The sequence below is a fragment of the Scyliorhinus torazame genome, chromosome 6, assembly GCF_047496885.1.
Source record: "Scyliorhinus torazame isolate Kashiwa2021f chromosome 6, sScyTor2.1, whole genome shotgun sequence".
Taxonomy (NCBI): domain Eukaryota; kingdom Metazoa; phylum Chordata; class Chondrichthyes; order Carcharhiniformes; family Scyliorhinidae; genus Scyliorhinus; species Scyliorhinus torazame.
Genome location: NC_092712.1, coordinates 69,332,343 through 69,404,431, shown reverse-complemented (window position 1 = coordinate 69,404,431; position 72,089 = coordinate 69,332,343).

Sequence of the window (72,089 nt, the reverse complement as noted above, 5' to 3'; positions counted from 1 at the left end):
CATTTTAATTGGTTCAATCATTCTTCAAAGGTCTGCTCAGTTTAGTTAATTTTATATCTTGTGACTGTTTTACTGCTCCTTTACTACAGTAAGCTGCATGTCTCTCTTAACTCTCTCTGGGCTGAATTCTCCTAGCTCCACGCAGAGATGGGATGGAGGCAGGCAGCCGATTAAGTAACCGACTAGGAGCCATTTTGCCAGGAAGAAAATTGTTTTCCCACTATCGCAGCTGCCTCCCTGTAGCAGACTTAGGAGCCATCGACGGTTCCCAGAGCGATGGTGATCTTCATGGTACAGCAGTCACAACCACAGGCCATCTCATGATGGGGCTACTCCTTCCACAATGATAGCCTGGCAGCTGTTGCCACACTTGCTTTGAACCGTCTTAGAAGTCTCAGAGGACCCCTCCATCTTGAGGCACCCTTTGTGGACCCCACCTACATTGGCAGAGCCAACCTCTCTTGGTGGAGCTGTCAGCTGCCCACTGTCTCAGGTACTCCCAGTGCCCACTGGAAAATTCAGCCCTCTGTGTCACTAAGGATGTAATCAAATAGAAATCATATCAAATACAAAACTGCACAAATAAAGCTCTCAAGAGTTTCCTGAAAGTACGAGCATGCACCCCTCAATCTCTCACAAAGATGTACAAAGTTAACACACACTTTATCACCTTACAGAAACAAAATCAGCAAGGAATGGAGGAGATTATCTGAGTTTTCTTACATATTATGTACTTTCTCTTACAAAGGGATATTAAATACTCAAAAAGCACTATTGTATTGGTAATTATGACGCGTATGCACATGATTAGAGTCAGTTCGCTATCCCTGTAGCACACAGACCTTGCAAATGCGGCTGAAGTGGCATGATTGGTGAAATAACTATTTTCGAATTGTATACATAATCATATATACATCATGCATACTAGATCAAGCATTGTCAAACTCGGGGGCGGGTCGCGGGCGGGTGTTGGGAGGGTCACGGAGCCGTCCGTCGCGGCGCTCCCGATCGCCCAATTCCGCGCCAACAGCCGTACCGGGTTTTAGTAATGCCGGCTGCAAGCGGCCTTCAAAATGGCCAGGAACAGATAGAAAAAATTCGGCCGCGCTGCGCATGCGTGCCTGATCATCAGGCATGTGCACCGATGACCGGGCACGCATGCACAGTGCGGCTGCATTTTTAAAAATATGGTCGCAGCCTTTTTGTTTCAAATTTGGGGGGCCAAAGGGACAAAGGGACCATTGGGGCCAAAAGGACCCCAAACCATTTCCTCCATTTTTGTCAGCAACAAACAAGGTAAGAGGAAATGGTGGGTCGGGCAGGTCGGCAGGCATGGGTCGCGCAGGTCGGCGGCGTGGGTCGCGAAGGTCGGCCGGGTTGGGTCCCGAAGGTTGGCCGGTTGATAAAAATGGGTCCCCGGAAAGAAAGTTTGAAGAACACTGTATTAGATGGTCTTCCATGATGTTAGTTGCCAACAATCCCAGTGTTTTAGAATATCATTGTGATGTCCAGTCACTAGGGGCAGGCGCTGTCCCTTTATCAGACTGACCCTTTAAGGTCACTGTTTAAGGTTTGAATAGGCAATCAGCGACTAATATGTTGAAGACATTTCTGCAGATTAATAGCTCATTTTGTTTAAGGCAGGTCAGATTATCAATGTCAGAAGAAAGCAGCTGAATATCACTGACTTTTTTCTCCACTTTGATACCTTTAACACTTTGAAGAATAATGGATATACTCCAAATCCAAGAATGGTATATAAGATACCGTGGCAGTAAATGTATAATGTTCATGCCCCTGAGGAAAGAAACGGAATGTAGAAGGACTGGGGTATTGTTGCAATGGCCTTCTTGCTGTGAAAATTGAAAGAGGTGAAGACTGTTTACACACTTAAATTAGCAAGAAGCCAAAACAAAAACCTCAGACAAAAAAAAAGCTACATGCAACTTTCCATTCGCAACTGGCTGTACACATATGTTGAATCGTCAGAATGTCAGTATAATGAATTGTTAGAGGGTGCCATTTACCACATTTGGGGAAGCTACTAATAGCTGCTCTTGTAACGTGCTGAGAGATTTTCTTCAGGTATGGCAAAATTATATGAATGATAGAGAGCCCTGTGTTATGATAAATTATTATGGTTGCTTCAGAGAGTTTCTTGACTATTGTGATTTGTGACAGAGGCTGACCAAATATGGACTAAAAATCTGTTTTTGTGACACTCATGTTTTTGTAATTGAACACTGGAATGTCCTCACCCCAGACTATATAAAGCCTTGCACAGTTCGCTTTTGTGTGGACTGGCAGAGGAGATAGTTTTAACGTTGAACTGGCTGACATAGCATCAGTCTGTATTAAAAGCCCGGCAGGAATTGACCCAATGCTTTCCTCACCGAGTTCCTGAACTGAATCCACATGAGCAACATTTTCCGATGTTTTGTGAAAAACACAGCCGCAAGATAATCTGCTGTTTCAGAAAGAAGTCACGACCGAAGACCGAAGAATGTTAAATACTATCTGTCAACAAATGTTTTTGATTGGCACAAAGTTCATTAAAATCCAAACTTTGAATGTTTCAGGGTAATCCAGTTCTTCTGTAAATTTCATTAAGGGGACTATATCTTTCAGATATTGCAGCTTATTCTGCCCCGTTGATCATGAGTTATTTTATTGTAATGACATCATGGGGCCGATTTTCAAATCGCAATCGCAGTCAGAGAGAACAGCGACTTGGGCGGAAAATCCAGAGAGCTCTGATTCTTTCCGGAGAGATGGAGTTTCCCGATTTTCTCTGCCGCTCACCAGCGATGCCACAAAGTTTGCACCCACAAAGGTTGGGAACCTCATTTAAATGGATTTGAATATGTTTAAATATTGTTAACGGGCATCTCAGCCACATGACGCCCACACTAAATATTCATACCATGCCAACGTGAACAATGGCAATACTCTTGCTGTGGTGGAGGGAGGGGGTGGTGGAGGAAACCCACGCAGATTTGCGGAGAACATGCAGACTCCGCACAGACAGTGGCCCAAGTCCGGAATTGAACCCAGGTCCCTGGCGTTGTGAGGCAGCAGTGCTAGCCACCGTGCCACCCTGTTGTTGTTGTGGGAGTGGAGCCCCTGATGATTGTGGGGTGGGGGACGGGGAATGGGACATGGGGGAATTCGGGAAGATTCTGGACACTGGGACGTTCCGTGGAACAAAGGGACCTTGACATGTTTGTCCATATATCTCTGAAGGCGGGAGGGCAGGTTAATAGAGTGGTGAAAAAGGCATATGGGGCACTTGTCTTTATAAATCGAGGCATAGGTTACAAAAGCAGGGAGGTCATGTTGGAGTTGGAGAGAACTTTGGTGAGGCCTTGGCTGGAGTACTGTGTGCAATTCTGGTTGCCACATTATAGGAAGGATGTGATTGCACTGGTGGGGGTGCAGAGGCGTTTCACCAGTATGTGGCCTGGGAAGGAACATTTAAGTTATGAAGAGAGGTTGGATAGGCTTGGGTTGTTTTCGCCAGAGCAGAGAAGACTGAGGGGTGATCCGATTGAGGTGTACAAGGTTATGATTGTGCATAGTATGGACAGGAAGCAGCTGTTCCCCTCAGTTGAAGGATGAGTTACAAGGGGACACAAGTTCAAGATGAGGGGCAGGGGGTTTAGAAGGGATGTGAGAAAAAACATTTTTACCCAGAGGGTGGTGACGGTCTGGAATGCACTGCCTGGGAGGGTGGTACAGGCGGGTTGCCTCATATCCTTTGAAAAGTATCTGGATGCTGTTGCTCTTTAAAGTCGCCTATATGATGTTACATCCCAACAGCGTCGTCAATACTGTGGGTGTTTCTATCTCTCTTACTGAACCACAAGGCTTCCCGTATATTGGTCAAATGACCACACAGTGACCAGTTAGTCAGTTCAAGTTCAAAGACGGTTTATTTACACACAAGGGTTACTTCGACATGCAAGCATAATATACTACAAATTAAACTACACCTATCAGCTACAATAACCTATACTTAACTTCAGGATGACCGGCACTGTGCAAGTGGATAAGGCCTTTATCTTGATCTCACGTGGCTGGTTTGAAGAAGTGGCTCTGTCTCTGCTGGGCTCATCCGTCAGGTAGCGATCGTTGGTCTTGAACTTGGCTGGCTGTTCCTGCTACAGTTGGCTGGCACGGGCCAGATTCAAAGGAGGCTGGCACAGGCCGGATCCAAAAGAGGCAGAACACATGGCTGTGTCCCCTTTTATCCCTTTGGGATTTCACGCTCTTTGGGGCGGTCCTTGATCTTGGACCGAATAGTTCAACAAGGCTCTGATCACTGCCTTCGATTTCGGACAGTAAAGGGGCGGGTGCCTTTGTGGCTGTGCGAGTCCTTAGCGGTCATTGACCTTGGCAGTTGGGCTCTCTGAGTAAAGGGAGTGGCGCCAATCAGTCTGTGTCTGTAGCGGTTTCTTGATTGGAGTCCTATTGTTCTGGGGAACGGGCCATTAAAATGCAAACGAGCGGGGGTTTCGATCAGGTCTACCTACCTGCGTTTCAAATACACATAGGCTCTGTATCTGCCTGAGTCCTGGGTTGGCCATAATTCACATGGTCCTTTGCAGGTGGCCATCTCAGATGGCTACATCGCGGACTTGGCACATCTTAACATTCAAGGCTATGGGCCAAGTGCTGGCAAGTGGGATTAGAACAGAGAACATAAAGTGCAGAAGGAGGCCATTCAGCCTATCGAGTCTGCCCCAACCCACCCAAGCCCCCACTTCCACCCTAGCCTCATAACCCAATAACCCCTCCAAAACGTTTTGGACACAAGGGGCAATTTAGCATGGCCAATCCACCGAACCTGCACGTCTTTGAACTGTGGGAGGAAACCGGAGCACCCGGAGGAAACCCACGCAGGCACGGGGAGAACGTGCAGACTCCGCACAGACAGTGGTCCAGCAGGGAATCGAACCTGGGACCCTGGCGCTGTGAAGCCACAGTGCTAGCCACATGTGCTACCATACTGCCCCTTACTCGGCTTATTAGGTAGATAGGTCAGTTGCCTTTCATCCGTTGGTGCAGACTTGATGGGCCGAAGGGCCTCTTCTGTACTGTATTATTCTGAGATTCTGTGATTGTCCGAGGGAGGGGACATGGAGCAGACAGGGTATCCCCATTTCTTCTGTGGCACCTTAATCTCCATGGAGCTAGGTGCTGGTTATATCAGCCCCCCACCCCCCTGCCAGAATGATGGCGCATACCCGCCCACTCAGTTTTTTCTTTAAAGAGGCTCAAGGTTTGGAGAGAAAACTGATCAGTCCAACTGGAGTGTTCCACACCAGTTTTCAGTCTGAGCCTGACACTTTGCCAAATTCTGGTCAGATTCCACCCACTGCTCCATAATGTGAGCTTATTAGGATTTGCTCTGTAGACCACAGCAAAAATCTGAAATACTTTTAAATAGTCATTTGGGTGTACAAAATCAGAGTGTTGCTGAATAAAGACATTTTGTCAAAACTTTTCATCTTGCACTCATCAGGACAATCACAAGAATACCAATATCATGGGAAACAACACATTCATATTGTATGAGAAGACAGTGCGGATTGCTTGGCAACCAGTACTGTGGCAGAAGCACTACCATGGAGAATGCACTAATTAATTATGACTGATAATTAACTGCTAAGCATTGTTTGAAAATTTAAACCAGGCAGCTTGATGCTTGCCAAGGCATTTCCTTGAGGAATAATCTAGCGAATGGCTATCATTTATTTAATTTAGTTGAAATTCACGCAATGCGTGTACATGAGGAGAGCAATAGTTAGAGGGGACTCTATAGTAAGGGGCACAGATAGGCACTCTGTGGATGTGAAAGAGACTCCAGGATGGTGTGTTGCATCCCTGGTGCCAGGGTCAAGGATGTCTCTGAACAAACACAGGACATCCCGAAGGGGGAGGGTGAACAGCCAGAGGTCGTAGTACACACAGGTACTAATGACATGGGCAGCAAAAGTGAAGAGGTCCTGCAGAAGGAGTTACATAAGAACATAAGAACTAGGAGCAGGAGTAGGCCATCTGGCCCCTCGAGCCTGCTCCACCATTCAATGAGATCATGGCTGATCTTTTGTGGACTCAGCTCCACTTTCCGGCCCGAACACCATAACCCTTAATCCCTTTATTCTTCAAAAAACTATCTATCTTTATCTTAAAAACATTTAATGAAGGAGCCTCTACTGCTTCACTGTAAGTTCAGGGAGTTAGGCAGTAAAGTAGGACCTCTTGGGTTGTAATCTCAGGATTACTCCCTGAGCCACATGCCAGTGAGGCTAGAAATAAGAGGATAGTGCAGCTAAACACGTGGCTAAACCAGTGGTGTAGGAGGGAGGGTTTCAGATTTCTAGACTGTTGGGATCTCTTCCGGGGCAGGTGCGACCTGGACAAGAAGGACGGGTTGCATCTAAACTCGAGGGGCACCAATATCCTGACTGGGAGGTTTGCTAGTGTCACTCGGGAGGATTTAAACTAATATGGCAGTGGGGTGGGAACCAAATCGTTAGCTTAGAAGGTGTCATAACTGAAGGGGAAATAGAGAACAAAAATAATAGAACATCACCCTCAGGCAGAGCAAAGAAGGTGACAAGTGTGAGAAGAGAGGTGGTCACTGGAGGACTGAGGGTACTGTACCTTAATGCGCACAGTATACGGAACAAGGTAAATGTGCTTGTTGCGCATATTGAAATTGGCCGGTATGATGTTGTGGGCATCACAGCGACGTGGCTTCAAGGGTATCAGGGTTGGGATCTAAATATACAAGGATATGTGTCCTATCGAAAGGACAGGCAGATGGGCAAAGGGTTGCATTGTTAGTAAGGAATGAAGTTAAATCGATAGCAAAGAGCGATATAGAATCAGAAAGCATACAATCTCTGTGGGTAGAGTTAAGGAATCGCAAAAGTAAAAAGACCCTGATGGGAGCTATGTACAGGCCCCCTAGCAGTAGTCAGGATGTGGGGCAGAAAATAAACCAGGAGATGAGAAAGCATGTAAAAAAGGCAATATCGCAATAATCATGGGCGTTTTCAATATGCACGGGACTGGAAAAATCTAGGGCGGGATTCTCCGTGAAGTGGCGCGATGGCCCGAACCCGGCGCCAAAAACGATGCGAATCACTCCGGCGTCGGGCCCCCCGAACCGTCGCGAATTCTCCGGCCCCGAATGGGCTAGCAGCGGCGTGACGCCATTCGCGACGGCATCAGCCGTCACGGACGCGCACGCCGTCAGTGCCGTCAGTGCCGCCGCACGACGTCGCAGCACAAAGGACGGCCCCTCCGCCCCCGCGTCGCAGCACAAAAGACAGCGCCCCCCCCCCCCCCGAGACCCGTGAGTTCGAGGTTCCAGGAGTGGGACATCGAGGCGCTCCTCGGCGCAGTGGAGCAGAGGAGGGAGGCCCTGTATCCCGGGCACGGCCGCAGGGTCGCACCACGCCTCAGCCGGCGCCTGTGGAGGGAGCTGGCAGAGGCCGTCAGTGCCGTGGCCGTGACAGCAGGGACAGGCATCCAGTGTCACAAGAAGATCAATGACCTTGTCAGGGCAGCCAGGGTGAGTACCCTCGCCCACCTCCGACGGGCGGCACAGACCTAAGTGCAACCGACATGGCTACACCCACCCATACAGGCTGCAGTGTCAGGATGGCTTGTGAACCTCTGCCGACATACACACAACCGCTGGTCCGCATGTATATGTCTGCCTAACACTGTTGCCCTTTATCCCTGCCACCCTCCCGCCCCCCACAGGAGAAGCGTGCTCACAACAACCGGGAGCGTGAGAGGATCGGAGGGGGTCCACTCTTACTGCGACCACTCACCATCCATGAGCAGAGGGCGCTGGAACTTGCAGGCGGACCCGAGGACCGGGAGGTTGCGGATGCAGATGTCGGGGGCACACCACCAAGTGAGAACCCCCAATGCCTGCCCCCCTTTCCCCCTTCCCCCATATCCCACTTCCCCCATATCCCCCATATTCCCCTTCCTCCATATCCCCCACATCCCCCTTCCCCCATATCTCCCATATCCCCCTTTCCCCATATCCCCCATATTGCCTTCCCCATATCCCCCTTCCCCATATCCCCTTCCCCCTATCCCCCATATCCCCCTTCCCCCATATCCCCTACCCCTATATCCCCCATATCCCCTTCCCCCATATCCCCCTTCCCCCCATATCCCCCTCTACCCATATCCCCCATATTGCCTTCCCCATATCCCCCTTCCCCATATCCCCTTCCCGCATAGCCCCCATATTCCTCTTCCCCCATATCCCCCTTCCTCCATATCCCCCATATCCCCCTTCCCCCATATCCCCCTTCCCCCATATCCCCCTTCCCCCGTGGCCCAGTCTCACCAGGCCATGGCTGAGTGCATTGGCGCCATTGTCCAGGTACTGGCCGGCGTCGCCCAGACACAGACAGGGATGGCCAACTCCCTGAGCTCCATGGCTGCAAACTTGCAGACTCTTGTTGATACCAGGGCGGGTCTCCAGGATTGGCAGCGCCAGGTGTCGGGGAGGCATCGGATGCTCGGTCTGTTCGCATGAGCGACCCATGTAAAGGCCGGGGGCCATCGGGCACCCCGAGGGAGGAGGACGTGCTGGAGCCCGTCCCTGGTCCCCCTGCAGGGGAGATCCCGGAACACCGCGACACCTCGGACTCCCCCCCTTCCGTCCCCGGTGCATCTAGTGGGCAACAGGTAGGACAGGCTGGCAGCTCGCCATCCCAGTCGCCCGAGCCACAGCCTGGCCCATCTAGGCTGGGCCGCCCCAGGAAACGGCCACCAAAGGGGTCCCTAGTCACAGGGCAGGAATCACAGGAGTCCACCTCCAGTTCTGCAGCACTGTCTGGGCAACCACCTAGACGTAGTCATAGGGCCCATAAGGCCAAAACATTAGACACTGAGTTAGTTGGCCCGGGTGCAGGGCACAGATTAGTTATCGGGGCTAGGGCACGTGTATGAACTGTTTGTTATTAAAATCACTTTTACTCCTACAGAAGCTGCCTTTGTGCTCTGTCTGATGCGTGCGGGGTTGTGGTGTGAGGTGAGCGCCAGTGTGTCTGTGAGGGGTGATAGAACGTCGGCTTCAGGTAAGAGTGCCCCCCCTCCCATCGGTCGCCCTCGCCATCCTCCCGAGCAGACGACAGGACCATGCGCTGCAGTGTCATGGCTGCATGCAGGGACGGTCCGGGTGGAGGGTGGTACTGTGGCCATGGGTCAGACACTATCCAACGATGTAGAGCCCAGAGCTCATCGCAGAGCGGGTTGTCATCACCCTCCATGGCCTGCAATAGACACGCTTCCACCGGCGACCGTGTGAGCCCGGCCCATTGTGCCGCAGTTGGATGTGCAATGGAGGGGTGATGTGCATGCGGGTGGGGTGAGGGTGGTTGGTGGTGGGTGGGTGGAGTGAGGGTGGTAGGATGGTGGGTGGGCGGGGGTGAGGATGGTAGGCTGGTGGGTGGGTGGAGTGAGGGTGGTAGGATGGTGGGTGGGCGGGGGTGAGGATGGTAGGCTGGTGGGTGGGTGGGGTGAGGGTGGTTGGTGTTGGGTGGGTGGGGTGAGGGTGGTAGGCTGGTGCCATAGTTTGCATTCTGTGCCCATACTCGGCGATTCCTACACCCCCCTAGTCCGTGAACCAGGCGGCTATCAGCCTGTCCCTGGCCCGCTGGCCCAGACGGTAACGGTGGGCAGCCTCCCGTCCATGTCCAGCCCGTCTGTCCTGACCATTGCCCCCATCCTCCTCATCTGGGGAGGTCTGCGCCTCGTCTTGCTGCTCCTCCCCTTCCCCCTCCTCTGCCTGCAGCACATCGCACCTCTGCTGTGCTATGTTGTGCAGGATGCAGCAGACCACAACGATGAGGCCGACCCTATCTGATGGGTACTGGAGGGCCTCTCCAGAGCGGTCCAGGCACCTGAAGTGCATCTTTAGCAGCCCAAAACAACTCTCTATCACATCCCTGGTCGCTCATGGGCATCGTTGTAGCGGTTCTCCGCGTCAGTCTGTGGCCTCCGTAGAGGCGTCATCAGCCACAACCGCAACGGGTAAGCCCTGTCGCCCAGCAACCAGCCACTCAGCTGGGGGGGGGGGGGGGGGATGTCTCTCGAACATGGGTGGGATGAAAGATTGCGCCAATACGAATGAGTCATTTACACTGCCCGGGTACCGGGCGCAGACGTGCAGGATCATCATGCGGTGGTCGCATACCACCTGAATGTTCATGGAATAGGTCCGCTTCCTGTTCGTGAACATGGCCCTGTTATCCGCAGGTGGCCGCACGGTGATGTGCATCCCGTCGATCGCCCCCTGGACCATGGGCATCCTGCCCGCTGCAGCGAAGCCCGCTGACCGGGCATCCTGGCTGGCCTGGTGCACAGGGGACTGGATGTAGCGATCTTCAATGGCATATAGGGGTCTGTCACTGCACGGATGCACCGGTACACCGATGCCTGCGAGATATCGGACAGGTCCCCACTCGGCACCTGGAATTACCCCATGGCATAGAGGTTCATGGCCACCATAACCCACTGGCCCATCATGGCCCACTGAAGGATAGGCAAGGGAATCTATGTGTGGAGCCAGAGGAAATGGGCGAGGTACTAAATGAATACTTTGCATCAGTATTCACCAAAGAGAAGGAATTGGTAGATGTTGAGTCTGGAGAAGGGGGTGTAGATAGCCTGGGTCACATTGTGATCCAAAAAGACGAGGTGTTGGGTGTCTTAAAAAATATTAAGGTAGATAAGTCCCGAGGGCTTGATGGGATCTACCCCAGAATACTGAAGGAGGCTGGAGAGGAAATTGCTGAGGGCTTGACAGAAATCTTTGGATCCTCGCTGTCTTCAGGGGATGTCCCGGAGGACTGGAGAATAGCCAATGTTGTTCCTCTGTTTAAGAAGGGTAGCAAGGATAATCCCGGGAACTACAGGCCGGTGAGCCTTACTTCAGTGGTAGGGAAATTACTGGAGAGAATTCTTCGAGACAGGATCTACTCCCATTTGGAAGCAAATGGACGTATTAGTGAGAGGCAGCACGGTTTTGTGAAGGGGAGGTCGTGTGTCGTGTCTCACTAACTTGATAGAGTTTTTCGAGGAGGTCACTAAGATGATTGATGCAGGTAGGGCAGTAGATGTTGTCTATATGGACTTCAGTAAGGCCTTTGACAAGGTCCCTCATGGTAGACTAGTACAAAAGGTGAAGTCACACGGGATCAGGGGTGAGCTGGCAAGGTGGATACAGAACTGGCTAGGCCATAGAAGGCAGAGAGTAGCAATGGAGGGATGCTTTTCTAATTGGAGGGCTGTGACCAGTGGTGTTCCACAGGGATCAGTGCTGGGACCTTTGCTCTTTGTAGTATATATAAATGATTTGGAGGAAAATGTAACTGGTCTGATTAGTAAGTTTGCAAACGACACAAAGGTTGGTGGAATTGCGGATAGCGATGAGGACTGTCGGAGGATACAGCAGGATTTAGATTGTCTGGAGACTTGGGCGGAGAGATGGCAGATGGAGTTTAATCCGGACAAATGTGAGGTAATGCATTTTGGAAGGTCTCATGCAGGTAGGGAATATACAGTGAATGGTAGAACCCTCAAGAGTATTGAAAGTCAAAGAGATCTAGGAGTACAGGTCCACAGGTCATTGAAAGGGGCAACACAGGTGGAGAAGGTAGTCAAGAAGGCATACGGCATGCTTGCCTTCATTGGCCGGGGCATTGAGTATAAGAATTGGCAAGTCATGTTGCAGCTGTATAGAACCTTAGTTAGGCCACACTTGGAGTATAGTGTTCAATTCTGGTCGCCGCACTACCAGAAGAATGTGGAGGCTTTAGAGAGGGTGCAGAAGAGATTTACCAGAATGTTGCCTGGTATGGAGGGCATTAGCTATGAGGAGCGATTGAATAAACTCGGTTTGTTCTCACTGGAACGAAGGAGGTTGAGGGGAGACCTGATAGAGGTATACAAAATTATGAGGGGCATAGACAGAGTGGATAGTCAGAGGCTTTTCCCCAGGGTAGAGGGGTCAATTACTAGGGGGCATAGGTTTAAGGTGAGAGGGGCAACGTTTAGAGTAGATGTACGAGGCAAGTTTTTTACGCAGAGGGTAGTGGGTGCCTGGAACTCGCTACCGGAGGAGGTAGTGGAAGCAGGGACGATAGTGACATTTAAGGGGCATCTTGACAAATATATGAATAGGATGGGAATAGAAGGATACGGACCCAGGAAGTGTCGAAGATTGTAGTTTAGTCGGGCAGCATGGTCGGCACGGGCTTGGAGGGCCGAAGGGCCTGTTCCTGTGCTGTACATTTCTTTGTTCTTTTGTTGTTCTTATAACCTTGACGGCCACGGGTAGAGTGTGTCCTTCCCATGTGCCACGCGGTGCCAGTGTGCCATCAGGTGGAGATGTGTGCCATGGTTTCCCGGCTCATCCGGAGTCTCCTCCTGCATGCCCGGTCTGTGAGGTCCTGGTACGACGAGCGGGGTCGGTACACACAGAGCTTCAACGGGCATCTCTGCCGCCGTGGCACCACCACCTCCTCCTCGTCCTGTCGTGCGGGCGGCCCTCCAGCCTGGGCGGCTGCCACCTGCCTCCCTGCGGCACGCTCCTCTGCGGAGCCTCCGCCGCCTCCCTGGCACGCTCCTGCTCCAGCTCCCAGGGAAACATGTAGAAGTGCGGTTCCCGCTACTGCGGCCAACATCGCTGGGTGATGGCCAAACATAACGGCCTGCAGGGGGTGGGGGGTGGGGGTGGGGGTGGGGGGGATAGACGACATGTCACCATTGCCCATACCCCCCCCCCCCCCCTACACCCCCTGCAGCCAGGTGTCATGGGCTGCATGGTTGCAACTGTTGCCAGCTGGAACATGGCCAGGCGGACACCCCTCCCCCACCCCAGCACGCATCCCCCCCAACCCCACCCGCCCCCCCCCCCTCCTCCCCGGAACGCACCCTCTCCATAACTCACCCTCCCTGGCCTCTCCCCTCTCCTCTCCGGCATGCACCCTCCCCAACCCCCCACCCCCCCTCCCCCTCCCCGACACGCACCCTCCCCAACCCCCCCTCCTCCCCGGCACGCACCCTCCACAACACCCCCCCCCCCTCTCCTCCCCGGCTCGCACCCTCCCCAAACCCCCCCCTCTCCTCCCCGGCACGCACCCTCCCCAAACCCCCCCTCTCCATCCCGGCACGCACCCTCTCCATCACTCGCCTTCCCCAGCCCCACCTATCCTCCCCAGCACGCACCCTCGCCAACCCCCCCCCCCTCCTCCCCGGCACGCATCCTCCCCAACCCCACCCGCCGCCCCTCTCCTCCTCGGAACGCACCCTCTCCATAACTCGCCCTCCCTGGCCCCTCCCCTCTCCTCTCCGGCATGCACCCTCCCCAATCCCTCCTCCTCCCTGGCACGCACCCTCCCCAACACCCCCCCCCTCTCCTCCCCGGAACGCACCCTCTCCATAACTCGCCCTCCCTGGCCCCTCCCCTCTCCTCTCCGGCATGCACCCTCCCCAACCCCCCCCTCCTCCCCGGCACGCACCCTCCCCAACACCCCCCCCCCTCTCCTCCCCGGAACGCACCCTCTCCATAACATGCCCTCCCTGGCCCCTCCCCTCTCCTCTCCGGCATGTACCCTCCCCAACCCTCCCTCCTCCCCGGCACGCACCCTCCCCAACACCGCCCCCTCTCCTCCCCGGCACGCACCCTCCCCAACACCCCCCCCTCTCCTCCCCGGAATGCACCCTCTCCATAACTCGCCCTCCCTGGCCCCTCCCCTCTCCTCTCCGGCATGCACCCTCCCCAACACCCCCCCCCCCCCCCACTCCTCCCCGGCACGCACCCTCCCCAAACCCCCCCCCTCTCCTCCCCGGCATGCACTCTCTCCGTCACTCGCCCTCCCCTCCCCACCCTCTCCATCACGCACCCTCTCCAAACCCCCCCCACCCACCCTGCCCCTCCCCACTTCCCCTCCTGCCCCTCCCTCCCTGCAGCCCCTACCCCCAGTCCCTCCCTTCCCCCCCAGCCACTCCCTCCCCCCCAGCCCCTCCCTCCCACTCCAGTCCCTCCCTCCCCATCCAGCCCATCCCTCCCCCACCAGCCATTTCCCCCATCCCCTCCCTCCCCCCCAGCCCATCCCTCACCCCAAGCCCCTCCTCCTCCCCTCCCCCCCAGCCCCACTCTCCCCCCCCAGCCCCTCCCTCCCCCAGCCACTCCCTCCCCCCCGGCCCCTCCCTTGCTCCCCAACCCCCCCCCCCGGCAAACACACCCCAATGGCTCCTGTGACCCCCCCCCCCCACCCACCTGTGGCCGTGCCGTCACTTCTCCGGCGGCCGCCCCACGCCGACCCCCACCTCCGTGCTGGCCGGCATCAACCATCATGACTGGTTGACGTTGTTAAATAGGTGGCTTGATTTACGCCAGCGTGACCCGTGGTCATGTCGGAAGGAATCTGGACAATTCTGCCCGGAGAATTGGGGCGGCCCCGGGGACCGTTGGGGTCGCGCCGGTCCTTGACATTCTCCGAGTCGCGCGGCGCGATTCACGACGACGGGAATTTTGGGGGGCCAGAGAATATCGCAGGGGGGCCGGGCGGGATTTACTCCGCCCCCCAGGAGATTCTCCGACCCGCCGGAGGGTCGGAGAAACCCGCTCCAGGTTAGTAGTGGATCCCAAGAAAAGGGATTTGTGGAATGTTTAAGAGATGGGTTTTTTGGAGCAGCTTGTGGTAGAGCCCACTGGGGAACAGGCATTTCTGGATTTTGTGATGTGCAATGAGGCAGACTTGATTAGGGGTCTTAAGGTGTAGGAACCCTTAGGGAGCAGTGACCACAATATGATAGAATTTATCCTGCAGCTTGAGAGGGAGAAGCTGGAGTCAGATGTAACGGTATTACAATTAAATAAGAGTAACTACAAAGACATGAGGGAGGAGCTGGTCAGAGTTGATTGGAAAAGAAGCCTAGCAGGGAAGACAGTGGAACAGCAAAGGTAGGAGATTTTGGGGGTTATTCGGGAGGCAGAGTTGAAATTCATCCCAAGGAGGGGGAAACATGCTGAGGGAAGGACAAGGCATCCATGGTCGACGAGGGAAATCAAGGACAATATAAAAGCAAAAGAAAAAGCATACAAAGTGGCAAGAATTAGTGGGAAGCCGGAGGATTGGAAATCATTTAAAAGTGAGCAGAGGACTACTGAAAAAGCAATAAGGGGAGAGAAGATGAAATATGAGTGCAAGTTAGCTAGTAATATAAAAGTAGATAGGAAGAGTTTCTTTCAATATATAAAAGGTAAGAGAGAGACAAAAATAGACATTGGACCACTGGTAAGCATGGCTGGAGAAGGAATAACAGGAAACAAAGAAGTGGCAGACGAACTGAATAGTTAATTTGCAGCAGTCTTCACGGTGGAAGACACCAGTGAGATGCCAGAGTTTCAGGAGAATCAGAGGGCAGAGGTGAGTGCAGTGGCCATCACTAAGGAGAAGGTTCTGGGGAAACTGAAAGGGCTGAAGGTGGATAAATCACCTGGACCGGATGGACTACACCCCAGGGTCTTAATAGATAGCTGGAGGAAATTGTGGAGGCATTGGTGGTGATCTTTCAGGAATCACTGGAGGCAGGAAGGGTCCCAGAGGACTGGAAAGTAGCACCACTACTTAAGAAGGGAGGGAGGCAGAAGATGGGAAATTATGGGCCGGTTAGCCTAACTTTGGTCATTGGTAAGATTTTAGAGTCTATTTTTAAAGATGAGATTGCGAAGTACTTTTCACAATAAACATTAATGATCTGACAGGAGGAACTGAAGGCACTGTTGCTCAGTTTGCAGATGATACAAAGATCTGTAGAGTGACAGGCAGTATTGAGGAAGCAAGGGGGCTGTAGAAGGATTTGGACAAGCTAGGAGAGTGGACAGTGAAGTGGCAAATGAAATACAATGTGGAAAAGTGTGACGTTATGCACTTTGGAAGGAGGAATTTAGGCATAGACTATTTTCTAAATGGGGAAATACTTCGGAAATCAGAAGCACAAAGGGACTTGGGAGTCCTTGTTCACGATTCTTTTAAGGTTAACGTGCAGGTTCAGTCGGCAGTTAAGAAGGCAAATGCAATGTTAGCATTCATGTCAAAAGGGCTAGAATACAAGACCAGGGATGTACTTCTGAGACTGTATAAGGCTCTGGTCAGGCCCCATTTGGAGTATTGTGAGCAGTTTTGGGCCCCATATCTAAGGAAGGATATGCTGGTCTTGGAAAAGGTCCAGAGGAGGTTCACAAGAATGATCCCTGGAATGAAGAACTTGTTGTATGAGGAACGGTTGAGGACTCTGGGTCTGTACTCTTTGGAGTTTAGAAGGATAAGGGGGATCTTATTGAATCATACAGGATACTGCGAGGCCTGGATAGAGTGGACGTGGAGAGGATTTTTCCACTTGTAGGAAAAACTAGAACCAGAGGACACCATCTCAGACTAAAGGGACGATCCTTTAAAACAGAGATGAGGAGGAATTTCTTCAGCCAGAGGATGGTGAATCTGTGGAACTCTTTGCCGCAGATGGTTGTGGAGGCCAAATCACTGAGTGTCTTTCAGACAGAGATAGATAGGTTCTTGATCAAGAAGGGGATCAGGGGTTATGGGGAGAAGGCAAGAGAATGGGGATGAGAAAATATCAACCATGATTGAATGGCGGAGCAGACTCGATGGGCCGAGTGGCCTAATTCTGCTCCTATGTCTTATGGTCTTATGGTCTTACATGTCCTTTCTGTCTGCAAATATATGTAGCTCCTAGTATATGTAACATGCACCACATCGTGAGCCTGATTGACAATCTTAAATTGGTTTTCAGCAGAATCGTAAAAAGAAATTACACTCTAAATCAATTATAAATCATCAGTTGGGTTTGTAGTGTGGTGCATTTGCTTGTACTGGAAACTGCATATATTAATACACAGGTTCTTTGCAGAGAGAAATGTGCCCACATTGTACCTATTTCAGCCAAATAACATTCACGATAGGCATTCACTGGTTCATCGCTCAGGGCAATGCCTTGACTTATTGAATCAAGCTGCCTGGATTAAATTTTCAAACAATTCTTGGCCGTTAACTGTCAGCCGCCATTGACTGCTGCATTCTCCATGGCAACGCCTCTTTCTGGTGTTGCGGAAATCTTCCAAACGAGCAGGATGGTCACAGTTTGGCAAAGTTTATTCCTGACAATTTCAGGAACTGAATTTTAACCAGAAAGAGTGGATGAACTATCATGGCTAAAATCTAGTCAAATCGCGATGCAGTCACACACAAAGCTCACATGTAAAAGGAGATATAGATGCAGTGTAATAATATCTCATCACAAGCCATTGTGTTCGAGTCAGTAGACAGCTCAGTAGGATCTAACGCTTTTTAAACATTATTGCTGTAGCCAGCACTCACAATCTGTAATAAAATGGTCCTACAATATGAGGCTGACAGTAAAAAAAACCTCTCAATTGTCACGGGTCTACTTACAGTTCTATATAAAGTTTTCACAGCTGCAGGCTCAAATTTCTGGTGACAAAATCACCACCAAGGCACATGAAGCTGGCTAAGCAAAAGTTAATATCAGCTTTGGGAGAAAAAGGCATTGAAATAAATGAATCCTAAAATAGAACAAAGCAGAAAATGTTTCAATCGAATACTATTCAGACTTAAATGTGCCTCCTTGTCCCAGCCATGATGTCAGGTTACTGATCTCTGACCTAAATATTAAACACGATGGCAAATGTCAAGGACGGAACAAGACAACTGGGCCCCATGGGTCATGCCCAATGGAAATAGCAAACGTCTGCTGGCCTACTACAACAGCAATGGACTTAGCATTTGGAATACCTTCCTCAAACATAAGGACATCACAAAAAGATACTGAGGTCTCCAGATGATTATGCCCTGATCGAGATTGACTATATATGAATCAGCAGCAGATGGAGGACATGCTGACAAGATGTCCAGAATTGTTGCGGTTCTGATGTAGGATATAGCCACCACCCTGTGTTCGGCAGACCCACCTGACGCTGAAGAAGACAAAAAACACAGAGTCACAACAGCCACTTGCTGGGGAAACTGAAGGAGAAGGACATGCTGGATAATTTCCAGCCGGAATTATCCAATGTATTCAAAGTACTACTGAAGTTGGGAAACACCGAAGAAGTGGGAAAATCTTGCTCAGTCTGGAACACTGTGAAGTGTCTAATCAAAGGTTATGTTCTCCATGAGGAGGCCAGGGACAAAGAGTCAGGGTGAGAGCTAAAGCCACTAGCAACCTGAAGCTCTGGGTTACACTTGCAGACTGAATGGAGATATTCAGTGAAGCAATAATGTAATCTGCGTTTAGTCTTCCCAGTGTAAAAGAAACCGTATTTTGTACAGTGAATACTAAGCATCTGGACCAAAGGTATGGGGCTCTCAGAATTTATTTTTATTCATTCAAAGGATGTGGTCATCACTGACTAGGCCAACTTTAATTGGTCATCTCTCATTGTTCTTGGGAAGATGGTGGTGAGCTGCCTCCTTGAACACTTGCAGTCCATGTGATGTAGGTACACACACCACTGTTAAGGAGGGAGTTCCAGTATTTTGACCCAGCGACAGTGAAGGAATGGCGATATATTCCCCAGTCAGGATGCTGAGTAACTTGGAGGGGAACTCAGGTGGTGTGTTCCCAGATATCTGCTGCTCTTGTCCTTCTAAATGGTAGTGGCCGTGAGTTTGGAAGGTGCTGTCTCAGAAGACTTGGTGAGTTCCTGCATTGCATCTTGTACATGACAAATATTGCCTTCCAAAAAATGTTGGCTTCTGTCTCCTGTTGAAAAATGACCTCTGAACATTCTCTCACAGTCAAAAGGTAAAGAATCGACTCAGTTCAGAACACTGGATTTTGTAGCACAAAGTCATTTTATTGTGCGTGCATATATAATTTTTGTAGCATGTACACTTTCTTTAACACTGTACAGAATCCAAATGAAACATAGACCAGAAGTATGCCAATCAGATTCATAGAATCATAGAATCCCTACAGTGCAGAAGCAGGCCACTCGGCAAATCGAGTCTGTACTAACCTGCCGAAAGAGCACCCGACCCAAGCCCACTCGCCCACCCAATCTCCATCACCCAACCCAACCTTTGGACATTAAGAGGCAATTTAGCATTGCAAATCCACCTAACCTGCTCATCTTTGGACTGTGGGAGGAAACTGGAGCACCTGGAGGAAACTCACACAGACACGGGGAGAACGTACAAACTCTATACAGTCGTTTCTTCCGGTGACGGCTGGCGGGAGGCAGCCGCACAATGGAGGGCTCCCGTTCGGGAACTGCATTTTCGGAGCTTTAAGCCCGGTCCCAGGGTCCACGGAGGCGGCAAAAGCAGGGAGGAGGCACAGTGAAGGTATAGTAAAGCAAAATGTCGAGGGTGAGCAAAAAAAACAGCCGTAAAAAAAACAGCTGGAGGTCCATCGGGGAGTGGAAAGGTCACCACAGGGTCACCAAGGAAAATGGAGGCTGGAGCACCAGGGGAGACCGCCTTGCTTACGGCTGAAGAAATAACTATGGTGATGGCTGCGGAATTCGAAAGGCAGTTTACAAAATACATGGAGACAATGAGGAAGGAGATGAGGGAGGTTTTGAGTGTGTTGGTGGAGGAGGCGATTTCCCCGGTGACGACGGCAGTGGCGAGCGCAGTAGCGGAGGTGCGGGAGCAAGGGGAGGCACTGAAGGAAGTGGAGGAGACATTATTGCAGCACGGTGATCAACTTACCTCGATGGGGAAGGAGATGCGGAAGGTGATGGAGATTAACAAGGATCTGCTAGGAAAAATGGAAGACCTGGAAAACAGATCCAGGCGACAGAATTTGAGGATTGTGGGGCTGCCCGAAGGAGTTGAAGGACCGAAACCGACTGAGTATTTTGCCATAATGCTGGTGAAACTATTGGAGGAGGGGGAGGATCCCTCCCGATATGAGCTGGATCGGGCTCATCGGTCGTGGAGGCCTGCACCAAAGGCAAGTGAGCCGCCAAGGGCAGTGACTCTGTGCTTCCGGAGGTACAGTGCGAAGGAGAAGGTCCTGTGCTGGGCCAAGCAGAAGCGGGTGGTGCAGTGGGCTGGAGCTGGTATACGTGTATACCAGGACTTTACGATGGAGCTGGCGAGGAGGCGGGCTGCCTTCAACCGGGTGAAGAGGGCACTGTACATTAGCAAGGTGCAGTGCGGCATTTTATATCCAGTGAAGCTGAGGGTGACTTACAAGCTCAAGGACTTTTATTTTGGAACGGCGGAAGCACTGGAGGAGTTTGCGAAGGCAGAAGGACTGTGGCAGGACTGAGAAATTGAGAAATGGCCATGTGCCGATGTAACCTCAGGACTGTAGTTTCTTCTTTTTTGTTTCACTGCGTGCGGGTGTATGGGCTAAAGGAGCCAATGTTGTATATATTTGGGCAAGGGAAGTGATAGGACTTTGACTCGAAATGAGGGCTCTTTGGGGTGTCGGTGGATATGCGGGGTTTGTGTGCTAAAAGGGAATTTCTGGGCTTTCCTAGGGCCGGGCAAGGGGGAAAGTGACCCGGGCGGGGGCCTCCACGCTGGCCGGTTTAAGCCGGCCAGTGAACGGGAGTGAGGTGGGGGAGGGGCTGCGGCCATCGGAGCCTGGAAGAACAGGGTCCCAGTGGTCTAGCCGGGGTGGAAAGCTGGGGGGAAGGAACCGAGGTTGAGGGGAGGAGTTTTACGGGAGGCAGTGGATGGAAGGAGTTGGAGAGAGGGGGGATGGTTTACTCTTGGGTATCATGTACAGTACTTTTTCAGAGGTTGGATGGCGTTGAGTGTAGGGGGTGGTGGGGGAGTGGACTCTATAGGTCAATGGTGACCATGGGCGGTCCCGGACTCCTTTTTCTTTTTCTCCTTTGTTTTTTGTTTCCACCGTGGGAGAGGATGTTGTATTGGATGCATATATTGACAGGTGGGCCGTTGTTTGGGGTGGTGGGAGGATGGGATCGTTGTTACTGCTAAGGGGATTGATTTTGTATCTGTTACCGTTTACTGTCTGTGGGTGGGGTGTAAATTTTGAAGGAAAATGTGAAAATGGAGAATAAAAACATTTTTTTTTTAAACTCTATACCGTCACCCAAGGCCAGAATTGCACTGGGTCCCTGACCCTGTGAGGCAGCAGTGCTAACCACTGTGCCGCCCATTAGAATATCCTGCAGCGCAGGTGGAAGCCATTTGAAATCACAAGCTTTCCGAGTGCTGCTCCTTCATCAGGTGAAGTCAGATCATCAGATGAAGGAGCGGCGCTCCGAAAGCTTGTGATTTCAAATAAACCTGTTGGGCTTTAACCTGGTGTTGTGAGATTTCTTACTGTGCTCACCGCAGTCCAGCACCGGCATCTCCACATTAGGGGAAGATAGAATTCAGTCAGTGGTACCTGACGGGCAAGCAAAACCTTGAGAGGGGATTTTCCACCACCCCCAACTGCAGCAGGCCACCATGGACCTCTGGCTTCACGGGCAGCACGACGGGCAAGCGACGCAAATGGCCAGTGACTCCGACTGGACCAGAATATCCCTGCGATGGCCAATGGCGAGTCTCCTCCGCCGCTGGAAAACCTACCGTGTGGGTGGCGGGGAGAAGGAGATGGAAAACTCCACCCTTAAACACCAGCAGATGAAATGAAGGGGTTAAAGACCTTTACATCTTTTTGAATGATTCATCAGTCCACAGGATTTAGAAGACTTACAATTTCAAAATCTTGCCTGCACGGGATTGCCCAACCATGCTTCAGGTATAAAGCAGCTGAACAGCCAGCTGTGTTACAGTCAGCAACCTCCACGGGAAAAAATCCCAGCATGGTCAAGCATGGATTCAGATTCATTCAACACCTTGTCAGCTACAAATGATTCAGAGAATTAGCACATCGGAACTGTGAGAAATTATCATCTGAAAGCCACAATTGTTGGTGTACTGTATTCATTTAAATGCCTGTGCAGGAACAGCTGCCCATCACCAATAGATGTAACCACCAAAGTACAATATTAATCTCCCGAATGACTAATACATGGTGGGAAGTAAGATTCGCGTCTGGGACTGTAGGAAGCCCCACCCTGCCGAGGAGCCCAGGTAAGTCTGAGTTCTGGTGTCTCAGCAAAGACGGGTCACAAAGTTGGGGGTTTGTGTTCAATAGCTTTGAGGGAGGGCGAAATGACCTTGGGGCCAAGGCATCTTCATTGGATTGGTTTGGATTTGTTTATTGTCACGTGTACCGAGGTACAGTGAAAAGTATTTTTCTGCGAGCAGCTCAACAGATCATTAAATAAATGGGAAGAAAAGGGAATAAAAGAAAAAATACATAATAGGGCAACACAAAGTATACAATGTCACTACATAAGCACTGGCATCGGATGAAGCACACAGGGTGCATTGTTAATGAGGTCAGTCCAGAAGAGGGTCATTTAGGAGTCTGGTAACAGCGGGGAAGAAGCTGTTTTTGAGTCTGTTCATGCATGTTCTCAGACTTCTGTATCTCCTGCCCGATGGAAGAAGTTGGAAGAGTGAGTAAGCCCGGTGGGAGGGGTCTTTGATTATGCTGCCTGCTTTCCCCAGGCAGCGGGAGGTGTAGATGGAGTCAATGGATGGGAGGCAGGTCCGTATGGTGGACTGGGCGGTGTTCACGACTCTCTGAAGTTTCTTGCAGTCCTGGGCCGAGCAGTTGCCATACAAGGCTGTGATGCAGCCAGATAGGATGCTTTCTATGGTGCATCTGTAAAAGTTGATAAGGGTTAATGTGGACATGCTGAATTTCCTTAGCTTCCTGAGGAAGTATAGGCGCTGTTGTGCTTTCTTGGTTTTAGCGTCGATGTGGGTGGACCAGGACAGATTTTTGGAGATGTGCACCCCTAGGAATTTGAAACTGCTAACCATCTCCACCTCGGCCCCGTTGATACTGACAGTGGTGTGTACGATACTTTGCTTCCTGAAGTCAATGACCAGCTCTTTAATTTTGCTGGCATTGAGGGAGAGATTGTTGTCGCTACACCACTCCACTAGGTTCTCTATCTCCCTCCTGTATTTTGACTCGTTGTTATTCGAGATCCGGCCCAATGTGGTCGTATCGTCAGCAAACCTGTAGATGGAGTTGGAACCAAATTTTGCCATGCAGACGTGGTTGTGCAGTGAGTAGAGTAGGGGGCTAAGTACGCAGCCTTGCGGGGCCCTGGTATTGAGGACTATTGTGGAGGAGGTTTAGTTGTTCATTCTTATTGATTGTGGTCTGTTGGTCAGAAAACTGAGGATCCAGTTGCAGAGTGGGGAGCCAAGTCCTAGGTTTTGGAGCTTTGATATGAGCTTGGCTGGGATTATGGTGTTGAAGGTGGAGCTGTAGTCAATAAATAGGAGTCTGATGTAGGAGTCCTTGTTGTCGAGATGCTCTTGGGATGAGTGTAGGACCAGGTAAATGGCGTCTGCTGTGGACCGGTTGTGGCGGTATGCGAATTGAAGTAGATCAAGACGTTCTGGGAGTATGGAGGTGATGCGCTTCATGATCAACCTCTCGAAGCACTTCATTACGACTGAAGTCAGGGCCACCGGACGGTAGTCATTGAGGCACGTTGCCTGGTTCTTCTTTGACACCGGTATGATGGTGGTCTTCTTGAAGCAGGTGGGGACCTCGGAGTGGAGTAGGGACAGGTTAAAGATGTCCGTGAACACCTCTGCCAGCTGGGCTGAGGGAACCTGCAAAGGTGGTCTCTCCTCCCCCCTCCCCCTCCTCCCCCGACTCCCTTGCCCACCATCAGCCCATACACCTAAAGCTACCAGGCATCCTGCACGTCTCCCCCCAACGTACATGAAATAGTTGTGTGGGAGGGATGGGACTGTGGAATAAGACCCTTAATTGGCCATTATTTACACACTTGGGGTCCTCACTGGACCCAAGTGTGGGTGGGCTGCCTGCCGCCTCCCCATCCTCCCCTCTGGCAGGTTGGAGTTCGATGGGTAAGTACCAGGGAGGCCACCTGCTGGATTTTACATGCTCTCTCCCACTTTCAAACCCACCAGCAGGGGAGAGTACAATCCAGTGCGCAGCCAGGTGTGTAATCCACCCCTGGGAACATAAGAACATAAGAACATAAGAACTAGGAGCAGGAGTAGGCCATCTGGCCCCTCGAGCCTGCTCCACCATTCAATGAGATCATGGCTGATCTTTTGTGGACTCAGCTCCACTTTCCGGCCCAAACACCATAACCCTTAATCCCTTTATTCTTCAAAAAACGATCTATCTTTATCTTAAAAACATTTAACGAAGGAGCCTCTACTGCTTCACTGGGCAAGGAATTCCATAGATTCACAACCCTTTGGGTGAAGAAGTTCCTCCTAAACTCAGTCCTAAATCTACTTCCCCTTATTTTGAGGCTATGCCCCCTAGTTCTGCTTTCACCCGCCAGTGGAAACAACCTGCCTGCATCTATCCTATCTATTCCCTTCATAATCTTATATGTTTCTATAAGATCCCCCCTCATCCTTCTAAATTCCAACGAGTACAGTCCCAGTCTACTCAACCTCTCCTCGTAACCCAACCCCTTCAGCTCTGGGATTAACCTAGTGAATCTCCTCTGCACACCCTCCAGTGCCAGTACGTCCTTTCTCAAGTAAGGAGACCAAAACTGAACACAATACTCCAGGTGTGGCCTCACTAACACCTTATACAATTGCAGCATAACCTCCCTAGTCTTAAACTCCATCCCTCTAGCAATGAAGGACAAAATTCCATTTGCCTTCTTAATCACCTGTTGCACCTGAAAACCAACTTTTTGCGACTCATGCACTAGCACACCCAGGTCTCTCTGCACAGCAGCATGTTTTAATATTTTATCATTTAAATAATAATCCCTTTTGCTGTTATTCCGACCAAAATGGATAACCTCACATTTGTCAACATTGTATTCCATCTGCCAGACCCTAGCCCATTCACTTAGCCTATCAAAATCCCTCTGCAGACTTCCAGTATCCTCTGCACTTTTTGCTTTACCACTTATCTTAGTGTCGTCTGCAAACTTGGACACATTGCCCTTGGTCCCCAACTCCAAATCATCTATGTAAATTGTGAACAGTTGTGGGCCCAACACTGATCCCTGAGGGACACCACTAGCTACTGATTGCCAACCAGAGAAACACCCATTAATCCCCACTCTTTGCTTTCTATTAATTAACCAATCCTCTATCCATGCTACTACTTTCCCCTTAATGCCATGCATCTTTATCTTATGCAACAACCTTTTGTGTGGCACCTTGTCAAAGGCTTTCTGGAAATCCAGATATACCACATCCATTGGCTCCCCGTTATCTACCGCACTGTTAATGTTCTCAAAAAATTCCACTGAATTAGCTAGGCACGACCTGCCCTTTATGAACCCATGCTGCGTCTGTCCAATGGGACAATTTCCATCCAGATGCCTCGCTATTTCTTCCTTGATGATAGATTCCAGCATCTTCCCTACTACCGAAGTTAAGCTCACTGGCCTATAATTACCCACTTTCTGCCTACCTCCTTTTTTAAACAGTGGTGTCATGTTTGCTAATTTCCAATCCGCCGGGACCACCCCAGAGTCTAGTGAATTTTGGTAAATTATCACTAGTGCATTTGCAATTTCCCTAGCCATCTCTTTTAGCACTCTGGGATGCATCCCATCAGGGACAGGAGACTTGTCTACCTTTCGCCCCATTAGCTTGCCCATCACTACCTCCTTGGTGATATCAATCCTCTCAAGGTCCTCACCTGTCATAGCCACATTTCGATCAGTCACTGGCATGTTATTTGTGTCTTCCACTATGAAGACCGACCCAAAAAACCTGTTCAGTTCCTCAGCCATTTCCTCATCTCCCATTATTAAATCTCCCTTCTCATCCTCTAAAGGACCAATATTTACCTTAGCCACTCTTTTTTGTTTTATGTATTTGTAGAAACTTCTACTATCTGTTTTTATATTCTGAGCAAGTTTACTCTCATAATCTATCTTACTCTTCTTTATAGCTTTTTTAGTAGCTTTCTGTTGCCCCCTAAAGATTTCCCAGTCCTCTAGACTCCCACTGATCTTTGCTACTTTGTATGTTTTTTCCTTCAATTTGATACTCTCCCTTATTTCCTTAGATATCCACGGTCGATTTTCCCTCTTTTTACCGTCCTTCCTTTTTGTTGGTATAAACCTTTGCTGGGCACTGTGAAAAATCACTTGGAAGGTTCTCCACTGTTCCTCAACTGTTTCACCATAAAGTCTTTGCTCCCAGTCTACCTTAGCTAGTTCTTCTCTCATCCCATTGTAATCTCCTTTGTTTAAGCACAAAACACTTGTGCTTGATTTTACCTTCTCACCCTCCATCTGTATTTTAAATTCCACCATATTGTGATCGCTCCTTCCGAGAGGATCCCTAACTATGAGATCCTGAATCAATCCTGTCTCATTACACAGGACCAGATCTAGGACCGCTTGTTCCCTCGTAGGTTCCATTACATACTGTTCGAGGAAACTATCGCGGATACATTCTATAAACTCCTCCTCAAGGCTGCCTTGACCGACCTGGTTAAACCAATCAACATGTAGATTAAAATCCCCCATGATAACTGCTGTACCATTTCTACATGCATCAGTTATTTCTTTGTTTATTGCCTGGCCCACCATAATGTTACTATTTGGTGGCCTATAGATTACTCCTATCAGTGACTTTTTCGCCTTACTATTCCTGATTTCCAACCAAATGGATTCAACCTTATCCTCCATAGCACCGATGTCATCCCTTACTGTTGCCCGGATGTCATCCTTAAATAACAGAGCTACACCACCTCCCTTACCATCCACTATGTCCTTCCGAAAAGTTTGATACCCAACCTTTCCTACTTGCCAAGTACAGATAATCCAATATGTCCACGTGGAAGTATAGGCCAATCGACTCCAGTATCTCTTCTCTGATGTTAGGAACACACTACTCAAATAAGGCGATAGTTTAAAAAAAATCTTTCATGGGACATTGGCATCACTGGCTGGGCCAGCATTTATTGCCCATCAACTGAGTGGTTTGCTAGACCATCTCAGACGACATTTTAAGAGACAACTTCATTGCTGTGGGTTTGGAGTCAAATGGAGGCCAGACGGAGTAAGGATGGCAGATGTCCTGAAAGGCATCAGTGAACCTGGTGGGTTTTTGCAACAATTGTTTCATGATCATCATTAGACTTCTAATTCCAGATTTTTATTTAATTCAAATTTCACCATATGCCATGGTGCGATTCAAACCGAAGTCACTGGAGCTGTACCCTGATTACACTCGATTACACTGGATTACTCGTCCGGTGATATTATGCTCTGCTACGGCCTGTTAGCATTTGGGAAGCCACATCTATTTTAGGCAACGAGATTGAACTGATTTGTGTACAAGGATTAAAAGTTGAAATCATTTTGAATTAAATGGCAAATGCTCTACCTGTCCCAACAATCTTGGAGTTGAAAAATCATCACGGTTCGGGCTCTGTTGGGCAGCACGGTGGTGAATGGTTGGCACTGCTGCCTCATGGCACCGAGGACCCGGGTTCGACCCCGGCCCTGGGTCATTGTCCGTGTGGTGTTTGCACATTCTCCCTGTGTCTGCGTGGGTCTCAGCCCCACAACCCAATGTTGTGCAGGGTAGGTGGATTGGCCACGCGAAATTGCACCTTAATTGGAAAAGGAAAGAATTGGGGACTTTAACTTTATTTTTAAATGGATCAGGCTCCATGCAGGAACCCACAGAATCCAGGACCAATAACACGGAGTTTCTTAGGTGGGCAATCATGCTCATTAGCGAGTGATCACCGAAGAAGAAGAAGGTGTGGTTCATAGTCACAGTAGAAGATGAATGGACCTCATCATGGTGGTGCTTAGCTGGTGTCATGAAGAAGTGTACTGTTCATGTGAGCCTATTTTTAGGCCTCAATATTCACTGCATTACCATACGCAATGGCAATTCTGGCAGTGTATTTACACACAAAGACATCAGGAGCTGTAAATGAATTGTTTTCACAGTTCTGAAGCAGACTGTTAGGTGTACAGCCAGATGGGGATATTATAGCAACAAGTTCACTTTGCCTTGGGACAAAAAAAAGAGAACATACAATAGCAGAATAATGTAGACTTAATAAATGAATAATTAACAGCTGCTGTGCTGTAGAAAACAGTAAACATATTTCAGTCCCTTTAAGGAACACCAAAACAAAATGAGACTTTAAGATCAAAAAGCTATACAAGGCCATTGGTTCCTGTGCTGGGTTACAATGCTGTCATTTCCACTTTTCGGTACTCATTTGGAAGTGATGATCTGCGGCGGGATTTTCAATTCCTGAGACGACGCCGGGGCAGGATTTGCGGAATTCCGCAACCGCGAAACTGGCATCCCACCTGGACCAATTCAGCTACTGTTAAGGAGCTGGCACCGGTGCCACGTGGAACACAATAGATTCCAATAAAAAAGGCAGCAGGATTTGCGATTATCGCTGAGGAGGCTGACAAGCTGCAGCCACATATACATATTTTACTCCTCACACACACCATACCAGACAACAAGATGCAGCAAGATGCGCACGGCACCACGATTCACCAATGCCGAGCTGGAGAACCTCCATGACACAGTGGAGGATAGGCGGTTGACCCAGTATGCTGGACTGGGAAAGAGGCTGCCAGCCGCTGCTGTGCGCAGTGCCTGGGTGCAGGTGGCAATGCTGGTGGCACCATCAGCAACACATTCTGGACTGGCCAGCAGTGCCGGAAAAAACTGCACAACCTCCTCAGAGCAGCCAGGGTGAGTAGGCAGCACTGTGCCCCTGGCACTCACTCATGTCCCACACACCTGTAACCTGACCCCCCTCCCCCCAAAATCCGGAGGGCGGCCGAACCCCCACCCTGCACCCCATGCCGGCATCCATACCGGCCAGCACGGCCGGGAGCCCTGGCCACTGAGGTCACCAGCTATCCACCCCTTGGGCTCCATGCGTCGGACTGTCTAACATTGTCATTTTCTTCCCCCCCCCCCCGCCCCCCCCCCCTGCCCAGGAGAAGGCCATTCAAAACTACAAGGAGTGGGAGAAAACTGGAGGGGGATCGCGGGGCCTGTAATCCCTGGCTGTGGCAGAGCTGAGGGGGCTAGGGCAGCACGGTGGCGCAGTGGGTTAACCCTGCTGCCTCACGGCACCGAGGTCCCAGGTTTGATCCCAGCTCTGGGTCACTGTCCGTGTGGAGTTTGCAAATTCTCCCCGTGTTTGCGTGGGTTTCGCCTTCACAACCCAAAGATGTGCAGGGTAGGTGGATTGGCCACACTAAATTGTCCCTTAATTGGAAAAAAATGAATTGGGTCCTCAAAATTTATTTTAAAAAAGAGCTGAGGGTGCTGGACATGGGCAGCGGCCCCAAAGTAAGGGAGGTCGCTGGGGAGGAGGTCGGCAGGGGCAAGGAAGTGAGACTCTGCTGAGTTGCGGTCCCCACCCCACCCCACACCATGCTCGCCCTCACCACCCCCGCATCCTCACCCTCACCCCACACCACCGCACACCACCCTCATCGCCCCCCCAGACCACACTCACACTCACTCCCACACCAACTTCACCACCCGCCCCACACCACACTCACCCCGACCCCCCCCCACACCACCCTCACCACTCACCCACACCACACTCACAATCACCCCCACACCACCCTCACCACTCACCCACACCACACTCACACACACTCCCACACCTACTTCACCACTCACCCACACCACACTCACAATCACCCCCTCACCACCCCTCCATACCACACTCACCCCCACACCACCCTCACCACTCACCCACACCACACTCACACTCACTCCCACACCAACTTCACCACCCGCCCCACACCACACTCACCCCGACCCCCCCCCACACCACCCTCACCACTCACCCACACCACACTCACAATCACCCCCACACCACCCTCACCACTCACCCACACCACACTCACACACACTCCCACACCTACTTCACCACTCACCCACACCACACTCACAATCACCCCCTCACCACCCCTCCATACCACACTCACCCCCACACCACCCTCACCACTCACCCACACCACACTCACACTCACTCCCACACCAACTTCACCACCCGCCCCATACCACACTCACCCTAACCCCCCCCCACACCACCCTCACCACTCACCCACACCACACTCACAATCACCCCCACACCACCCTCACCATCCCCCCATACCACACTCACACACACTCCCACACCAACTTCACCACTCACCCACACCACACTCACCATCACCCCCACACCACCCTCACCACCCCCCCATACCACACTCACACTCACCCACACAACACCCTCACCACTCACCCACACTCACACTCACTCCCACACCAACTTCACCACCCGCCCCATAACACACTCACCCTGACCCCCCCACACCACCCTCACCACTCACCCACACCACACACACACTCACTCCCACACCAACTTCACCACCCGCCCCATCCGACACTCATCCTGACCCCCCCCACACCACCCTCACCACTCACCCATACCACACACACACTCACTCCCACACCAACTTCACCACCCGCCCCATCCGACACTCATCCTGACCCCCCCACACCACCCTCACCACTCACCCACACCACACTCACAATCACCCCCACACCACCCTCACCACCCCCCATACCACACTCACACTCACCCCCACACCACCCTCACCACTCACCCACACCACACTCACAATCACCCCCACACCACCCTCACCACCCCCCCATACCACACTCACACTCACCCCCACACCACCCTCACCACTCACCCACACCACACTCACCCCCCCACGCCACCCTCACCACCCCCCCATACCAAACTCACACTCACCCCCACACCACCCCCCCACACCACACTCACACTCACCCCCACACCACCCTCACCACTCACCCACACCACACTCACGCTCACCCCCACACCACCCTCACCACCCACCCACACCACACTCACCACTCACCCACACCACACTTGCACTCACCCCCACACCACCTGTACCCCCACCACCCCCACTTGCTCCCGGTCGAATCATGCGTCTTGTCTTGTGTCTGACGAGGAGAAGAGGTGAGAGGCAGCCCTCAGCCGAGACACAGGACACCCCGGAGCTCGGGTCGGAGGATGCCATGGATTTCCCGGCACAGCTGCTTCCAACACCCTCCACCATCCCAGAGACACTCACCTCGGTTGGGCACTTTAGTGAAGAAGCTTCTGGGACACTCTCTGTGCTCACCACAGAGCTGCTCCAGTACATCAGCTAAGAGTTCGGGACTCCGAAGTGGGTGGACGGTCGGAGGACAGACTGATCCCAGGGACCAGCTAGCGTTCAGATTGGTTCAAGAACAGACAGTCCCATCGATTGTGGGGATGCAGTCGCAGAACCAGGTACTACATGAGGGGTTGTCAGCGAGCATCTAGTACCTGCAGGCACAGGTGGAGCAGTCCAACTGCGTGCAGGGTAGGAGGTGGTGCTGATCATGCGTGCCACCCAGCCCAACACCGCATGGATGGAGGCATTGGAGACGATGGTTTTGGCTATGGATCAGCATGTCCACGAGCTGGATAGAGGGCAGCACGGCAGCATAGTGGTTAGCACTGTTGCCTCACAACTCCAGGGCCCCAGGTTCGATTCCTGGCTTGGGTCACTGTCTGTGTGGAGTCTGCACGTTCTCCCCGTGTCTGCGTGGGCTTCCTCCGGGTGCTCCGGTTTCCTCCCACAGTCCGAAGATGTGCAAGTTAGGTGGATTGGCCATGCTAAATTGCCCATAGTGTCCAAAAAGGTTGGGTTGCGTGGGGTTACTGCGTTACAGGGATAGAGTGATGGTTTGGGCTTGGGTAGGGTGCTCTTTCCAAGAGCCGTTGCAGACTCGATGAGCCGAATGGCCTCCTTCTGCAATTCTACTGTAAATTCTATGATGTCCAAGGCCTGGGCATTCCAGGACAGGGTTGCCGCCTCACAGGCAGCGACGTGCCAGAGCCACCTGGATTTGCAGCGGCGCTCCTGAGCGTGGCCCAGTCACAGCAGGTCATGGCTGGGAATGTAGGCAGCATTGCACAAGTGCTGGCAGATGTGGCCCAGGCACTGAGGGAGGTGGCCCAGTCGCCGGAGAAGGTGGGGGGGTTGGGGGGGTGGAATGGTGCAGTTACTGGCTGTTGTGATACAGGTCTGACAGCATCTGTGGAGGGAGAACCGAGCGAACGTTTTGCGCCTGGATGACTCTTTATCAAAGCTGAAGATAGGATGAGATTTATGCTGTTGTGGAAGAGGCGTGGAGCAGTGGGGCTGGATAGAGGGCTAGCGAAAGGTGGAAATTGATCAAGATGTCATGGACATAAAGACAAGTAGAATGTAAATGGTGGCAATAATGACTGAGAAAGGTGCTGATAGTGCCACATTAAGAGATCAGAATTTGCTAATGGCAGAATAGGGGTAAGCAGTGTGTCAAAGGGCAACTTGGAACAGGGAACAGATGGCGCTAGTTGCATGGGATGGGGGGAGGGGAGACAATGGTGAGGGGAAAATAGATCGATGGAATAAATAGAGAGAAATAAAAATGGGCTGAAGGTGGATGAGAGAGTTCACCAGTCTGAAGTTGTTGAACTCAATGTTAAGTCCGGAAGGCTGTAACATGCCTTCCGATTGGAAGATGAGGTGCTGTTCCTCCAGTTTGTGCTGGGATTCACTGGAACATTGCAACATGTGGACGGACATGTGGACATGAGAGCAGCACGGTGAGTTGAAATAGCAAACGACAGGAAGTTCTGGGTCCTGCTTGCAGATGGAATTAAAGTGTTCTACAAAGTGATCATCCAGTCTGCATTTCGTCTCTTCAATGTTGAGTGGACCGCACTCCTCAACAACAGTATAAATCTCATCCTATTTCCAGTTCTCTCCAGCATCGACAAAGAGTCATCCAGACTCGAAACGTTAGCTCCGTTCTCTCTCCACAGATGCTGTCAGACCTGCTGAGATGGTCCAGCATTTTCTGTTTTGCATTTGAATAAAATAAGCTTTTGGACAGCCAGAAGCCGATGTGGTAATGCAAAGTATCCTTTCAGCCACGTAAGGGATTATATTCCCAATTCGTAAAAAAGGTTTTGCCGATTTGAAATTTAGCAATTGCCCACTGATTGGGAAAAAATAATCAACTGGAGAATTTATTATCAAGTGTAAAATACAATAAGCCCCTCACACCATCCTAACTAGCCTCTTAAGATATCATCAAACACAACTCAATTGAATCTGGTTTTGTAATTGCTGTGATTAGAGATGTTAATATAATGAACAGCTGAGGAACTGTTTGCATTTGCAGATCTTGAAGAAGCAGGATGACAGAATGGAAACACTGGATGAAGAGGGGGGTGGGGCTGTGGGGTGTGCAGTGACGCAATGCTCCTAATTTATATTCCAGAAAGGAAATACCAAGGGGACTATTGGGCCTTCGTCTTTCATACTTAATTAAAACTTACATTTATAAATGGAAATCTGGGGCAACATTCTCCGACCCCCCGCCGGGTCGGAGAATCGCCGGGGGCTGGCGTGAATCCCGCCCCCGCCGGTTGCCGAAGTCTCCGGCACCGGATATTCGGCGGGGGCGGGAATTGCGCCGCGCCGGTTGGCGGGCCCCCCGCGATTCTCCGGCCCAGATGGGCCGAAGTCCCGCCGATAAAATGCCTGTCCTGCCGGAGTAGATTAAACCACCTACCTTACCGGCGGGACAAGGCAGCGCGGGCGGGCTCCGTGGTCCTGGGGGGGCCCCCACGGTGGCCTGGCCCGCGATCGGGGCCCACCGATCCGCGGGCGGGCCTGTGCCGCGGGGGCACTCTTTCCCTTCCGCCTCCGCCACGGTCTCCACCATGGCGGAGTTGGAAGAGACTCCCTCCACTGCGCATGCGTGGGAAACTGTCAGCGGCCGCTGACGCTCCCGCGCATGTGCAGCCCGGAGATGTCATTTCCGCGCCAGATGGCGGGGCAACAAAGGCTGTTTCCGCCAGCTGGCGGGGCGGAAATTCCTCCGGCATCGGCCTAGCCCCTCAATGTTGGGGCTCAGCCCCCAAAGATGCGGAGCATTCCGCACCTTTGGGGCGGCGCGATGCCCGTCTGATTGGCGCCGTTTTGGGCGCCAGTCGGCGGACATCACGCCGTTTCCGGAGAATTTCGCCCCTGGTCTTTCATTTGGACATAAAAGATCTCATTGCACTGAGATCTCAGAAGAACAGTATGTTCTCCCTCATGACTTCATATATTCCTTAACCATCATCACTGAAAACGAACAGATTATTTGTTTGTTATGGCACTGCTAAATTGGTTGTTGTGTTCACTACTTTGTTGGCTGTACCTCTGGAACGACACCGAGCACTGACCAATTACATGTACGTCCTATTACCCTCTCCTTATTCTTCTGAAGATGGCCGGATGTGCCTTTCTTAATAGCCAGGTCCTAGGTCATATGACCTTGGTCTGGAGACCGGATGGTGTGTCTGTACTGCCACCTGCTGGGTGGAGGTCTCACACTATCCAACTATGATATAGCCCAAAGGCATATCACCACAGTTGTGATTCTCAGCAATGGTTGAACAGCCGAGGAGTGACACTCAGGCCTAGACTTACCAGTGACTACCAGCCGTATATCCAAAATATTGTCAACATGTGGAAAATAAACCTATTCACCGTCCAATCCAACATGCTCCAGAGGAAATGATACAGAACATATAATCTGTCTGCTGAGTAGAAGCAGAAATATGGCAACTCTATAAACTCCAGGGTATGTTTCTTATCATTTGTGTTTTCACAGTGCTCGTGCACAGGAATCCTACATATTTCCACTGTCCAGAGTTGCCACTGACATGGGAAGTTGCGGGGGGCAGGGTGGGTGTTTTGTTAACTGTGTGGTAGGTAACATGTGCTACTCAAACCTTGGTTAGTGATGAGGTCTTCTGAATCTCGATGAAGAAGACTCAAACTCGTCCAGTAGTAACAAAAGGTTTATTGAGTAACTACAACAATAATTGCTTGAGTTCTTTACTTTAACTTTGATACTAGTGATAAGGTTAACAAGATCTAACTACAGTAACTATACGTAACTCCACTAGCCAACTGAACTAGTTTGCTATCGCCCTGGTCACAGTGCACCCCCGAGAGATACCCAGAGACCCAGTGTGGTTGCCATTTATACCACTGTTGGTCCAGCCCTCTAGTGACCATGTGGTGCTACTGATTACACAAGGACACTGACGACGTTAGTGTACATGCACATATAGAGATCACTACATCCCCCTTTATTTCATGTTACATATTTTCTGTATGTTGTAAAGAAAATTGAACAAACATCATGGATGCAGTTTGCAAATGCATTACATAAAATCAATAAGTTAGTCCGTCAAATGTGAATACATTTAGTCTCTAAGTTTTTTTTCGCTTGCGTGAAATAGGTAGACAAATAATGTTATGTACAAGTTGTGATGATCTTGATGATTATACAAAGCCAATTAATATTTATGAGTCCAATCTTAAGAAAAAAATTTGTGAGTCCAAACTTTATGAATTTGTTCGGTTGAGTTGCTTTCATCTTCTGTTGTTGAAGTGGTGATGTTGATGTCATTATTTCTTTGTGAACGTCGTCAGTGTCCTTGTGTTTAAGTGACCATCAAGTCATCATGAGGTGTTTGAATGGTCGAATCACTTTGCTGTCTGATTTAGACTTTTTTTTTTTTCTATACTTGTGGTAGCGATTCTGTGTTACACCATTGTCTGACCTGGACGTTTTTCTGCGCTTTCGGTATTGATTCTGTTTGTCATCTTTGTCGTCTGACCTGGACTTTTTCCTGTGCTTGCGGTATTGATCTAGTGTGTCACCTGCCTTGAAAGCTGGCGTGCTTGCTTGTTCTGGAGCAGATGTGAATTTGTGAGATTCTTTGTCATGCCATGGCATGTTTGTAGTCTTGTCATTGTTTTGCAATGTGCTGTGGCATTGTCCTTCATGTGCAGAGTTGTACCATGTTGTACAGGTCGTTGTTTCATTGTTGTTGTTTCTGCCGTTTCTGTGTTTGTTGTTTTCATTGTTGTTCTTGTTGTTGTCGCTCTTGTTGTTTTTGTCGTGCTTGTTGATTCTGTTTTTGTTGTTTTCGTCGCTGTTCTGGTCATTTTTCTTGTCGTGCTTGTTGTTTCTGTTATGCTTCTTGTTGTCTTTGTTATTCTTGTTGCGCTGCATGTTGTTTTTGTTGTTGCTGTTGTTGTTCTTGTTTCTGCTGTGCGTCTTGCGGTGTTCGTTGTCCTTGTTGTGCTCAATGAGTGTTCCATGTGGATGATTTGAGTCATTGTCACAGTTATTAGTGTCAATGTCAGTTGTGGTATCTGTTAAATTTAGCATTTCTTCTTGAGAATTATGAGAATGATCTGATGTTGCATTGATGTTGGTGACATCAGTCATTTGTGGTGGATTTGATTCCTCTTCTTTGCTTCCTTGGTACTCCTCTTCTAGAATCATTTCTGGTTCACTTGAATCAGCATTGATTTCTTTGTGCTCCTCTTCTGGAGTTATTTCTGGTTTATTTGAATGACCTTTGGTTTCTTTGTGCTCCTCTTCTGGAGTCAAAATCTTCAAGATTTGAAATGAAATGAAATGAAATTCGCTTATTGTCACAAGTAGGCTTCAAATGAAGTTACTGTGAAAAGCCCCTAGTCGCCACATTCCGGCACCTGTTCGGGGAGGCTGGTATGGGAATTGAACCGTGCTGCTGGCCTGCCTTGGTCTGCTTTCAAAGCCAGCGATTTAGTCTTGTGCTAATTTTCTTGTGGGTCGTGGTGCTCCTCTTCTGGAGTCAGAATCTTCAAGATTTCTATTGACGCGGTCTCTCTGGACTCATGAGTAGCCCTCCTCTGATTGTTGAGTGCTTCTGTGCAGACGAGCTGAGATCTGTCAGTCTCGCTGTGATCCTGCACATCCTGTATGGAAATTTTGATTTCTTTGTCACTTGTCTCACATTGTTGCTAATTTTGCCTTAGTTTAATTGCTCTGTTTTATCACCTTTGCTCTTGAGTCGCCAGGTACCTTTATGATACCGCCACGTGGTTCAAGTCTGAGTAATGATCAATAATCCAATATACCGCTTAGTAAGATTTAAATCAAAGCACATTTATTATACACAGTAATCACTACTCATGTATAAATTCTACGTCTAAGCTACTTCTACAACTAACAGGCCAATACTTATCTTGGAACTGGCCCACCAGGTCAGGGAAATGAATGGCCTTTCGTTCGGGTTCTGAGCCTGCAGGATTCGAAGTTGGTACAGATTGATAGCTAGGAGCGCCTGTCTCATAGCGAGCGTTGAAGTAAGACTTACAGTTCTGCCCAGCTGCTGTAGAATTAAGAGAGCTGGAAGCGGTTGAAGAGAGCTGGAGAAGAGAGAGCGCCTTGAACTTGGGGCTCAATTCTTATAGTCCCCAGGGGCTTCCCACCTTTTGGGGCAGATCCTGTACCTGGTCCCAAGTGATTGGACTTTGTCCCAATCGCTTGGTTCGATTTTCTCCAATGCTGGAGCGGTTCCCTGATCGATGGGCAGTCTTGAGGTGGTCGTTCACCTCCTTTTGTGTTGGCTTCTGCTGGCGCCAAAGAGTCTGGTTTGGCTTTATGTGTCTAAATGTTGCTCATTGTTCCTGGGGATTGCTCATTAGTATGCAGATGGCTGGTGTTTTGTTATGCTGATGGTTGCTGGTATCGATCTTGTCTGGCCTTTCCAGAGGTAAATACGCAGTCAACCTGCAGCTGCTTGTTTTTGTCCTGTTGGCTGACTTTCCCATCAGCCTTTGCCATTCGCCATTTTAAATCGGGAGTTAGCCATTTTAAGTGGCTACAATATACAGTGGGTAGGCATTCAGTGTCTTCTTGTTGGTGAAATGAGCTGGGTAGACTTTCATAGTCTTCCTCGGGTGGCTCACAGAAGCTGGGTAGACTGTCTTCTTGTTGGTTAAATGAGCTGGGTTCTGATGGCTCAAGTAAGCTGGGTAGACTGTCATAGTCTTTTTGTTGTTCATGTGAGCTTGGTAGACTTTCATAGTCTGCTGCTGGTTGCGCAGATAAGGTGGATAGACCTTCATAATCTCACTCATGCATGGCGTTCGCTATGGAGTGTTTGCTTGCATCCATTTTTGAGTCTGTCACCGAGCTATCTGTGGAGGCTTACGTCATTCTCTTTGTGGAGGCTTGCGTCGCTCTCTTTGTGGAGGCTTATGTCGCTCTCTCTATGGAGTCTGTCATCGCTCTCTCTGTTGAGTCTTTCATCGTTCTCTCTTTTGAGTCTTTCATCACTCTCTCTGTGGAGTCTGTCATCACTCTCTCTGTGGAGTCTTTCATCGCGCTCTCTGTGGAGTCTTTCATCGCTCTCCCTGTGGAGTCTTTCATCGCTCTCTCTGTGGAGTCTTTCATCGCTCTCTTTGTGGAGTCTGTTGCAGTGTTCTCGCTGTAAAGTCGGTCTGTGCTCTCTCAACGAGTCGTTATGTGCTCTCTGTGTGGCGTTGTCTTCTTCTTGGGTATTTGACAGGTTGCTGTCATCCAATGTATCGACGATCTGCCATGGCATCATGGTATTGGAATCATCTACCCTGAGTAGAGTTGTGTTGAGCTTTGCAACCGTGTTGCTGATGCTGTGATCAGCATATCCGAATAACTCAGCCATGTCTGAGTAGTATTGTGTGTATTGTTCGGTAGACAAATCATCTCTTTTTGTTTCAGAGTTGTTATCGTTCTCTTCATGTTCAATGAATAAATCATCTTCTTGGGTTTCGGATTTGTCATTGTGCTCTTCACTTTGGGTGGTGCAGACTGCTTGTTCCAGGGTGTTGTGAAAGTTAATTTCAACTGCTTGTGTAAGTTTAGGCATTGTTCTGTCATTTGAGGTAAGAAAATTGGGTTTTGCAGCTTTACATTTCTTTTTGTTCATTTCCGTGCATTTCCCTTTTAAGTGGGCATGGTCCGGGTCCTCTCACGTCATGATGCTCGTGACGTCATGCATAAGAATCGATTGCGCATGCGCAATTCGAGTTTCCTTTACTGTGCACTCTTTTTGCAACTGCGCATGCGTGGCTTCTTTTAGGGTAGTGTGCATGTGCGTACTGGCCAGAGCGCTCTCGCTCAAGATGGCTGCCAATCAAAAAGTGCTGTTGCATCGAGTGAGATCCTGCCTCTGCCTCGTGGTGAGTGTTTGCGCCATTTTTACCGATTTTGTTTTCTAGATAATGATTCTGTGTTTGTAAAGACTCATAGTATTGATTTTGTTTCTGTTCATAAGCAAGGCATTTTTGTAAAGCAGTTTCTAGAGTTAGATACCTATCTTGTGAAAGTTCTTCCTTCAAATTTTTGTCAGATAGTCCATAAATTAATTGATCCATTATCATTTTGTCTCTGAAATCAGCATAATCACAGCCTTATGGTATTGACTTGAGATTTGTAATAAAATCAGTGATGGGCCCTCTGTTTCTCTGGCATTTGTGACAAGAGTTAAATCTTTCCAGCATCTCACCAGACTGACTCTTAGTGTTCATCAAATTTTTTGAGTATTACTTCTAATTTGGTGTTGTCTTCACCTACTAAGTAATTAAAGTAATTATAGATTTCTCTAGCTTCATGCCCTCCGAATGAGAGTAGTAGTGCAATTTTTGTTGAGTCGGAGACCGTGCTTAAATCATTATCTGCGATAATGTTGATTTTTGTGTTTTTTTAAAAAGTTACTGTAATCACGTAGGCCAGCAAAATAGACTGATGATCATGTTATGCTGCAACAGCACACCTCTTCCCTCTCCCCTGCAAGCAGCCACTCCCGCCCCATCCAAGACAAATCTTCACCAACCCTGGAGGTCTCCCCATTGGAGGCCAAGGAGCTTAGATAATGTAAACACACTATCTGTTCTGATGAAAGGTCATAGATCTAGGTTTTAACTCTCTTGCACTCGCCACAGATGCTGCCTGACCCACTGAGTGTTATTCAGCATTTTCTATTGATACTTTAGAAAAGCCATGCTGTGGGATTCAGGTTTGCCAGCCGTGTGTTCCTCGGCGGCGCAGCCTCACCGCCTGCACGATTCTCCGTTCCGGCCACCTGACAATGGGATTTCCCATAGCGCCACCTCACGCCGCCAGGAATCCCATGGCGTCGGTGCGCTACTGGTAGAACGGAGAATCCCGCTGACAGAGATGTTTCGCTCACAACAATGACACCGAGATTGTTGTCAAGGTTACAATAGAAAACAAGTTCAGATGTGTCCGGGCTTCTAAAGTTCCACTTCAGCATGCTGATTAACATGCTGAGTTATTCTCCTGGTGTGTGGCTGGCCCTCATTATACCTGTACTCAGCTGTGTCTCAGGTGTCACTATCCAAGACAATACCTTTGGCATCCTAGAAACCACCTTGAAACTTGCACATCTGGATGAAACAAAACTGGAATGTCGGATTGCCTTAAAATGAAGACACTGTGACAACGCTCAGGAAAGTAAGTATTGACCCACATGATATGGTCATTTAGGCTGCAAACATGAGAATGGAATCTCATTCATTTAAAAGTGATCAGCCAGAAGCAGCCATGGGAGAAAGTTGAGGACAGGCCTGAGGAGCAGTAGTAGGCTACTTAACCCTTGGAGCATTGGAGTTGAGTGTGACCTATGGCACCTTAGACCACCCACTATCCTGTAAAATGCCTGTGCTCTCTTATCGTGGTTGGTGTCATCTGCATCAACAAAGGTCAATATTCCTGGATGAAACATAGAAACATACAACAAAAGAAGGAAGAGGCCATCCGGCCCTTCGAACCTGCTCCACCATTCATTGTGATCATGGCTGATCATTTAGCTCAGTAGCCTGATCCCGCCTTTCCCTCATATCCTTTGGTCTCCCTCATCCCAAGTGCTGTAGCTAACTGCTTCTTGAAAACATACACAGCAGAATTCTCCATTCCTGAGACTAAGTGTTGATGATTCGCGGAGTACTACGACAGTAAAACTGGTGCCACACCTGGACCAATTCAACGACCGTTAAGGGGCTAGCACCGGCGCCACGTGGATCACAATTGATTCCAATAAGAAACGGTGCGGATATGCCAGGTTTGCGATTGACACTCAGGAGGCTGACGAGCTGCAGCTGCATATATATACCTCATGCCCCACACACACCACCCCAGCCAACAAGATGGCAGCGAGGAGGGCAGCACCCTGTTTTAAGGACGCTAAGCTTGAGACCTGCAAGATACCGTGGAGGGGATGTGGGTGACCCTGTACCCCAGCCCGGGAGGGAGGCAGCTATCTGCCACCATTCGCCGTGCCTGGATTCAAGTGGCAGAGGCTGGCAGCGCCGTCAGCAACACCATCCGGACTTGCCAGCAGTGCCGGAAGAATTTGTACGACCTCATCAGTGTGGCCAGGATGAGTAGGCAGTGCTGTGCCCCGGCACCAATTTCTGTGTCCCACACACCTGTAACCCTACTCAGCCCAACTTTCAACCCCCACTTCACACCACATGCTGGCACCCATACCAGCCAAAACCACCAGCTACCCATCCCTAGCCTGCATGCGTTGGACTGTCTAAAATTGTTCATTTTCTGTCCCTTTAGCCCCCCCCCCCAGGAAAAGGCCGTCAATAACCGCCTGGAGCGGGAGAAGACTGGAGGGGGAATGCTGTACCTGCAGCCCCTCACCAAGGCAGAGCAGCGGGCCATGGACATGGTCGGCGGGCGTGAAGAAAGGGCAATCACCAGGGTGGAGGTTGGCATTGGTTGGCACCCGCTCACACCACCCTCACACCACTCCCATCCCCACATCTCCGCTCCATCACCATCAACCCTAACCCCCCCCAAACCCCCCTCCCCCTCCCAACACGGACGTTAGCCATCGACCTGAGGCCCAGGACACCCCGGAGGGAGTCCGAGGATGACAGTGATTTTCCATCACAGCTGTCTTCAACACCCTCCACCATCCCAGAGACACTCATTCAGAAGAGGCTTCAGGGACACCATCTGGTGCGCACCACACACATGTCCTGTATAGCAGGTGGAAGTAGGAACTCCCGAGTGGGCGGACAGTCGGAGGGCAGGCCGACCCCAGGGATTAGCTGCCGATCCCCCCATCACCCCCTCCCTGCCCCCCCCCCCCCAATCCACCGGCCCTGGCAAGACCCCCCACCCCTATTCAGCCCAGCCAGTGTCAGGAACGGCAGCCACAGTCACGCATCTCCGTGTTCTACCTCCTCTCTCTCCCTCATCGGCCACGCCACCAATTTCATGAGTTTTAAAAGGGCAAGTAATCCTCGCCATCGGGAATTCCGCCCAGTGGAGTCGGAGAATCGAAGAGGCCTCGGAGAATACCGGGTGAGGCCCACTAATGATATGCCAACTGCGTTTATGGTACTTGTGGAGTGGAATGCATTGACGCTGCTATCGAGGCATCGGAGAATTGCAATTTGGCGTGAAAACGGCGCCCGCCACATTTTTGCTGTCAAAGCAGATTCTCTGCCCAATTGCGTTTCCTGATTCTGGCTTCGGATGATGGAGAATCCTGCCCACAGTGTTTTGTCCTCAACTGCTTTCTGTGGTAGCAAACTCCATAGGCCCACTCTCTGGGTGAAGAAATTTCTCCTCATCTCAATCCTAAATGGTTTAGCCCTTATCCTCGCGATCCCTGGTTCTGGACACCCCCAAGATCGGGAACACAGTTCTTGCATCTAGTTGTGCACGAGTAGTGGACATGGATCCATGGCCTAACATGAGGCAGCGCCTTCATAATAGGAATGATCAAGGGGAAAATTGATGGTAGCTTTTTATGTCTGCAGTTCGAAACAGCATGCTGTGTTTTCTTTTTTTTTCAGTTAGTAAGCAAACAATATTTGCATATGAACTCTCTTTTGACATTCCAGTCAGCATCAAATTTCTGCCTCACCTCCCACATTCAGACCACTTTTTTGTCTGTAGTGGGCTGGACTGTGACAGATAAACTACAATGTTACTTGGTTTTCTCGGAAGGTCATTACAGAATTACTCATAATGAAGTGTCCCTTCTTAAAAAAAATGGCCTTTGTTTGCATCAATGCATTCCACTCCACAAGTACCGTAAACACAGTTGGCATATCATTCGTGGGCCTCACCCGGTATTCTCCAGGGCCTCTTTCTACCCCGCAAATGAGTAATGTGGTATATGAATTTCAGTGTCCGTTCAATGTCAGGTACATCAGCCGTATGTCCCAATGGCTGGCGGACCAAACAGCACATTCCTTTGGCTGTTCGCAATGGGCAAAGTACTGCCCATACTCAACCAGCCCATGGTTGCAAAATTCAGAATATCATGTCAAACGTTAGTTGTAATTCTCAGTTGGACAGCACTCGCTGAGTAATTCCGAGTGTGCTGAGAATTATACTTCTAACCGATTTAACATTATATGTGGCTCATTCATGCTTGCTAGAAACTAGACATAGTCATATACAGGGGGCTGGATTCTCCGTCCCACCCCTGCCATATTCCTGTTTCAGCATGCTGGCGTGATGCTCCGTTAGGCCAGCTGGTCAATAGGGTTTCCCATTGTGTGGCAACCCCATGTCATCGGAGAATCCAGCCAGGGATTGGTCCTCAGCAAGCAAAAGGAACATGCCCAGTCATTGTGCTTTTTTGAATTAAACAAAAACATTAAAGACAAAGGTTTAATGGCGCATTCTTCATGACAGCACCTTGACCAATTAGAGTTGACTTGCCAAACAATCGGTGCCCTTCTCTCATACAGTATAAATTGCCGCTCTCTTTGAAATTTGGCATTCTTGCACCTGTCCTGATGATCACAGGAAGAAAAGCTTTGACAGCATGTCTCTTTTTTCAGCTATACTCAGTGAATTAGTCAGCATCTGTGGAGAGAGCTTCGAAGTTGACTTTTCAGGTCAATGATCTTTCATCAGAACTGGAAGATGTTAGAGGTGGAGGGATTTTACACAAGTACAGACCTGGGACGGTGCAAGGATAGATCATATTTTGTGATAAGGTGGAGGTAGGAGTGAATAAATGACAAAAGGGATGATGGTGCAAGGTCAAAAAGTTGAGGTAGTGAGACAAACAAAGAATGCAAAGGTGTGAATGTCAACAGCAGAACAGCAGTGGAGGAGACAGCATAGAAAACCCAGCAAAGGACAGAAGTATTTTTAAAAATATATTATTTTATGGAATGTGAGCCTCCCTTGCGATGCCATCATCTGGTGTCCACCAAGGTGCCCTTGAAAAGTGTCAGGACCCCCTCACTGGCCAGGTACTAAGAGATGTCTATCCCAAGCACCTGCCCACACCTCCTCCACTCGTAGTGGCTCTGGTGCAGGCACATCCCATTGCCAACACCTATTGTATGAGAAGATGGGTTTGGTGATCTGAAGTAGCTAATTCAAAGATAGGACTAGAAATCTCTCAGACGCCTGGATGAAACATGATTGTTCTTCCTCCAGCTTGCATTGAGTTTCATTGGAAGTGTATGGGGTTCAAGTGAGAGTGGGATGGAGAACTAAGATAGCAAGTGACTGGAAACTCAGAGTCACCCCTGTGGATTGAATGGAGGTTCTCAATGCATCGATGTGCATCTGGTCTTCTCAAAGTAGAGGTGGCCACATCGTGAACTGCCAGCCAATCTGAGGCTGAATACTTATAGCCATCAGCCTCAGTGGAGAATCCCTGGTAGCAATTGGTAATGCACCAACCAGAGGCCCGCCAAAGGACGCTGGACAGTTGGGTTACATGTGAGATTGCAGTGTTCAAAGAGAAAACAGCATTCATTGTTCATCCTCCATAAATCATGTTCTCCTATGACCATAGGTATTTCAAGAGCATAAAGGATGTGATATTGTAGCCACCTAAATTGGCCAAATCCCGATTTAAAATGGCGAACGGCAAAGGCTGATGGGAAAATCAGCCAACAAGACAGAAACCAGTGGCTGCAGGTTTGCTGTGTATTTACCTCTGCAAAAACCAGACAACATCGATACCAGCGACCATCAGCATAACAAAGTAGCAGCCATCTGCATACTGATGAGCAATCCCTGGGAACAATAAGTAACATTTTGGACACACAAAGCAAAGCCAGACTACTCGGCGCCAGCAGGAACCAACACAAAGGAGGTGAACGAGCACCTCAAGACTGCCCATCGATCAGTGAACCGCTCCAGTATTGGAGAAAATTGAACCAAGCGATTGGGACAAAGCCCAATCACTTGGGACCAGATACAGGGTCCGGCCCGAAATGCGGGAAGCCCCTGGGGACTATAAGAGTTAAGCCCTAAGTTCAAATCGCTCTCTTCAGCAGCTCCCCTTCACTCTCTTCTTCCTGCCCGGGTCACCCAGCAACACGAACCAACATTGACCGTGACCGGTGCAGTGACTCCAGTGATCACCGAAACCAGTAAGTCGTAATTCAACGCTCGCTACGAGATAGGCGCTCCTAGCTACCAGTCCATACCAACTTCGAATCCCGCAGACTCAGAACCCGAACGAAAGGCCATTTGTTCCCCTGACCTGGTGGGCCAGTCCAAAGTTAAGTATAGGCCTGTTAGTTGTAGAAGTAGCTTAGATGTAGAATTTGTGCATGAGTAGCGATTACTGTGTATAATAAATGTGCTTTGATTTAAATCTTACTAATCGGTGTATTGGGTTATTGATCATTACTCGTACTTGAACCTCGTGGCGGTATCATAAAGATACCTGGCGACTCGAGAGCGAAGGTAATAAAACAGAGCAATTGAACCAAGGAGAAAATCACATACAATAGCCCTTTAATTGTTTTCTACATTTATTCTTTATGGGAAGATTACCAGTGATGTCCATCCCTATTTGTCCTTGAATTGAGTGGCTTGCCACACCCACTTCAGAGGACAGGTAAGAAAGAATCAGACACATTACTGTGGGTCTGGAGTCGCGGTTAGACTAGAATAGCTATGGATGTCAGATTTCCTTTCTTAAAAGGAATCAATTAACCAGACAGGTTTTATGGCAATCAACAAGGGTTTTGTAGTCACACTTACTGAAACTAGCTTTTTAATAAGAACTGCAGATTACTACTTGGGGTACCAGGATGGGATTTGAACCCTTGCTTACCAAATATTAACCTGCATCTCGAGGAGAGGTTGAATAAACTTGGTTTGTTCTCACTGCAACGACGGAGGTTGAGGGGCGACCTGATAGAGGTCTACAAAATTATTAGGGGCATAGGCGAGTGGATAGTCAGAGACTTTTTCCCGGGGTAGAGGGGGCAATTACTAGGGGACATAGGTTTAAGGTGCGAGGGGCAAGGTTTAGAGGAGATGTACGACACAAGTTTTTTACACAGAGGGTAGTGGGTGCCTGGAACTCGCTGCTGGAGGAGGTGGTTGAAGCAGGGACGATAGTGACGTCTAAGGGGCATCTTGACAAGTACATGAATAGGATGGGAATAGAGGGATATGGACCCCGGAAGTGTGGAAGATTTTAGTTTAGACAGGCAGCATGGTCAGCGCAGGCTTGGAGGGCCGAAGGGCCCGTTGCTGTGCTGTACTTTTCTTTGTTCTTTGTTCTTTGCAGGCCAGAGGTATTCACTTTGCACCACCATCTCCCCATAGGAGAGATGAGTGACACTGAATCCAAGCAGACTTGGAATTTATTTAATATTCAAAGTTGGGTCAAAGCTGATAAATACAACTGTAATTTATTTTCTATAGTTTGGAGATTTCTCCCCACTAGTGTATAACTATCTATACATTTTTGCTTTGCATTATAAATTTATGATGCAACACTGGACAATTTATCTCCCCTAGCTTCTTTTTTATTGAGAAACAGAAAGAAGACAAAACATTTGCCACTTAAGCGTAGCGAATGAGTGTAGAACAGGCTGGATCCTTCCAAAACATCACTGACACATTCAGCAGAAGATTCCATTTATGAGCAATTCGGTGCAACACATCATCATTTTTTTATCCACCTCAGCTGAAGGTTCAGACGTCTGCTGTTGTCTGTGGCAGTCAATCCGCTCCCTTCATTCCGACAGAATAACCTTCTGAACTGTATTATTGTAGCAGATGTTAATTTTGTGCAGTTATCGATCGTGCATTCAGGTTAAAACACAGTCAGTCGAAGTGCACGTGCAGGTTTTCTGTCATGTGCGTGACACTTTCAGTTCGATGTAATACTTTCCACCCAGCTGAACAATTGACCTTGATTTCTGGTTCTCTATTGACTTGACTCAATGCTCTAAAACGACAGAGGTTTATTTTCCGCCATTCCACACATGGATTTGATTTATGTGAGAAGATGAAAATATCATGTCAATGTCAAACTTCCTTTAGTTCTGAAACTTTATAGAAGGTGCTAACATTGAATTCCAGTATGGTGTATATTATTTATATCTACTGCATCCCAACTGTAAATCACTTCATAACAGATATGGAAATCTGGAACTCTCGCCCCAAAAACTGTTCAGTTTAGTGGACAATTACATTGTTTTAAACTGAGATTCAGAGACCTTTAATAGGTTGGGGGCACTAAGGGCTGGTGAGCTCTGTTAGTTAAATATCTAATATGTACAAAGAACAAGAACAAAGAACAATACATCAAAGGAACAGGCCCTTCGGCCCTCCAAGCCTGTACCGGTCATGATACCAACCTTGGCCAAAACCCTCAGCACTTCCTTGTGCCGTATCCCTCTATACCCATCCTATCCATGTGTTTATCAAGATGTCTTTTGAATGCCATTAATATATCTGCTTCCACAACCTCCCCTGGCAACGCGTTCCAGGCACTCACCATCCAATGCATAAAAAACCTGCCTCGCACATCTCCTCTAAGTTTTTCCCCACGGACATTAAACCTATGCCTCCTGGTGACTGACCCCCACCAACCCTGGGAAAGAGTGCCTGCCTATCCACTCTATACATGCCCCTCATAATCTTGTAGACCTCTATCAGGTCACCCCTCAACCTCCGTCTTTCTAATGAAAACAGTCAGAGTCTATTCAGCCTCTTCACATATCTAACACCCTTCAGACCAGGCAACATAATGGTGTTGCTAACTTTGGTTGGCTCTTAATTCATTGCTCATTGGGTCTTTACTGAATTTGCTCTGTTTCTATAACCTTTGCTCTAGAGTCGCCAGGTATCTTTATGATACCACCACGAGGTTCAAGTTCAAGTACTGATCAATAACTCAACACACCAATTCGTAAGATTCAAATCAAAACACATTTATTATACACAGTAAATCACTACTCATGCATAAACTCTACTTTCTAGACTATTCTCTATCACTAAAAGGCCTATACTGAGCTTCGGAACTGGCCCACCAGGTCAGGGGAACAAATGGCCTTTTGTTTGATCTGAGTCTGCAGGATTCAAAAGCTGGTATGGACTGGTAGCTGGGAGCGCCTATCTCGTAGCGTGCGTTGACTGGAGACTTACTTGGTCGGCGGCAGGAGGCAGGTCACTGTCAAGGGTTGGTTCGAGCTGCTGAGTGACCCTGCCAAAGAAGAACGATTTGAACTTGGGGGCTTTACTTTATAGTCCCCAGGGGCTTCGCGCCGTTCGGGGCGGACCCCGTATCTGGTTCCAAGTGATTGGACTACGTTCCGATCACTTGGATCGATTTCTCCAATACTGGAGTTGTTCCCTGATCGCTGGGCGGTCCCTGAGTGTCCGTTGGCCTTCCTTTGTCTTGGCTCCTGCTGGCGCCGAGGAGTCTGGCTTGGCCATATTCACCTTAAATGTTTCGATTGTTCCAGGGGATCGCTCATTAGTATGCAGATGGCTGCTGGTTTCAGTGCTGTCTGGGCTTTTGCAAGTTCTAATACACAGGATTTCTGCACTTGCTAGTTTTTGCCTGTGTTGGCTGAATTTCCCTGTAGTCTTTGCGGTTCTCCATTTTAAGTCGGGAAGTGGCCAGCCCAGGTGGCTACAATGGTAAACCTTCTCTGCACCCTCTCCAATGACTCCACATCCTTCTAGTCGTGTGTTGTGCCGAACAATCCTAACAGCGTGGTTTCAATTGCCATACTGACCGAAGTAGCTCATGGGGTTGATCTTCTTACCCTGCTCCATACTGACATGTTGGCAAAAGGAATGATTAATAACCCTCAGGCAACGGGGATGCTATGCAAAGAGAGAGATAGGTATGAAAGGTTACAGAATGATTCTGGATAAATGGATTGAATTACAGAAAAGACTTGAGGGGCTGAATGGCTTGATTTTTTTCAACAAAGTAAAGTTCCAGTTGACTGTGGACAACATACAACAGGCCACATGAACAGTACTTCAGACAAAAAGGAACTTGGGGTTGGATTTTCTGGTTTCACGGCCACCTGTTTTTCGGCGGGGCCTGTTCGCTGGCAGCGGGATTCTCTACTCCCACCGCTTGTCAAAGGAATTTCCCAGTGAAGCCACCCAACTCCGCCGGGAAACCCACGGGTGGGCATGCGCTGCTGGTCAGAACAGGGATTTCCAATGGCTGGATAACTCACTGTCCTTTCCACCTCATACAAATCAACTAGATATAACACAGATCAAGCACATACAGTTGTTGAAATTGTCATGTGAGAGTACCTTTAAGAAATGGGTGCTTAAGAAATGTACCTTTAAGAAATGGGTGTTTATCAGTGATTTCAGATTGTGGATGGAGCTGGGCTGTCTGTCAGCTTTTTACTTTTGTTTTAGGCTGTTTGCTGCAAGGGTGTGTTTTAGTTTTGTTTTCAGTGTTGGAGCTAAAGCCAGACCAAGCAGGTGTACTGCTGTTCTCTCTGCCATCAAAAGACTATCTCTTGATCATTTGGTGAATTCAGAATTATAAATGTTCCCAGTAGTGAATGTAAATCTAATGTGCTTCTGTTAAAAGATGTTTCTTTTGTCTTCTGGATGTTGTTTGGGAAGTTATTAAGGATTACTTAGTGTTGTATTCTTTGGGGGTTGTATTTGAATTGATGGTTGCTAAGATGTTCACTGTATGTTATAAAAAGGTTGACTTGAGTTCATAGAATAAACATTGTTTTGCTTTAAAAAATACTTTTCCATTTCTGCTGTACCACACCTGTAGAGTGGGCCATGTGCTCCCCATACCACAATCTATTAAAATTTGTGGGTCAGGTGAACTCCATGATACACTTTGGCGTTCTCTAAACCTTGGCCCATAACAGGAGGCAACTCACCACCCACCTTCTGTAGGGCAACTAGGGATGGGCAACCAGCGATGCCTACAGCCGGTAAATGAATTTTTTAAAAAGCAGTCCTGTGCAATAGAAGGTTAAGATGGTTTATGGTCTCCCAGGCTGCCTACATTTTCTGTAGCCTTTGAGGAGTCTGTGCTCCATATTTACACAGGTTGTGCAAGGTTGCAGCCCCTTCTTGATTATTTGAAGGGTCTGCTCTTCAACCTTTTGTTTTACTTCAGCTGAGTGCTCCTGATGTTTAGCCACTTGCTGCAGAAAAAGGGTTGGCAGATCGATGGACCGCCTAGTTAGCAATAAATAGGTCCGGGAAGCAGGTGGTTGAGGAGGTCATTCAATCTGACCCTCTGCTTCTCTTCCTTCATTACAGCGGCACCCAGGTGTCTTTGAAAAGGCAGCCTATGTATCCATCTATACGTTCCAGGCCTTCTATGAGCGGGGGCACATCACGGCTGGAGTGCATCATCTCCCTACCAACTATTATTTTAAATTAAATTAGCGAGTTTATTTTTTAAATATCTGTTTGTTACCAAGCTGCTGTAAGCGGCTGTCAATTTGTTGATTTTATTATTGGTTGATTTGTTCATTTGATTTACTTTTACTCAAAAGTATAAAGGAGGGTTGGCTGGGACACTGGCGAAGGCAGAAACATGTATTGCCTCATTCTGTAACTGAACCAATGATCAAGAAAAGGATTTGCGGTGAGCTTCACCCTGCACCATCTGGCTTGGGATCCAATTAACATTAGCGGCTTTGAGAAGATGAGTGTCTGAAGGTGGGGAGTGGGACCACTGATGGGGAAATGCCATCAGCAGGTGGATGAGCTAATCCTTGAATTAACCAGCAGCACCCACAGTCTGCAGGTTGCGAATCAGATCCAGTTAATAATAGTTCAGTGAAAGAACATTAAAAAGAGAAATATCAGAGCTTTGAAGTTCTTCTGCACAAACGACATGACTCATGGTTTGACCATGTCATGGCCACATTATCTTAAAGGTAATCTGTAAAAAATCAAATTAATTTTGAGCATTTTGTTATGGGCCAGGGTTTAGAGAACCCCAAAGTGTTCATTTGAAGCCTACTTGTGACAATAAGCGATTTTCAAGCAGGAGCTTACCTTGGTGCAGTCACTCTCACCATGGCTGCCACCAGTAGTCACTAACACTGTAATTAAGAAGCTGTAAGGGATGAGGTAATTATTTATTTTAACCATTTATTTGTTAACAGACAGATCCCTAATGGAACATTACTTTGATTGCTGGTAATTGTCTGGAGAGTACATAATTCATGAGGGAGTATATTTAGTCCTAGCTCTGCTGGTCATAGGACAACTTCATGGGATACAGGGGATGTAATTAATGGGAGGAGCCAGGTCTTCCTGTAGTTTTGAAGCCTGTTGTAGGATTTTAAGTCAAACAGCAGATTGCGATAGGTCTGACTAACAGAAGGATTTTTAGTTGTTCCTGAAAGCATCTTCTTTCCAAAGGTCTGCACAGATAAGCAAGTAACCCTGGTTGCGAAAATTATTTAAAAGTGAATTTTGAACTGTATTGGGTTGATTTGTTGGAATATATTGTGGCAGGTGTAGATCGTGGGTTAAATATTTTTCCTTTTTATTTAAGAACTGTTTTACTTTTAATTATAAAGCTTTTTTTATGTTAAGGTGGTTAATTCTGTGTTTAAATTTTTTGTAAGGGCCACAAAGAACCCAGCACGAGTTTAAGGATACAAAGTAATAACATTTATTTACAATAACATATATATAGATATAACAGCAGCAGCAACTTCCCTTGCTGCACACTCCTTCCTGCTGGTTCCAAACTGGCCAGCTTTATTTATACATGGAGTTTACTAATGGTTTCTCCGCCCCCCCCCCCCCCCTCATTGGGGAAGCTCATACTCCCACAGGATTGTGGGATTGTCATTAGTCCCCAGCCAATGGTAAGCAGGCAGGTTATAACAAAATTAAAGTTTGTTTTGACACAAAACATACTTATTGGTCAGAGTCATCGCTCCTAGGGTGCAGTATCCTTTCCTCATAGTTTTACAAATTGAAAAATTGTTTGTGTTTCTCATCTGGTTGTCCAAACCAAAATTTGGGTCTGGTCCGGTATTGTAACACAATCCAAAGGCACCCGGTTGTGAACATAGCCGTGAATGTGGAGCAGAGAGCCGGGTTGTAAATCCCCACTGCTCCCTGGATCTGGTTATGGCCAGCTTGGCCAGACCCAGGAGCAGGCACTTGAGGGGGTCCTCTCCCCTGCCCAGCTTCCCTCCACACTGGTGACCAAGGATCAGGAGATTGGAGCTGAAATGCTGCCAAAGCCTAAGCAAGAGCTCCTTCAAAAGAGGATGCAACCTTTAAGGGCAGCACGGTAGCACAAGTGGTTAGCACTGTGGCTTCACAGCACCAGGGCCCCAGGTTCGATTCCCCGCTGGGTCACTGTCTGTGCGGAGTCTGCACGTTCTCCCCGTGTCTGCGTGGGTTTCCTCCGGGTGCTTTGGTTTCCTCCCACAAGTCCAAAGATGTGCAGGTTAGGTGGATTGGTCATGCTAAATTGCCCTTAGTGTCCAAAAAGGTTAGGAGGGGTTATTGGGTTACGGGGATAGGGTGGAAGTGAGGGCTTAAGTGGGTTGGTGCAGACTCGATGGGCCGAATGGTCTCCTTCTGCACTGTATGTTCTATGTTCGATGTACTGTACATAGAACACTTCTCAAGGCCACTGAAAATACAGACGGCCAAGGAGTCATTCCTCTCTTAAGTGCTCCACGTACTGAATTAAACAATGCGCTTCACACGTGTATCTTAATATAATTAACATACCAATAACATTGACACACTTGGGAACTGGTCAGATGATACAATAACTGGCCAGCCCTCAGGCACACCTGAATAGTATGGAGCAGAATGTTAAAATATGAAGTATATTGTTCTCTTACATTTTCATCTGGATGGTTATGTGTTTGAAACCCAAGGCAATGGGTGATTTTGAGATGACGAGTCTGACACTTCTCCATTTGTGGAACATTATGTAAAGTAGATGCATGTAAATTAGTGAAGTGGTGGCCACAAACATCACTGGGCCAATCCTTTTGTCAGTGCTCCCGCCAAGTGCTGGAAAAAACTTGGTTGAAATTGTTTTGGCCTCATTAAAGCTCTATTCAATCATGAAGAATACGAATGCAGATGCTGAAAGGAAAGTATCTTATAGCATTTCAAGCATTAAATACTTTAGGATTCCAATTGTGCAGATTCGTGGAAACTGAGGAAAAATGATTGGTCTTGCTGTTTGGTGATCTTGGCAATGGGGGTAGAGGACATTTCCAGTTATTCAGTTATAGTCATGAGTAAGAGGTCCTGGATTATATGGGAGGCTTATGAGTTACAGCGGTGTAACATGTTTGGAGTCAGCTAGCGAGAAGATGGCTGGGAGTGCTCAGTCCACCTGTTTGAGGCACCACACCAACTCTTTGAACACCCGAAGGGACAGTTGACCATTTACAGTGCACTGCCAAAGCGTCACCAGTGTCCAAGCAGTTCAGAGTCAGGGGAAGGGGCATTTTGCCATTTGATCCCTTGAATTTTACCCAGGAATTTCATTGACCATGCATGTTATCACAGTGGGGCGAAAAGTGTGATTTAACTACACATTTTGATGATTACTGGACTGTGCAAAAATTATATTCAGGAAAGGGCAATTTCATTAAACGCGTTAACACTTTAGCTTGCAGTTAATTGCTTTCCCTTGCTGTTTTGTAATATTTGTGGGATGGCAAAGAGATAGTAGGCGGATGTTGGATGTGGGGTGAAAGTGGTGGGTGAGGTGGAATAGGGAAAGAATTTAGCAGTCAGGAAATCTGGAAGAAATGCACAATACTGTGAATGCTGGAAATCTGAAGTATAAATGGAAAATGCTGAAAAAACACAGCAGGTTAGGCAGCACGGTAACACAGTAGTTAGCATTGTTGCTTCACAGCACCAGGGACCAGGGTTTGATCCCCGGCTTGATTCACTGTCTGTGCAAAGTCTGCACATTCTCTCCCTGTCTGCATCGGTTCCTTTGGGTGCTCTGGTTTCCTCCCACAGTCCAAAGATGTGTAGGTTATGTGGGTTGGCCATGCTAAATTGTCCTTAGTGTCCAAAAACGTTGAGTGGGATTACTTAGTTACGCGGATAGGGTGGAGGCGTGTGTTTAAGTAGGGTGCTCTTTCCAAGAGCCGGTGCAGACTCAATGGGCCGCCTGGCCTCCTTCTGCACTGTAAATTTTATGCTCCTATGATCTGTATAGAGAGAGAAACAGATTTAAAGGGCTGGATTCTCTGCCCCCTCCCAGCTGGGTGTTTCTCAGGGGCACACTGTTCGCTGGTGGTGTGATTCTCTGCTCCTGCCGCTTGTCAATGGGATTTCCCAATGAAGGTGCCCCGCGCCGCCAGAAAGCCCATGGGCGGGATTGTGCTGCTGGCAGGAACAGAAAGTCCCAACAGCCTGAAAATTCCAGCCAATGTCTCAGACCCATCACCTTATGTTAGAACTGAGAGAAGTTAGAGATGTAGTAGGTTTTGATCAAAGGCTGGGCAGAACATGTAAAAATGAAGGTCTGTGACCGGGTGAAAGACGGGAAAGACTGAGTGACAGAAGGGTAGTCCTCCCGGGCCAAAGGGAATGGTGATGGGGCGGGAAACGAAACCAGCAATGTACCTGTGCTGCTCACTGAGAGGAAAAAAGAAAGCGAAGACCAAAAAACAAGATGGCAGGACAGAGTTTATGGTCTGAAATTGGTGCACAGGGAGATAGAACATAGAACATTACAGCGCAGTACAGGCCCTTCGGCCCTCGATGTTGCGCCGACCTGTGAAACCACTCTAAAGTCCATCTACACTATTCCCTTATCGTCCATATGTCTATCCAATGATCATTTGAATGCCCTTAGTGGTGGCGAGTCCACTACTGATGGTAGGGTAGTGGTAATGTCATCGGACTAGTAATCCAGCAGCCCAGGCTAATGTCCTGGGGACATGGGTTCAAAGCTGGTGGTGTAAACTTAAGGTAAAAAATCTGGAACTTGGAAAAAAAAGCGCTTGTCTCATTAATAGTGGCAGTGAAACCATTGTTGTAAAAACCCATTTGGTTCACTAATACTCTTTAGGGAAGGAAATCTGCCATCCTTACCTGGTCTGGCCTACATGTGACTCCAGACCCACAGCAATGCGGTTGACTCTGTGTTGACAATGTGGAATGGCCTAGCAAACCACTCATTTGTATAAAACCATTACAAAGTCTGTAAAAAGTAATGAAACCAGATGGATGACTGGTATTTACTGAGGCAATGGAAATGATAATGGCAAACTCAGCTTGTTGATCCTGCAAATTCCTCCTTACTAACATCTGGGGGCTTTTGCCAAAATTGGGAGAGTTTTTTTGCAGACTAGTCAAGCAACAGCCTGACATAGCCATACGCGTGGAATCATACCTTACAGATAATGTCCCAGACACCATCATCATCAGTCCTGAGTGTGCCCTGTTCCACCAACAGGACATATCTACCAGAGGTTGCAGCGCACTGTATGCAGCATACAGTCAGGAAGTTCTAAACATCAAATCTGGACCTCAGGAAGTCTCATGGTATCCAGTCAAACATGGTCAATGAAACGTCCTGTTGACTACTGCTAACCAAAGCCCCCCGTTTCCCCCCCCCCCCCCACCCTTCCGCAGCTGATGAATCAGTATCCTTCTATTTTGGAGGAAGCATTGAGAGTGGCAAGGCCTCAGAATGTACTCTGGGTGAGGGGCCTCATGTCCATCACCAAGAGTGGCTCGGTAGCACCACTACTGACCAAGCTGCCTGAGTCTTAAAGGAAATAAGTGCTTGACTGAGTCAGCGGCAGGTTGTGAAGGAACCAGCAAGAGAGAAAAACCTTACTGACCTTATCCTCATCAACCTGCCTGGAACAGATGCTTCTTTCCATGGCAGCATTGAGAGGAATGACAAAGTCTTGTCTTCACATTGAGAATACCCTCCATTATATTGTGTGGCACTACCATGTGCTAAATGACATAGATTTCAAACAGATCTAGCAACTCAAAACTGGATGCCCATGAATCGCTGTGGGACATCAGCAGCAGCAAAATAGTGTACAATCAGAATCCGTAACCACATGGACCAGCATATCTCCCACACTTCTCTCCCCATCAAGCCAGGGAAACATACCTGGGTTAATGAAGAATACAGGAGGCCATGCCACGAGCAGCCCCCGGCATACCTAAAAAGGAGGTGTCAATCTGGTGAAGCAACAGCACAGGATTACTTGGATGCCAAACAACAGAAACAGCATGTGATTGACAGAATGAAGGTCTCCTACAACAAATGGTGGTGTAGTTCAGCCATCCTATTATGTCCAGTCATGAATGGAGAGGACAATTGAACAACTAGCAGGAGAAGGAGGCTCCACAAATATCCCCATCTTGAATGATGGGGAAGCCCAGCATATCAGTGAAAAAGATAAGGCTGAAGCATTTGCAACAATCGTCAGTCAGAAGTGCTGAGTGGGTGAACTATCTCAGCTTGCTCCAAAGGTCCACAGCATCACAGACACCAGTCTTCAGCCAATTCGATTCACTCCACGTGATACCAGAAAGGGCTGAATGCACTGAATGCTGCTAAGGCTATGGGCCCTGTCAATATTCTAGCAATAGCACTGAAGATTTATGCTCCAGAACTCACAGTGTCCTTAGCCAAACTATCCAGTGTAACTATAATGCTGGCATCTACCTGGGAAGGTGGAAAATTGCCCAGGTATGTTTTTTCCACAAAAAGCAGGACAAATCCAATCCAGCCCATTCGGTCTACTTTGGATCATCAGGAAACTTATGGGAAATGTTGTTGACAGTGCAATCAAGCAGCAATTACTCACCAATAACCTGCTCACTGATCTCAGTTTGGGTCAGCCAGGGCCACTCCATTCTTAACCTCATTACAGCCTTAGTCCAAACACAGAAAAAAGAGCTGAACTTCGGGGGCGGAATTTTCCGATTTTTTTTCAAAGTGTCGGTCCCGGGGAGAAGACCAGGGAGAATCTCACTGTCATCAACGGCGGAAACACTCGCTGTAGATCCAGCCTCTTCAATAATTCTTTTTTTTCCCCACATGTTTCAAGCCGCACTTGTGATGGCCTGCCTCTGATTCGCTCGCCCCAGGTAAACCTAATCCCTGTAAATAGTGGATCTCTCCTTTTAAATGTCTCCCCAGCACTTGTCCCAAGTCAATTCGGAGAGATGGCTGCCAGAAAGACAGCACCATGTTTCACGGAGGGAGCCCTCACCAAACTTCTAGATGGTGTTGAGCAAAGGCTTGTCATCCTGTACACAGGATTGGCAAGATGCCCAGCAAGCAAGGTCGCCAACCCCACTTGGAAGGCAGTGGCCACAATAGTGAGTGCCAGCTCACTCCATAAGAGGATAGGTCTACAGTGCCATAAGACCATAAGACACAGGAGAAGAATTAGCCCACTCAGCCCATCGAGTCTCTTCCGCTATTCAATCATGGCTGATATTTTTCTCATCCCCATTCTCCTGCCTTCTCCCCATAGCCCCTGATCACCTTATTAATCAAGAACCTATCTATCTCTGTCTTAAAGACACTCAGTGATTTGGCCTCCACAGAGGCCACGCAATGAGGCGGAGAACCGCTCCAATGATGCCCATGTAGCGACAAGGGGAGTGATCGAGAGGTGCTTTGGCATGCTGAAGATGCGTTCCAGGTGCCTGGACCTCTCTGGGGGCGCCCTCCAGTCCCGGTCAGATAGGGTCGGCCGCATCATTGTGGTGTGCTGCGTCCTGCACAACATAGCCCAGCAGAGGGGCGATGTGCCGCAGGCAGAGGAGGGCGGAGTGGAGGAGCAGCAGGAAGAGGCCCAGTCCTCCCCAGGTGAGGGGGATGGGGGCAATGGTCAGGGCAGACGGGGTAGACACAGGCGGGTGGCTGTCCACCGTTACCGGCTGGCCCAGCGGGCACGGGACAGACTGATAGACGCCCGCTTCACTGACTAGATGGGCGTGGGAATCGGGTAGTATGGACACAGACCGCACACCATGGCAACAGCCGACCACCCCCACCCCCCACCCATCCACCCACCCAGCACCCTCACCCCCCTCCCCAACCGCACCCACCCCACCCGCATGCACACACCCCCACCCACCCATTGCCGATCCACCTGCGGCACAACGGGCCGGGCTCACACAGTTGCGGGTGGATGCGTGTCTATCGCAGGCCATGGAGGATGATGACAACCCGCCCTGCGATGAGCTCCTGGCTCTACATCGTTGGACTATGTCTGACCCATGGCCACAGTACCACCATCCACCCGGACCATCCCTGCATGCGGCCGTGACACTGCAGCGCACGGTCCCGTCCTCTGCCCGGGGGATGTTGATGGCGGCCCAGGGGGAAGGGGGCAGACTCACCTGGGGCTGAGGTAAGACCACCCCACACACACACACTGGCGCTCAACGTACATGACACCCCCGCACACTTTGGACAGAGCACAAAGGCAGCTTCGGTAGGTGTAACATTGACTTTAATAACCAAAGGAGTTCATGCACGTGCCCTAGCCCCTAAAACTCATCTGTGCCCTGCACCCGTGCCAACTTACTCAGTGTCTAATTGTTTGGCCTTACGGGCCCTTTGACTACGTCTACGTGGTTCCCCAGACGGTACAGCAGAACTGGAGGTGGACTCCTGTGATTCCTGCCCTCTGACACTGGATCCCTTTGGCGGCCGTTTCCTGGGGCGTCCTGGCCTAGATGGGCCAGGCTGCGGCCCGGGCGACTGGGATGGCGAGCTGCCAGCCTGTCCTGCCCATTTCCCACCCGATGCACCTGGGACAGAAGGGGGGGAGTCCGAGGTGTCGCGGTGTACCGGGACCTCCCCTACAGAGGGAACCGGGACGGACCACACCACCTCCTCCTCCCTCGGAGTGCCCGATGGCCCCCAGGCCTCTACATGGGTGGGGGATGCGAACGGACTGGCCATCCGACGCCCCCCCGACATCTGGCGCTGCCAGTCCTGGAGGCCCGTGCTGGTATCGACAGGGGTCTGCAGGTTTGCAGCCATGGAGCCCAGGGGGTTGGCAAACCCTGTCTGTGACAGTGCGACGCCGGCTCGCACATGGCCACTGGCGCCGATGCCCTCAGCGATGGCCTACAGAGACTGGGCTATGGCCTGCAGAGACTGGGCCATGGCCTGCTGAGACTGGGCTATGGCGTTGAGCGCCTCTGTCACCTGGCGCTGGCACTGGCTCATGGCCTCCTGTGAGAGGGCAGCCATTTCCTGGGCCACAGACGCCGCCTGCACGGAAGGCCCCAGGCCTCGCAAACCGTTCCCCATGTCTGACACCGTCGCACCCATTGCCTCCACCGCGGATGCCACCCGTGCGGTGTCGGCCTGGGTGGCACGCATGACCGGCACCACTCCCAGCTCCTGGACGCGGGTGGATTCCTCCACCTGCGACCGCAGCCGCCGCAAGCCGCCCGTCACCCTCTTCGCTCGTCACCGGGTCGGTGGTTGCATCGGATCTATGTGTGGGTGTGGAAACTGCAGGAACCCGGGATCCATCTGGGCGGCAGATGTTCGCTTGGGCTGGGCTGCCCTCCGACCGCCCGGTCCCTCTGCTGTTCCTACCTCCACCTGCTGTACCGGGACGGCTGTGTTGTGCGCACCAGTGAGTGTACCAGACGCCTCATCACTAAAGTGCCCAACCGTGGTGAGTGTTTCTGCGATGGTGGAGGGTGTTGGTGACAGCAGTGGCGTTGTGTCGTGCTCTTCGTCCCACTCTGAGTCCATGGCACTTTGGGGTGGGGGTTCGTCTCCCCCCATCCACTCTGAGTCACTGTCCGGTATTTCGTCTTCCTGGGTAGTGCTGTCCCGGGTAGGGGTGTCCTGGGTAGTGGTGTCCTGGGTAGTGGTGTCCTGGGTAGTGGTGTCCTGGGTAGTGGTGTCCTGGCTCGGATGTGACGGGGGCCTGTGGCTGCCCCCCTCGTCGCTGGGTGGTCGCTCCCGCACGTGACGGGGGTGTCGTCTCCCTGTTGCGCCAGGTCTCTCCGTCTCCCGTGGTGTGCGAGGGGCATCCTGCGGGCGTCGCATGCTGGAGGGTCCGGGTCTCTCCGTCTCCCGTGGTCTCCGAGGGGCATCCTGCGGGCGTCGCATGCTGGAGGGTCCGGGTCTCTCCGTCTCCCGTGGTCTCCGAGGGGCATCCTGCAGGTGTCGCATGCTGGAGGGTGCGGGTCTCTCCGTCTCCCGTGGTCTCCGAGGGGCATCCTGCGGGCGTCGCATGCTGGAGGGTGCGGGTCTCTCCGTCCCCTGTGGTCTCCGAGGGGCATCCTGCGGGCGTCGCATGCTGGAGGGTGCGGGTCTCTCCGTCTCCTGTGGTCTCCGAGGGGCATCCTGCGGGCGTCGCATGCTGGAGGGTGCGGGTCTCTCCGTCTCCTATGGTCTCCGAGGGGCATCCTGCGGGCGGTCTGCATCTGCGGGGATGGGTGCCTGGACGTTTGGTCCTGCGATACACAATGAAGCATGCATGGTTAGACATCAGGCAGTGATCAGGTGATACGGGGGAGGGGGTATATGGGGGAGGGGGGATATGGGGGAGGGGGGATATGGGGAGGGGGATATGGGGGAAGGGGGATATGGGGAGGGGGGATATGGGGGAGGGGGGATATGGGGATATGGAGGATATGGGGGAGGGGGGATATGGGGAGGGGGGATATGGGGGAGGGGGGATATGGGGGAGGGGGGGATATGGGGAGGGGGGATATGGGGGAGGCTCACCCTGCCTGCTCTGACGAGGTCGTTCACCTTCTTGTGGCACTGGGTGCCTGTCCGTGGTGTCAGGGCCACAGCGGTGACGGCCTCTGCCACTTCCCTCCACAGACGCCGGCTGTGGCGTGGGGCAACTCTGCGGCCGTGCCCGGGATACAGGGCGTCCCTCCTCTGCTCCACCGCGTCCAGGAGCGCCTCCACATCGCGTGACTCGAACCTCGGGGCTGAGCGGCGGCCAGCCATCCAGTCGGGTGTTGCGGTCGGTTGTTCCGGTCGGGTGGGGGGGAGCAGCGCGGCCTTATGAGCCGTCACGCCGTGCAGCGCGTATGACGCTGCACGGCGTGAACCACTGCGCAAGCGCAGATCCCGTTACGTCGCTGCTAGCCCATTTCGGGCCGGAGACTATCGACCCATTTTTCCGACGTGACGCAAGTCGGATTTGCGCCGTTTTTTGCGCCGATCGGCGGAAAGTCCGCCGATAACGGAGAATTCCGCCCCTGAGGTCCCTTCTGCTTCAAGAAGACGACCATCATCCCTGTACCAAAGAAAAGCAAAGCAGCGTGCCTTAATGACTATCGTCCAGTGGTTCTGACATCCATCATTATGAAGTGCTTCGAAGGGTTAGTCATGGCACGAATCAACTCCAGCCTCCCGGATTGCCTTGATCCACTACAGTTCGCCTACCACTGCAACAGGTCCACAGCAGACACAATCTCCCTGGCCCTGCACTCAACACTGGAACACATAGATAACAAAGACATCTATGTCAGACTCCTATTTATTGGCTTCAGCTCAGCCTTCAACACTATTATTCCGACAAAACTTATCTCCAAACTCCGAGGCCTGGGCCTCGGCTCCTCCCTCTGTGACTGGATCCTGAACTTCCTAACCCACAGACCACAATCAGTAAGGATAGACAACAACAACTCCTCCACGATCACCCTCAACACCGGTGCCCCACAAGGCTGTTTTCTCAGTCCCGTACTATACTCCTTATACACCTATGACTGTGTGGCTAAATTCCCCTCCAACTCGATTCTAAAATTTGCTGATGACACCACCGTCGTGGGTCGGATTTCAAACAATGACAAGACAGAGTACAGGAATGAGATAGAGGATCTGGTGAACTGGTGCGCTGACAATTATCTCTCCCTCAATGTCAACAAAACGAAGGAGATTGTCATTGACTTCAGGATGCCTAGAGGAGAACATGCCCTTGTCTATATCAATGGGAACAAAGTAGAAAGGGGTGAGGGCTTCAAGTTTTTAAGTGTCCAGATTACCAACAGTCTGTCCTGGTCTCCCCATGCCGACAATATAGTTAAGAAAGTCCACCAACGACTACACTTTCTCAGAAGACGAAGGAAATTTGGCGTGTCAGCTATGACCCGCACCTACTTTTACAGATGCACCATTGAAAGCATTTTTTCTGGTTGTATCATAGCTTGGTAGAGACCGCAGGAAACTACAAAAGGTTATGAATGTAGCCCAGTCCATCACACAAACCAGCCTCCCATCCATTGGCTCTGTCTATAATTCCCGCTGCCTCGGAAAGGCAGCCAGCATAATTAAGGACCCTACGCACCCCGGACATACTCTCTTCCACCTTCTTCCATCAGGAAAATAATACAAAAGTTTGAGGTCACGTACCAACCGACTCAAGAAGCGCTTCTTCCCTACTGCCATCAGACCTTTGAACGGACCTACCTCGTATTAAGTTGACCTCTACATCCTAGCTATGACTGCAACATCACATTCTGTAGTCTCTCCTTCCTTCCCTATGTACAGTGTACATTGTTTGTGTAGCATGCAAGAAACAATACTTTTCACTGTATACTAATACATGTGGCAATAATAAATCAAATGAGAGTCAAATGACTGCGGCCATGAATCCAAGGTGCAGGGCTTCAACTGCATGGTGCAGGCACTGGTGGGAATCCACAAGTGTCAATGCCAGAGGATTGCGGAGCTTCTGGATCTCACTCCAGCTGCATCTCTATCCCATGGAGGAGCCCGAACGGCAGGTGCGCAGCCTGGGGCCTTCCACCCAGGAGACTATAGGGATGTCCATCCATCTGACACCCCCTTTCCTATGAGTAACTCACCTCCAGCCCTGCACACCGAGGAGGGCAGCACTTCAACACCCATGCAGCCCAAATATAGAACATTACAGCGCAGTACAGGCCCTTCGGCCCTCGATGTTGCGCCGACCTGTGAAACCACTCTAAAGCCCATTTACACTATTCCCTTATCGTCCATATGTCTATCCAATGATCATTTGAATGCCCTTAGTGTTGGCGAGAGACCTAGGCTCCCCAGAGGACGCCCACTATCTTTTGCAGCAGGGCATGGAAGTCAGAAGGCTGCCTCAGCCTCAGCTGTAGATCTTGGGAATACACCGCAGGACATCAGAGGAGGGTGAAAAGGTTAAGAAATGAAAGACACCTACTGGGCGTGGGTGAGCCCAGGCACTAGTAGAGATAAATCACCATAAAAGCGCATTTGCATTAGAAATCACCCATACAGATCCTCACTCTGTCATGTCCTGACGCCATGCTCTGCAAACCCTTGCATAAGCTCAGCACTTCATCCCTGTGCAGTATGAGAATGGTGGCGCTATGTCTCTCCCACCTCCCACACTGATGATGCAGCAAAGCCACTCCGCTGCTGGCACAGGCCGCCCACTAACTCACACCCGCAACCCCATCCCCTCATCCATCGAATGTTCACCCCCACCCCCCAACATCAATGTTCAGCCCTCTCATGTCTGCCAGCATTCTCCAGTTTGGAGGATGCCGAGGGCTGTAAACGTGCAGAGATTCTGTCCATCTCGTCAGCAGGTGGAGATAAACACCAGGACCCCTGACCTCAGAGGAGGCAGTAGTAGCTGAGATGTGCCATTCAGCCTCTCTGGGCCTCTAGATCACCCCGCTCATTGGCAGGTCACGTTTAGCTCTCTGTCAGTCAGGAGTCAGACTTTTCACAGAGGATAAGAGGAGCATCGCTCTGACCTCACTGCAAGTCATCATCATTCTCCTACAGTACCCGGTCAGCCCCTATAGTGACCTGTCCATGAATGTCGCCACCATCACGATGACCTCCCGCAGGCACTACCATAGTAAACAGATGCCAGACCACATAGTGGCAGAGGCCTTCACACACTTTTCTTGGTCGTCACCGAACCGAGAGGCTATGAGGACGTCCCTTGCCCTACATCCCAAGTGGCCACTGGCCATCACCCAAGGTCTTTCGTACTCCTTTTCTGTGGGCTGCACCTCGCTGCCCTCCTCAACATTGTCAGCCGAGGAGATGTGGCGGTCTTCCATCTGCTCCTGGTCCAACTGCTTGACCCACTGCAGTTCAAGTTTATGCTCCCCAGACCGGTCCATGCAACTGGACCATATCATGAGCAGTCCAATCGACTGTTCGACCAGCGCACGCACTGACAGACGAGCCTCGTTGTAGCGAATCTCAGTGGGTGTTTACTGCCTCTGCCATCAGTCACCGCCTAAGTGGTTACCCTATTTCCCCCAGGATTCATCCCTCCAGCTGCTACTCTCCATCAAAAACAGCTGGGATCGGTGAGGGTCCCAAGGTGTAACTACCATGGACACTCCCCGGGAAATAGGCACACACCTGAATAATGTGCATTGTATGGTCACAGGCAACCTGGTTGTTGAAGCAGTGGTATCCTTTGTGGTCCATAATGGTGCCTAATGCCACCATGGGAGCACTGACCCATGCTGGTTCATTCGATGACACCGTGCACCTGGGGCATGCTTGCTTTGTGGGCGAAGCCCATGGCCCTGGCATCCTAGCTCACCTGGTCCCACTCCAAGTTGATGTACATGTTGGCTTTTGCAAACATCGCACCTGTGACCTTCCTTACATATTTATGCATTGCTGACTGGGAGATGCTGTGTAGGTCAACTGTGCACCCTGAAATGAGCCGCTGGCATAAAAGTTCAAAGCTGCAGTGACTTTCAGGGCTGCTGGCAATGGGTGGCCTCCTATTCCATGCGGTGCCAACTCTTGTATCATCTGGCACAGGTGGTCCACCATCCCCCAGGGCAGGCGTAGTCTTCTCCAGCACTAGGCGTCTGACATCTGGATGTAGGAAGTCCTAAGGAGGTATACCCATGGCCGGCAGTCTCACCTCCAAGGCTCCACCATCTGTTGACCTGCAGGGCATTTTCCTTGGCCTGTTGCATGCTGGGTCAGGTCAGTTGGATTTTTGCCAGGCGGGGATGGGTGCCAGATCTGGTCAGGTCAAGTCAGGGCGTGGTCGGGTCGGTGGGGGGTGGGTGTTGGGGCGAGGGAGGGATGCTGGGATGGGAAATGAGGAATTCCATGTGGGGTGGAGTGCTTAGTTGCAGAGGCTCCCCTGTGGAGATCAGGGGTGTGGGGGATGTCCCCTCTGGGGCTCGGTCTGGGTGATTAAAATAGTTATGCTGAAGTTAGAAGTGACTTTATTTCTTCAGAGTGACTTTAATGTAACACTGGCAAAACATCGAACGTTAGCAATTTAAATCGCTTTGTCAGATGGTTCCTCGCGCAGCACAATTGTTCTGGGGAAGTTGCCTGTGTACTTGCAAGCGGGATTCACAAGTGCATCTTTGGGGTACCCCCCAAATCCGTCACTGCGGAGCCAGGAAGTTAAGGGCCAGTTTAGCATAACTTCCCTACTTTTAAAATCCATCCAAATAAGTGTTTACTTTGCTTTTCTATGGCCTTGATAACCTGTGGAGCAACTTGTAGCGATTAGTGTATTCATACTCTGAGATTCCATTGTTCCTCCACCCCACCTAAACCTGCATCTTCCAACTAATTAGTCACCTAGTGTTCTGACAAAAGTGTATCACCACGCATTTATCTGTGTTGAACTTCATTTGGCACTCAAATATTTGCCCATTCCACAAATTTATTAATGTTTTCCTGTAACTTATTGCAGCTGCATTCAAGTGCTTAGTGAGGGACTCACTTCCCGAGTGTTGGTTGGTAACCCCACCACCATCACATCACCATTAAAACTATAAATAGTGGGTTTCAGGTGGGTTGGGTTCAGAATTGAAACCCTACATTTTAGCTTCCCATCCAAACCAACCCCCACACTCATTTTAAGTTTCTAAATAACCCTTTCTCTGTCTAATATCATATTTGTATATATACACATCTAAGTATTTGTTTTTGCCTGAGCATAGTGGTTTATCGTTATAATGTTTGATGGCTTTCAAAGAAGATAAAAGATAATTGCAAACATCCTATGTAATCTCTGGCATGCTATATGAAAGTTAAGAATTACTTACTTGTTCATGTCCACACTCTCCTATTCAATGTGCCAATAAGTGTGCAGGCTTTGCTTTATAGAGAGCTCTGTGTACTTATGGAAACTGAAATCTGCTACGAGCATCAGGTAAAAGTACGACAAATAGCCTGAGCTGGAATGGAGTTCAAGATATATATCATTTCAATAAAGCTCCTGCATCTATTTCAATTTCCTTAAGCATGTTTGAAGAGATAAAGGAGGTCAAGGTATAGTATTATTAATATCAGGCAAAGAGGGTAATGGTCCAATTTACTCCCTTATCCCTAACATTTCAAATTTCAGATTGTGTCTGTGCAACCTGATCATGTACTGAATAACTAGACTAATGACGATGGTGAAATGAGTTCACTTTAAGAAGCACTTGTGTAGTAATGAACTGTATACATTCTAAAGAAGCAGTGCTGTCTTTTGCATTGCAATCCATGGTCTTGGTTGAACTTGATAAAGCAACTTTAATCTAAGCATTCTATGCTGCTGTGTTTTCAAACTCGAGCATTGATTGGAACAACATTTAAATTGTACAATTTGAACTCACAGCTTCGTCCAGAGTTCGAAATCCGTCCCCCACTGGCAGATCAATTTGTTTGTCCTCAGGGGGCAGAGATTACGGAGGGTCATTCAGTGACTAACGGCATGGCAGCTGAGCAGTTATAGTTAGGACAAAGAGATTGGCAGAGTCATCACGCTGAATAGCAAGGCATGGATGCATAGATCGTGCCAATGTAGAAGTGCAGGACACAGAAAATCCCACTTTATTGGTCTGGAGGAAGAAGTGTGCGAAACCAAGGTGCCCGCAGTCACACTTTGTCAGACTATGTCATTTTCAGTAACCTGCCATCACTCCAGCTGGGACTAAGCGTTAGTCGGGAATTTAACAGGTGAGGGTGTTACATTGCTCTTCTCAAAATCAATTAATGGTGGGCAACAAATGCTTGTCTTGCCAGTGATGCATATATACCCTTATGAACAAAAATAGGAAGTTAGTCAAGATGAATGCGTGGCTGGAGAAATGGTGCAGGAGGGAGGCTTTAGATCTCTGGGACATTGGGACCACATTTGGAGATGGTGGGAAATGTACAAGGAGGACGGTTTGTACCTGAACCAAAAAGAGACCAGTCTCCTTGCAGGGAAGACTTGCGAGTGATGTTGGGGAGGGTTTAAACTAACTTGGCAGGGGCCTGAGATCCTGAGAGCAGGTTCAGCAGGGGCACATGCACAGCCAAAATTCTAAGTGAGTCAGGAAGGCACAGAGGGCGGAATTCTCCGATCCCCCCGGCCGGGTTGGAGAATCGGCGTGGGGCGGCATGAAACCCTCCCCGCCCCTCCGACGCCGGCTGTCGAATTCTCCGGCGCCAGTTTTTGGGCGGGGGGTGGGGAGCGCACTGCGCGGTCGGGGGCCGTTGGCTACGGCCACCCGGCAATTCTCCGGGCCCCGATGGGCCGAGCGGCCTCCCATTTTCGGCCAGTTCCGCCACTCTTTGGCGCCGGTACGACTTGCCCCGCCGATTGCGGGAGAATCCCGCCCAGAATGTCTTGCCCAGTAAAGTCACAAGGGAGTTTGGAAAGATTGGATGATCTTTATTTTAACGCAAGGAGTCTGACAAACAAGACAGATGAATTGAGGACACAGATTAAAACATGGGGTGTGATGACATTGTTGCCACTGAGACATGGTTGAGAGCGGGGCGGGATTGGCAGCACAATCGTCAGGATCTTCAGGCGATATAGGGAAGGAGGTAAAAGAGTAGGTGATGTCGCAATTTTGATCAGGGGATCAATTACAGCAGTAAGCAGGGGCAACATCTTAGAAGGCTCTTCAAAGGAAGCCATATGGGTGACCTTAGAAACCAAGAGCAATCACATTGCAGGGAGTGTTCTATAGGCCTCCTTGCAGGCTGAGAGAAATAGAAGAGCAGATACGTAGGCAAATTTCAGAGAAGTGTAAAAGTAATAGGGTAGTGCTGTGGGGGATTTCAACTTCCCCAATATTAACTCGGGTAGCCATCGTGTGAAAGGTTTAGAGGGAGCGGAATTCTTAAAATACATCCAGCAGAACTTTTTAAGACAGTATGTAGAAGGTCCCACAAGAGAGGGGCCGGTCCTGGACTTAATTTAAAAAAAAGAAGCTGGGCAAGTGGTTGAAGTATCAGTGGGGGAGCATTTTGGAGACAGTAATCATGAGTCTGTTACATTCAAGATTGTTATGGAAAAGGTCAATGATGGGCCTGAGATCAAAGTTCTAAACTGGGGGAAGGCCGACTGAATAAGATCAGATATGATTTGGCCAGAGGACTTGAAGCAGACTCTTTTAGGTAAATCTGTGACAGAACAGTGGGGTGCATTCAAGAAGGAAATAGGGAGAGTACAGGGCCTACATGTGGGGCCGCACGGTAGCATAGTGGTTAGCATAGTTGCTTCACAGTTCCAGGGTCCAGGGTCGATTCCCAGCTTGGGTCACTGTTTGTGTGGAGTCTGCACATTCTCCCCGTGATTGCGTGGGTTTCCTCTGGTGCTCCGGTTTCCTTCCACAATCCAAAGATGTGCAGGTTAGGTGGATTGGCCGTGATAAATTTCCCTTAGTGTCCAAAAAGGTTAGATGGGGTTACTAGGTTCCGGGGATAGGGTGGAGGCATGGGCTTAAGTCGGGTGCTCTTTCTAAGAGCCGGTGCATATTCAATGGGCTGAAAGGCCTCCTTCTGCACTGCAAATTCTATGATTCTATGATTCTATGTTCCAATCAAGAAAAAGGGTGGGACGAACAAATCCAGTGAACCCTGGATATCAACAGATATGCAGCATTGGATCAGGAGAAAAAAGGAGGCTTTTGGCAGATATCGAGGGCCCCAAACAGCAGAAGCCCTGGAGGCGTATAGAAAGTGCAAAAGAGGAGTAAAAAAGGAAATTAGGAGAGCGAAATGAGGACATGAAGGATGCTGGCAGGTAAAGGAATGGAAAATCCTAAATTATTTTGCAAGTACATTAAGGGTAAAAGGATAACCAGGGAAAGAGTAGGGCCCATTAAGGACCTCCTGTATGTTTCACCCGATGCCGGTGTCTATGTATTTGCATTGTGTACCTTGTGTTGCCCTATTATGTATTTTCATAGAATTTACAGTGCAGAAGGAGGCCATTCAGCCCATCGAGTCTGCACCGGCTCTTGGAAAGAGCACCCTACCCAAGGTCGACACCTCCACCCTATCCCCATAACCCAGTAACCCCACCCAACACTAAGGGCAATTTTGGACACTAAGGGCAATTTATCATGGCCAATCCACCTAACCTGCACATCTTTGGACTGTGGGAGGAAACCGGAGCACCCGGAGGAAACCCACGCACACACGGGGAGGATGTGCAGACTCCGCACAGACAGTGACCCAAGCCGGAATCGAACCTGGGACCCTGGAGCTGTGAAGCAATTGTGCTATCCACAATGCTACCGTGCTGCCCCTATTTTCTTTTATTTTAATTTCTTTTCATGTACTTAATGATCTGTTGATCTGCTCGCAGGAAAATACTTTTCACTGTACCTTGGTACACGTGACAATAAACAAATCCAATCCAATCCAGTGGTAACTTGTGTGGAGCTGGAGGATGTAGATAGGGTTTTAAATGGATACTTTGTGTCGGTGTTCAAGCGTGAGAGGGACAGTGTGGGTGTAGAAATCAGGGAGAAGGACTGTAATAAAATTAAAGAGATTAACATAGACAGAGAGGGGGTTCTGAGTTGTCTGGCAGGCTTAAAAGTAGACAAATTCCCAGGGCCGGATGAAATGTATCCCAGGCTGCTGAGTGAGACAAGGGAGAAAATAGCAAGGACGCTGACAATAATTTTCAATTTCTCTTTGGCCACAGGAGAGGATCCGGAGGACTGGAGGATAGCCCTTGTGGTACCATTGTTCAAGAAGGGAAGAAGGGATAAACCAGGAATCTACAGGTCAGGTAATCAAACCTCAGCGGTGGGGAAATGATTGGAAGCAATTCTGAGAGGCAGAATCAATCTGGTTTTCAGGAGCATGGATTAATCAAGAACAGTCAGCATGGTATTGTTAAGGAAAGGTCATGTCTCACCAACTTGATTAAATTTTTCAAAGAGGTGACCAGGTGTGTAGATGAGGGAAATACATTTGACATAGTCTACTTGGACTTCAGCAAGGCTTTTGATAAGGTCCCACATGGGAGACTGATAGTGAAGAATCCCATGGGGATCTAAGGAAATCTGGCAAATTGGATCCAAAATCGGATGAGTAGCACGAAGCAGAGGGTGATGGTTGAGGGGTATTTCCTGACTGGAATTCAATCCGGATTCAATCCGGATAAGTGTGAGGTGATGCCCTTGCGCAGGACAAACAATGCAAGGGAATACATACTAAACAGCAGGACACTGTGAAGCACCGAGGATCAGAGGGATCTTGGTGTGCATGTACACGGGTCCCTTAAGGTAGTAGAGCAGGTGGATACAGTGGTTAAGAGGGCATATTGTGTACTTGCCTTTATTAGCCAAGGCATAGAGTTTAAGTGCAGGGAGTTTATTCTGGATCTGTATAAAATGTTTGCTGGGCCATAACTGGTGTATTATGTGCAGTTCTGGAATCCACATTATAGGAGGGATGTGGTAGCAGTGGAAAGGGTGCAGAGCAGATTTACCAGGATGTTGCCTGGGCAGGAGAACATAGAACATAGAACATAGAAAATACAGCACAGAACAGGCCCTTCGGCCCACGATATTGTGCCGAACCTTTGTCCTAGATTAATCATAGATTATCATTGAATTTACAGTGCAGAAGGAGGCCATTCGGCCCTTTGAGTCTGCACCGGCTCTTGGAAAGAGCACCCTACCCAAACTCAACACCTCCACCCAACACCAAGGGCAATTTGGACATTAAGGGCAATTTATCATTGGCCAATTCACCTAACCCGCACATCTTTGGACTGTGGGAGGAAACCGGAGCACCCGGAGGAAACCCACGCAGACACGGGGAGGACGTGCAGACTCTGCACAGACAATGACCCAAGCCGGAATCGAACCTGGGACCATGGAGCTGTGAAGCAATTGTGCTATCCACAATGCTACCGTGCTGCCCTTAAGAACAAATAAATCTACACTATATCATTTTACCGTAATCTATGTACCTATCCAATAGCTGCTTGAAGGTCCCTAATGTTTCCGACTCAACTATTTCCACAGGCAGTGCCTTCCATGCCCCCACTACTCTCTGGGTAAAGAACCTACCTCTGATATCCCTCCTATATCTTCCACCTTTCACCTTAAATTTATGTCCCCTTGTAATGGTGTGTTCCACCCGGGGAAAAAGTCTCTGACTGTTTACTTTATCTATTCCCCTGATCATCTTATAAACCTCTATCAAGTCGCCCCTCATCCTTCTCCGCTCTAATGAGAAAAGGCCTAGCACCCTCAACCTTTCCTCGTAAGACCTACTCTCCATTCCAGGCAACATCCTGGTAAATCTTCTTTGCACCTTTTCCAGAGCTTCCACATCCTTCCTAAAATGAGGCGACCAGAACTGTACACTAGAGTTTTAGTTATGAAGAGAGATTGGATAGACTTGGGTTGTTTTCCTTGGGGCAGAGGAGACTGAGATGTATAAAATTATGAGGGGCACAGATAAAGTAGATAGGAAACAACTTTTCCCTTTGGTGGAGGGGT